Source organism: Bactrocera dorsalis, chromosome 3 (genome assembly GCF_023373825.1).
Source record: "Bactrocera dorsalis isolate Fly_Bdor chromosome 3, ASM2337382v1, whole genome shotgun sequence".
Lineage (NCBI taxonomy): Eukaryota > Metazoa > Arthropoda > Insecta > Diptera > Tephritidae > Bactrocera > Bactrocera dorsalis.
Genome location: NC_064305.1, coordinates 58,246,332 through 58,318,420, shown reverse-complemented (window position 1 = coordinate 58,318,420; position 72,089 = coordinate 58,246,332). Strand labels below are relative to the sequence as shown.

The following is a 72,089-nucleotide window of genomic DNA, read 5'->3' as shown; positions in this document are numbered from 1 at the left end:
AAAAAGATAAAATTCTTCGATCAGGGCCGGGATTATCTATTTATAAAACTAATTTTTTTGTCCGATTGTTTTTAGATGAATCTCCAAGGACTTATGCTTGTCACCGCAAGTACCTTTTTTGGAACAGAGTCAACACAAACAACTATAACTTTTAAAATAATAATAATAACTTAAAAAATAAATTTATTTATTTTTTTTTTTGAAATTTTCGTGACTTCAAGTCAACACAGCCTATAATAATGCCATATTACTACTTTTGTAAAATAACGTGATTTAGTAGCAAAAAAAAATACTGAAACTCTCATTTTTTCGAACCTCTGACTTCCCCTACCCCTTGAGAGAAATGGCAATCAACTGAAATACCAGAGTACCGATGTAAAAAGAGCCTTTTTTGTGAAAATAAAATACTAAATTTGAATGGGAAAGAAACCAAGCATTATTCAAAGTACTCGTATTGCCCATTGTTTTTTATACATTTTGACCACCTTTCCAGCTATTTGTGGTTACCGTGCCATTAGAAATATTCGTTTATTGAACCAAACCAATCAGACACATCTCTTTCGGCTTCTGTGTGACTTCTGCTTAGGAATAGAAGTGCTGCTCGAATCTAGTGAATACGACGGATATGGTAGCAACTCCCAGTCAAGTACTTTGATTGTATCCTGAACAAATTTTGCTTAGTGTGTATGTGCATTGCTGTATAACAAAGTACTTTGCCGTGTCTTTTGAACCATTCGGGTCATTTTTCGGGCAGTGCATGGTTCAAATTGATCATTTTTTTTGGTTTTAGAAGTTTATAATGTACCACACCCTTCTGACTCCACCAAACGCAGAACATTGCAATGTTGTTGGTTGTCCTGGTGTAGCCCATAATTTTATTCATTCAGGATTCTTAAAACAAATCTATTCACCATCCATCACCTACGATAATTTGATGCAAACCAGGTTTTTGTCTCGTGTCATTGAAACAAAATTTCACAACTTTTTTCGGTTTTCCATTTGTTTTGCATCCAATACATGCAGCACCTATTTTCCACACTTTTGGATCTTTCCCATAGCTTTCAAACTGAAATTATTTGTTGTGCAACATTTAACATGGTTGGCATTCTGCTTTTGATTCAAAGTGTCATGTTCATCCAATATTGCTTGCAGTTCGACGTCTTCAACCTTTTTGATCATCTTGCACGTACTTCATTTTTCGCAACAAAATCATTATCTTTGAACCACTGAAAATACATTTTGCATGTTGCTTCTGAAAGAGTAAGATACCCATATATCTTGACAAGCAATCGACGCGACTCTGCAGCATTTTTCTTCAAATGGAAACAAAAAATAATGCTTTCCGCAAATGACCGCTTTTCGGTGCAAACTTTTACATTTTCAAGATAATGAAAAAACACGATGTTGTTTGCTCAATGACTGTAAGATTATTGAATTTGTTTGACAAATGTTATGCCAACCCAACAGAACACAAAAATAAGGACCGCTCAAAACAAATGCTCCCTATCAACACATTTGTGTCTTAACGCTGATTTCATTTCTGTACACCTTGTTCTTTCTTTTTTTTCCATATTCTTAAGTATTCAGAAACTAAATGGACAAAGGTTCTAGATGAAAATTCAATTTTCTAAAAATTAAAAAAGTACTGTTTTTTCCAACAGTTTATTCAGCTTTATAATAGGCATTTTGGCCAAAAGCCGATGTTGCTTTTAAGGCATATTCACACTGCTCAGTAAACTACCGTCTTTATAATAAATTATTTTAATATTGTACATCACATTAAATTTTTTCGATAATTTCTTAAATAATAATTGTGTTAAGGTTTAGATTAATTTTTTATGTGAGTTGAATAAATGTTCACTTCCAAAGTAACGTAGTAAGAAAGTAAATTGCCAATAATATTGGTTTGATCTATAAATGTATGTTAATTATATGTCAGAACTAGATAATTTGCATTTACTCTAAACTGCTTTTAATATAAACTTGCAACTTTTGGATTCGTTTTGCATCCCCAACGAATAAATACGATACGAGGGATAATATTTTATCCAAACCAAAATTCGAGCGAAACCCCATAACTGACATTATGATTGTAAGATAGATTTACTTAATTTGCTCAATATTCAATATTTTGGAAAAATCAGTTGACATTGAGGAAATCTCAAATCGATTTTCTGTCTAATTCGATTATGAGTTTAGAAACTAAATTTTGAGAAACATTTGTAAGAGATTAACTTTATTTTCTTGCATAAATTCGAGGCGTTTAATTTAAATAATAATAATAATTTATCTGGTTTTAAAAAGCAGCTTTTTCTTAATTATGTGCTTAAGGGGGTATTCTACTCTAGAAATTATTTTAGGCAGTTTTTTGAACTTTATTTAAAAAAACCAAAAATATTTTTATTATCCATTTTTTATGGTGTTTTTATTGATATCTTAAGAATACAGAAAAAAAAACAAAAAATATTAAAAATTCAAATAATTAGAGGAGGGGGGGGACAGGTGAAAATAAAATGGCGCATCCTGGTGACATTGATCCTGACTCTCCTGGTGGTCTGAAAAAAAAATCGAAAGAAATTCTCAATCCGTAAGGATGTTGTTATAGTCCCTACCTCAGGGAACACGAAAAAAAAATTTTTGAAAAATGGCGACTGCCTGAAAATAAAAATCATTTTTTAAGCTTTTTTTTGAAATTCCTGAATTTTTTAAAATATTAAAAACAAAGGTTTAAGGATTATATAAAGATAAAGATCGGTTGTATAGAACTTGAGATAATGCCCGTACGGTATGGTAAAAAGTATGTAAGTAGTCTAAACTTTAAATATAATATATGAAAAAAAAATCGAATTTTTCAAAATTCTAGCGCAGAATACCCCCTTAAACTATCTAGATATGCTCGAAAACTTTGAAGTTAATCTGTACTGACAAACATTCTACTTGTTATTCCTTTGAATATGATCAGCCCACCTTCTGTGTATTAAAAGGATAATCATCAGACTGTTTCTCGGTGCAAGCGATAATTTGAGTAAAAACTAAAATATATTTTCAAGATATTGACACATGTGGTCCTTGGTATCAAGAGTGAGGTTGATTTTGCAGAAGGGCCTAATCAGACAATTCTCACCCCCACAAAATACGACAAAGCGAAAACCTATAAGTTGCTCGCAAATTAAGATACAATCTAGAATATTCCATTAAGCATTGAGTTGGTGTAATGAGACAGCATTTCTAGGTTTAATCATGTCCCTGTATCCAGAATAACTGTTTTTAGCTAAGAAATCGTATTAAATCGGCAATCATCCTCGTAAACCATTGCCATTACCACATGTTCTCAGTAGGACGTACATCAGGAGAACGAGCTGGCCATTCCAAAAGATAGATACAGGTATTTTTACGTTAAAGCCACGTTTTCGCTGACCTGCTTGTATGAATTTATGGGTTGTCTTGTTGAAAGGAGAAACATTTTTGCGGATGTCTACGCATATAGGGAAGCAAATTTGCTTCTACTACTTCCTGGTATTCGGAACTATTCATTAGGCAAGAACCACAAATGAGCCGCCGCCAAAATTGCGCTTTGAAATATATCGCGGTTATTTTTGTAAATCTCTCTAATATCCCAGAAAGCCATCTGGACCATCAATATTGAACTTTTTCTTATACCTAATATAGCTAATTGACCTACCAGTCAATTTTAAGTAGTTTATTTAGGTCTATTTGTGCCTTAGTTTAATAAAATGAAGTGTTTTCTCAGCCAGTAACTGAAAATGAAGAAAATCTGTCAAACTCCAACTCCTGATGTAATATTAAAAAAAAAAAAAAACAAAAAAAACGTTAACTTCGGCTGCACCGAAGATAATATACCCTTCACAGGTGCATTGCTTTTAGTATCTATGTGTTAAGTTTGTATGGAAGCTATATGCTACAGTAATCCCATTTGAACAATTTGTTCGGTTATCATTTCCTAAAGCAGTAATTCATGTAAAATTTCGTGAAGATACCACATTATTTCTATAAACTATAACTCATACCAAATATCGTGAAGACATATCGTCAAATGTGAAAGTTTTCCACCCAAGAACCTGATTCCGATCGTTCAGTTTGTAAGACAACTATATGCTATAGTAATCCGATATCGGCAGTTCCGACAAATGAGCAGCTTCTTGAAGAGAAAATGACGTTTGCAAAATTTCTAAACGATATCTTAAAAACTGAGGGACTAGTTTGTATATATACAGACAGACGGACAGATATACATACATATGTATATTATTCATCCATATGGATGGTGGTATATTCTAGAAAGTTCTATCAAAGCACATCTCAACTTTCGGTAAGATTTTAAAATAAGTTGTCGATAAAATAAAAAAGTGTTCTTTGGTTTTATGTTGTACAATCAGTTAATCCAGAATAAGTTGGAATATTTCATATGCTTCTAGCTGCATATCAACTCGTATTCCTGTACATATATGTACATGCAACAACTAAACCAGACTAAACGCAATTATTCACATAACCTCTGTGTAACTGCATATAATTAAAATTGTTTTATGTCTACATAGTATACACTTATAACTGATCTTCCTTTTATTTTGAACTTGTCCACGTATCTTTCCAGCTCTTAGCTGGTTTGGTGTTAGCGCTTAGCTTGTCGCAGCACACTTGTCGCTGTCAACAAAACTCACTCTTCAATCAATCACCATTTCAGCGACAACAGCAGACGCAATTACGACAACAATTACAGCAACAGCAGCAACAACAAAGGCAGCAGCAGCAAGGCTTTCCGAACGCACTAAACACGCTGCAGCCGCTTGGCACGACTTTGGGCGCAATTCCGCCAATCTCACCGCTCGGCAGCTTAGTGCCGCAGGTGAAGAACCTTTTGACATTTAATATGCTCACATACTTGATTATGTTTTTCATGAAATTTAATGATAAAAATTTTTGCTTACATTTATTTCAAGAATCCCTTTCGCATCTACAATCGTCTGGACCAACCGAACTATGTGCCGATCACCGCCTATCAGAACGAACTCAACTACGACGGCAGTTTTTCATATGGCTACGCCTCTGCAGATGGCACTACCGCGCAGGCGCAGGGGTATGTAAAGAATCTGGGCCTAGGTGAAGATGTCGAGGCGCAGGTGGTGCAAGGTTCATACTCGTACACTTCACCGGAGGGTACACCCATCACCGTACGCTATATCGCCGATGAAAATGGTTAGCTGAAGTTCAGACATAATAATATTAATTTACTTTAAAATCCACATAATCACTTTAAAATCACTTTAGGTTTTCGTGCTGAAGGAGCCCACATACCAACGCCTCCCCCCATACCCGACGCAATAGCCAAATCACTGCAATACATCGCGAGCGTGCAACCCTACCAGCAAGCTGGCAACCCCAATTTGAATCCCTACCAAACACCCTTTCGACAATTCGCCGGCGGTCAGCAGCTAAGACCGGGCCAACAACAACAATTGACACCATTTCAACTACAACAACAGCGTGCATACCAGCAACAACTTGCTGGTCAGCTGCAACCGCCGTTCGCGCAGTTTTCAGGCGCCCAGCAGCAGCCACAAGCGAATGCTTTCTTCGGCGGTGGCATCGGCGCTGGCTTGGGGGGCGCTGGTTTGGGAGGTGCAGGCCAGTTTCCCGGTCAGTTCGGCGATTTGAGTGGTCAAAACTTCACGCAGCAGCCGCAGAATATACAACATGAACAGCAACAGCAAGCCTTGCAGCAGCAGCAGCAACAGAAACATCAACAGCAACAGCAGCAGCAGCAGCAACAACAACAGCAATTGGCGACACAAGAGTTGCGCTCACGACCCAATCAGCTGGTGAACCCTTTCGGCTACAATCAATACCGCCGCTACAAAAAGGCCGCACAGACGAAGAACTAAACAACCATACCAACAACTACTTACTCATACGCAAACAGTTACTTACGGGTTCTGTATTAGTTATATTAAATTGCATATTTTACTGATGTTTTACTCGTTTGCTGCTTAATTTATTTCGCTAAGCGTTTTAGCTTTAATTCAGATAAAGTTTTTTGTGTGTGGTTTTTAATTAATTAAGCAACTTTTATATTATGTATTACTACTACTGATTAAATCTAATGAAATAGTCATTTTTAGTAATTCAATTACATGAAATACATGTGCATGGAAAATCCAAATTACAGGCTTTTATTGGAATGTCAGATACTCATATCCTACAAAGTACCATGTCCCTTTGTTCGCCTCACTGTATATACGCGAACTCTTTCAGTTTTCGAGATATCAATTTGAAACTTTGGACACGTCCTTTTCTGCCCTCGAAGTTGCTTGTGTTTCATAAAAAATTGTCATGAACCGCCATAATATGCCATAATATAAAATGCTGTAACTAAGCACTTAATTGCCTCTTTGAAGTTGGTCGCCTTGTCGTGGCGAAAGAGCTTAAGTAAGAGTAAAGTGTGCATCCCAAAGGAAACGCACTCTAATCTTACGAACTGAGAGGGACACTTCATAATTTCCCACAATAGTGATATGGATGAATAAACCCTAGGTTTTACACCCATCTCCTATTGTGGAAGTATGAGGATACCCGAACCAACACCACCCTAAGCCAAGGTGTCGAGGTACCGGGATCGCAGTAGCAAGAGACACGATCAAAAATAAAAAAAAGAGAGTGGCCACGCCCTCTAATAAGTTTAATGTACATATTTTCTAATCTACTAAAGCTACAACAATCAAATTTGCTCAACAAAAATATTTTAAGAAGTCCCCTACCCATAATTAGGTGCGGAGCATTCCTTTAATATTCTTATGCCATAGAGAGAAAATGGGCGAAATCGGATTACGGCCACGCTTACTTCCCATACAACAAATTTTTAAATTCCAATTGATTCCTTCATTTTCCAATACACAAATCGGGAAGCAATTATTATAAGGGGATAAATTTGTGCACTAATAATTCCTTTAAAGTATGCCACCTTATGACCAAAAATTGTCTAAATTCACTTGGTAACGAATATTTGGACCCCAGTATCTATAGTTGGCATTTGATCGAAAATTTCGACCAATGAGCGATAAATATAATAGAAATTCTGGGCAAATATTTTCTGACAATGGTCTGTACGTCAAAAATGGGTTGAATCATGTCTACACTTCCCTTACCTCCCATATAGCTAATATAAAAATATTCGAACTTTCATGTGACTTTATACTCGTACCTCATTTGTCGGTCAATATTTAAGTTATCTCAATGAAAATTACAGAATATGTTTTACTTATAACAATGTAACTTTGTACCTTGACCTAGCTTACATATGTATATGTAACTAATATCAGGATTTTCAATCATCCGGTTGACTGTATTCATTCAAAATCGGGTCGGTACTACCCCAACTCTCATACGTATACTCATCAGCCACCTACAATAAAAGGAGTGGTTCTAATTAGCTGTCAACGGCTGTAACTTTAAGAATATGCAAACACGGCTAGTTAGAGTTATTATAAAAAACTTATACAATTTTTATGATCAGAATCTATTATTAGTGACTTAAATGAGCAAGGATTGAACGCACTGAGCGCTGTCAATCGACTTCGAACAAACAATACGAGTTCAACATCACCTTACAAAAACGATTGATTACCAAAGAAATAGATAAAGAATAAAAGAATAAACATTCTTCTACGGAACTCAAATGGGTTAATCAAACATAAGAATAAAATCGAAATGGTATTGAACTTAGAAAATGTTGACATGTGTGATACCGCAGACATATCTTACGTCACAACCCTATTTTAAAATTAAAAACTATGAAAACTTTACCAGACAATTCATCCAAGCAATCGTGCTCGAGGGGGATTATTAATTTAAAACAAGTAAGGAAGGGCTAAGTTCGGGTGTCACCGAACATTTTATACTATCGCACGATAAAGTGATAATCGAGATTTCATTATCTGTCATTTACATATTTTTTTATTTTGCTGTAAAATTAATTAGAATTAAATTCTGAGAGATTTACCGATATTTTCGGTGAAAAATTAGGTAAGGTTAGGTTAGGCACTGAGTTCTTCGTGTTCGATATCAGGGACCTTGAAAAGTTATAGTTCGATCACGGCAATTTTTCCACAAGGGATACCTCAGCTCAAATACCGTATTTGTGTAAAGTTTTATTTCGCTATCATCATTGGTTCCTTTTTTTTCAAAATTATTTTATTTATTGTATCTGCTTTTTCTTAAAGCCTAACAATAAGTAATGAAATCTTAAATCTATTTAAAAACTAGACAGACTCAAGCAAGTGATTGAGCTGTTTTGGTGTTACGACGCTCTTTAATACGCAGGCATATCTCTTCTTTTAAGTCGTGTTTGATCGCAGGAATGTACCAAAGCGTTAGCCAAAGGGTTTGGGTGATCTCGGAGTTTAGATATATATTTAATTCTGCTGTCTTCTACTTCTTTTTTTACCATAGGAATACCAAGGTCTTTATGGATATTTTCGTTGCGCATGTACCATGGTGAACACGTGATTGTTCTAAGCATTTCTGATTGGAGCCTTTGTATTAGATCAATATTAGTTGCACAGGTCGTACCCCACAGTTGAATGTCATACATCCAAATCGGCTTTATGACCGCATTATATAAGAGCACTTTGTTGTATAGGCTAAGTTTGGAGTTTTTATTTAAAAGCCAATTTAAATTTGCAGCTCTAATCTTCATACATGTTATTCTACTAGATACGTGTTTTCTCCACGTGAGCCTTCTATCTAGCTGAATACCAAGATATGTTACTTCGTTCGCTTGGGGTACTAAGATATTGTTTATTTTTACTGCCGGGCACATCTTTGGTCTTAGCGAGAATGTAATGTGCTTACACTTTTGTTCATTTACCTTTATACGCCAGTTCGCTAACCATTCTTCGACAGAACTTAAATGATCCGTTAATATTCTTGATGCTAAAATGTGGCATTTGTTACGGCTCACTATTGCTGTATCGTCCGCAAAAGTTGAAGTTAATACTTTGTTAGCTGTTGGAAGATCTGCTGTATATATGACGTATAGTGTTGGGCCTAAAACACTGCCCTGGGGTACACCAACCCTTATCTGACGTTCATCAGATATGAAATCTCCCACTTTTACCATAAATTTTCTATTTTTTTAAATAAGACTCCAAGGTTCTATACAATTCTAAATGTAGAATTTTTTTAATCTTATATAAAAAACCTTCTTGCCACACCTTATCAAACGCCTGAGCTACATACATCTAGAAATATTGCTTTCCTTATCTCGTTAGTAATTCTATTTACTTGCTCTATTGTGCCATGTTTCGCACGAAATCCGAATTGATGCATTGGTATTGTGTTATTTTCGTGGAGGAAAGGAGACATCTTTGATAGTAATACTTTTTCAAATACTTTTGAAAGACAGGGTAGAAGACTGATTGGTCTGTATGAAGACGGTTGTGTTAAGTCTTTCCATGGTTTATCTATCAGGATTATCTGCGACTTTTTCCATGAAATTGGATAGTATCTAAAACTCAGAATTGCATTGAAGAGCAAAGTGAGCACCCCTAGAACAATATTTGGTCACTCAATTAGCATTTTTGTGGAAATTTTATCATGTCCCGCAGACTTTTTTGGATTAAGTTCTTTGATGATACCAATGATTTCAGAAGGTGGAGTCATAAGAGGTTCGAGCGACTCTTTAGCTGTGTTGGGTGAGATTGACAGCTTAAAGTTGTTCTTTGGCAAATTGGGTTGAAATACCTTTACTAGGTGATTTGCAAAGCAATTAGCCTTTTCCTCGTCACTTCGAGACCAATTTCCTCCCAAGTCTCGTATAGGCATGTTAGAGTCAGTTGGTGGCATCATGGACTTTTGGGCTTTCCAAAGGGAATTTTGCTTGTTTGAATTCGGACACAGCTTCTTTATATACATTTCGGTGTTTAATTCTTCCTCACGTTTAAGCGCGTTTTTTAATTTACGTACAGCAGATTTTAATTGAAGCTGAGTGAAAGGGGAACGTTTTATCTGCCATTCACGTCTTGCACGCCTTTTTACATTTACAAGCATTTCCATTTCTCTATTAGAGATTTTTCTGAAACCAAGCGGCTTATAGCTTTTGTTTGGTGTTGCTAAGACAGCTGCGCTGGTTATTATATCATTGACTTCTCTTATACTTTCGTCAATGTCTCTTCCTGTATTTATTTTATACTCAATATTAATGTGGCTACTGAGGTATTTTCTATATTTTAGCCAATTTGTTTTATAAGAAGTTAGACCCACTTTTGGATTAACGAATATGGGTTGTTCACATAATTTTATTAGTACCGGAGAGTGATCAGAAGATAGATCAGTACATGTGTCTGCTGTTATGTGTGATTTATCTATATTTTTGATTACAGCAAAATAAATTAAATCTGGTATTTTCTTCCGATCACTAGGCCAATATGTTGGCTTACCAGGAGATATTATTTCAAGGTTGGTTCCTAATGTATATATTATACAGAGAAGGCATCAGATGGAATTCGAAATAGCGTTATATTGGAAGAGGGCGTGGTTGTGAACCGATTTCACCCATATTTCGTACATGTCATCAGGGTGTTAAGAAAATATTATATACCGCCTTTTTTGGCCGTGGCAGTTGGCCGATTTTGCCCATCTTCGAACTTGACCTTCTTATGGACCCAAGAAATACGTGTACCAAGTTTCATCATGATATCTCAATTTTTACTCAAGTTACAGCTTGCACGGACGGACGGACAGACAGACATCCGGATTTCACCTCTCCTCGTCACCCTGATCACTTTGGTATATATAACCCTTTATCAGATTCTTTTAGTTTTAGGACTTACAAACAACCGTTATGTGAACAAAACTATAATACTCTCTTTAGCAACTTTGTTGCGAGAGTATAAAAAAACTATGAAACTTACCATACAATTCATCCAAGCAATCGTGCTCGTGGCGGATTATTAATTAAAAACAATTAAGAAAGGAACCATCGAACATTTTACGAGTATACTCTTGCAAGAATCAAAGGAAGGAAGTACCTTAAGATTTAAAATGTCAGAGGATCAGAATCCAAAGAATTTTATGTATGTATATTAGGGTGTTTTTTTTAACTATTAATTTTTTTCAGTCCCGTCACTAAATTTCCTTGGAAATACCCTAAAAAAAATTCGCTGAAAATTTTAGCCCTTATTATTAACATTAAGAACTGGACCAAGGCCTGTAAAATTTTTCCATAGAAAATACACTACAATCGTGAGTTTTTATCTTTAAAATTTATTGCACTTAGACGCATATTTCTCAGAATTGTTCACTCTACAAAAGTGTCCAGTGCAACAAAGTTGTAACTCACATCGGCGAGGTAGTACGGGGCTCTAAACCCGATTTTTCTAAGAATTTCGCATTTTTTGTATATATCTCGTAAATGACAAGAGCTATAGAAAAAATGTACATGACAAATTTGTAGGAAATTTTATTTGCTATAAAAAAATTCGAGATATTCGGCTTTTCAAGTAAGGCTTTAAGGCTTTATAGAATTTTTTTCGATGGTATGTATTAAAACATCTATGAAAATTGTATACAGCCTTACTTAAAAAGCTGAATATCTCGAGAAGTATTAATGACGGCGATTTTGACCTCGAATCTTGCCAGCTAAATGAGCGCTCTGTGGCAATATTGCTATACCTAAGCTGTTTGTAACAAATAAATATGCGGAGAATAAGTGAGAAGCAGCGACTTTTAAAGTTAATAGAATTCTAATGCTTATTGAATTCTTTTGCGAAGAAAATGATATGTATTTAAAATTATTAATTTATTTGCTTTTTATTTTAAACGACTAACATTTTTATTTTGCAGAAGAGGGTAAAACTATAGAAGATGAAATATGTATTTCAATACCCTATACGTGTATTGGCTTTAGGTGAAAAATGCAGGTACATTTAACATCTTTTTAAATGAAATCTTATGCGAACTTGATGAAAGCAGATTCAAGAAGATCACACGTGCCACTTGGAAATCTTTCGATGCAATTTTGGGTTTAATGAAGGCAGGCGATCTTGTCAACCAAACTCGATCGTGCAAACAATTTCCAACTGAAACCCAATTAGCAATTGTGTTGTATAGCTTAGGTTCTAGCGGCGAAAGAGCTACTCTGTCAAAGCTTGTTGGCTTATTAGGAATGTGGCATGGAGTCATGTGTAGAAGTTCACGCAAGTGAGGAAAGTTCTCTGATCGCCATTCATTTGGGAGTGGCCAGAAACGATTATTTTACATATGGCTCAAGCAGCTCACGACTTCCGGTCTTTGACCAGGTATCCTCTAGGTATACAAAGAACATCCGTTTGAAGGCGCGATAAAGTGAGAAGGCGAAACATCCCTTCCACAGGGTTCTGCGCTGGGTTTGGCACCCGCCACGTATAAAACTCCCCCAAAGAAAAATAACGACCAGCCTGGTATGAGATACCCCCCTTTTGATGACGACCATGGCAAACGAAGTAAGGATTACGATTTGAGGGCATACACATGGAATGACCGCTGCTCATCTGGTTGATGTCCCCTTGAAAATAAACGCTGACATCACCGCCGTCCAAGAAATGCGATGGACGGGACAAGGACTGAGGCGAGTAGGTCCTTGTGGCATTTACTACAGTGGCCATATAAAGGAGCGCAAGTTTGGTGTTGGATTCGTGGTGGGAGAGAGACTCCGTTGCCGAGTACTATCATTCACTCCAGAGAATGAACGTCTAGCCGCAATCCGCATCAAAGCGAGGTTCTTCAACATATCGCTGATTTGCGCCCACGCCCCGTATGACCAAAGATGTTTCTATGAGCGCTTGGAGCGCATCTTTGAGAACTGCCAACTCCACGATGTCAAAATCGCGCTTGGCGACTTTAACGCCAGGCTGGGCAAGGAAGGTATCTTTGGCAATACGGTCGCTAAACTCAGTCTCCACGAGGAAAAATTGCCAAATGGGTTCTAGCTAATCGACTTCGCTGGGGCCTTAAATAAATTTATTGCTAGTACTAGATTCCAGCATAGACAAATTCATCAAGCTACCTGCCTGTTTCCGGATCGAAAAACCACCAACCAAATCGATCATGTTGTGATAGACTGAAGACACGTTTCCAGTGTTCTAGACGTGCGTACGTTCTGAGGTCCTAACATCGGCTCGGATCACTACCTTGTTGCATCCAAGATTCGCACCCGCCTCTGTGCAGCAAAAAACGCACGTCAACAAACACAAGGAAGATTCGACGTCGAGAAGCTGGTCTGACGAAAACTTCCTCAACGATTGGAATTTAAGTGTGCTCTGCCCAATCCACAAAAAGGGAGACAACACGATCTGCGCCAACTCCTCAACATCGCGTATAAGGTTCTTTCGAGCGTGTTGTTAGAAATACTAAATCCCACCGCCAACAAACTGATTGGACCTTATCAGTGTGGTTTAGACCCAGAAAATCAACAACCGACGAATCGACACACAACCTCTTCGTCGATTTCAACGCTGATTTTGACAGCAGGAAAAGGAGATACCTTTAAGCCGCGATGTCTGAATTTGGTATCCCCGCAAAACTAATACGATTATGTAAACTGACTTTGAGCAACACCAAAAGCTCCGTCGGGATCGGATGAACCTCTCCGAGCCATCCGAGACCAATCAAAGTTTCAGACAAGGCGATTCCCTTACGTGTGACTTCTTCAACCTACTTCTGTAGAAAATAATTCGAGCTGTAGAACTAAACAGAGAAGGTTACAAGATTGTACAAATGCTGGCGTATGCTGATAACATCGATATCATTTGGCAACAACCGTGGCGTTAGTTCTGCTTTCTCCAGAATGGATAAGGCAGCGAAGTAAATGGGTCTGGTGGTGAAAGAGGACAAGACGAAATATCTCCTGTCATCCGACTGACATTTGTCGCATTCCCGACTAGGCACCCACGTCACTTTTGACAGTCATAACTTCGAAGTTATAGATAGTTTCGTCTATCTTGGAACCAGAATCAATACCAACAACAACGTCAGCGGCGAATTCCAACGCAGGATATCTCTTGCCAACAAGTGCTACTTCGGACTAAGTAGGCAACTGAGAAATAAAGTCCTTTCTCAACGAACAAAAACAAAACTCTACAAGTTCCTCATTATTCCCGTCCTGCTATATGGTGCAGAAGCATGGGCGATGACAACATGTGATGAGTCGACGTTGCGAGTTTTCGAGAGAAAAGTTCTACTTTGCGCGTTGGACATACTTGTACTGGAGTATTCGACGCAGTACCCGCCAGGGAAAACAGAGGGAGCAGATTTTTTAAATATTTTTCGGGTTTATTTATCTCTGAAATGAAGGCGAATTATCGCAATATTTTATTCAAATTTTAAGTCGATTGGAGTAAAATTAACGAAGTTATGGGTTCACCGAAAAATAATCGAGACAGATATACAAAATGCCATAATGAAGAAAGAAGTTAAGATATAAAACTCTAACTTAGCTGAAAGGGGGCAAGCAGCTGGTGTGAGCAAACAATTGAAAATAGCGGGTGTGCCCGCCTTCTAATAATTTTAATTCGAATAGCTCCTAAGAGCGCAATAAGTCAATAACATATTTCGCTTGAGATATTAATTTTTACATCCGAGATGGTATGAAAGGGTTTTATGACAGCCGGTGTAAGAATTGGACAATGGTCGTGGTACCGCCCACTTTTTGGTGAAATCACATATCCCGGGGCACCTGACCGCTTTCGAGGAAATTTAGTATATGCCATTCTTCTGACATACTGGTATTCATGTCACAATGCGAAAAAAGCGAAATCGGACCTTATTTAAAGTAAGCCTTCTTATAATCAAAAATTGTCCAAAGTCAACCAAAAATGTTCAAGCCCCTAGGTATCGTATATGTGGATAAAAGTTCCAAATGCGAATCTTTTATCGAAAATATCGGTCAATCTGTGAGGTGTATTATGGAAACTCCGGGGGAATTTTTTTTTTTAATTATACTATGCCTATATATCCAAAAGGACAATTTCAATAACTTCTTTAGAACCCATTTGTCGATTTTTTTTTTTAGGTTGGAATGTGTGTCAGTCACATTAAAATAATTACTAGTTTTAGTATACGATTGTCTTTCTTTGTATGCGGAATCAAATATGTAGTGACAAAGCGTTCAGAATGTTGGAAAAGGCCTTCGGTGATAAAATTATTCAAAGATGGTTGAGAACGCGTTCAAGTTCACATTAATGTATAGTACGTATATATGTATTATCTATATTTTAGGTGTTACAAAGTTCACGGCAAACATAATAGTCTGCCTTGTCCAGAGCATAAAATTATCTATACTAATATTATAAAGACGAGATATTTGTTGTTTATTTGTTTGAGTTTAATAGGCTCCGAAACTACTTGACAGACAGGTGAACATATTATCACCGACAGTATGCAAGTGAGAGACATTCGTTGGAGCAAGTATTACGGTCCCTAGATCCAAAAAACTACAATTTATTTAATCCGAATCATTTCACTTTATTTGACATTCTGCTGTATAGTTTTTTTACTATGCGCTTATATTCTATTATAATGTTTACTTATCTAAATATACTCGTATTATTAGTTTGGTTGACTTCGTGCTGACGAACAGACCTGCAGCTTGGCGTCATTGTTTGGTTTGGGTTTAGAATGTTGCGGTGACGTAATCCGGGTTAAAAGAGTGCTTGAATCTACTGTCTTCCTATAAGGGCTTTGTTATCACGTCATTGCTACTTATTATTTCAATATTAGTTCACTAATTTATTACCGATACGCAGATCTTTCGGTCTAATTGCCATATGAACGTATTTCATAGAATAGTAGTATCCACGCCAATTCGACCAAACTATACCTTCAGCATAAGTATCAAAGTAGCCATTATGGTAGAGTCCATTTAAGTTACTGTAAGTTGAAAGCAAAGTCAACCAAATTTTGATTTGAATATATGCTTTGATTAGTCAATATGTAATTTTACCTATGGTGGCAATCATTATTTCCATACCACCAACCGCCTTTATATAAAGCTGCGCAATCGAAACCACGCTCGCTATTATTCCGATCGATTGTGCTGAACTTGGCGCCATCGTGTACCTTAGTTAAAGCGTCACCTGCTGTGCCCGAATATGTGCCTAAAATATTCAATGCATATTTTTGGCTCTCGTCTGTAATGGCAAAACTGTCGTACATGGCATGCCTTTTCACATCGTCGAAGTCCTTCAACTCAATCCATAGTTCATGCAACTGTGATTCCGTTAGGGCATGTAATTTGTCGAGACCAATAAAGAAATTCGTATTTAAGTTGCCAAAGCCGTTCTTATACTCTTCCCAGCCACGATGAAAGTGTATAGATGCGTCCTGTCGTCGTTGTATTAGCGTCCAGGCCTCTCCACCCAATGGATCCAGCAAACAGTTAACATAGAACTCTTTAACAGCACCTTGTGGCAGTGGCAATCCAATTTTATATATACCACTTTTAGCTTTGCTCCCCGCCGAATGAACTGCTTCATTGCAGTTTGACGGTAAATATTTCATACACAGGTCATCGTTTCCCGCAATGCTTACTGTACTGGCACCGAGACCACAGTAAATTAGCAGCAAAGCTAAAAGCAACGAGAACCACTGTTGTCTGCACATCTTCCCGAATTTATTTTACAAAATAACCCTCCTGAGGTATTCAACTTTGCTTTATATACGATTTCTTGCCAAATTTATGGGAATTATGAAATAGCTAATGTAACAAAGGTTTTGATTGTTGTAGAAGTTCCAAAAATTAAGATACAATTTATTTAAGTATTTGTTTATTGGGCATTATCTACAACGTAGAGAATCGTTATCATAAAGAACTCTATTGATTACCGACACCATTAAACAACATAAGTAACACTTTTGAAATGTTTTAATTTCATTAAATACCTTCTTTGATAATAAGACAGAGCTGAAATTACTTGGCACCGTTTGTTTTGGTGAACGGTAAAATTAGGGGGGTATATTTGGTAAGTCGCGAAAAGGTATGGATGTGTAGATGGCAATTAGAGCTCTTCATTGGTTTTGCAAACGTCATTTTCTCTTCAAGAAGCTGCTCATTTGTCGGAACGGCCGATATCGGACCACTATAACATATAGCTGCCATATAAACTGAAGGATCGGAATCAATTTTGTATGGAAAACTTTGACATTTGACAATGTATCTTCACCAAATTTGGTATAGATTATTTTTTAAGGCAACAATGTAATTTCTGAAGAAATTGTTCAGATCGAATTACTATAGCATATAGCTGCCATACAAACTGAACAGATAGTTACTAACAGAAATGCACCTGTGAAGCGTATTTAACTTCGGTGCAACCGAAGTTAACGTTTTTTCTTGTTTTTAATAAAATGTTGGTTTCCAAAAAATAGAATCGATTTTTTATCAAAATTTCGTCTTTAAGTTGTTTAGAAAAAAAATTTAAAGGTGGAAAAAAGTCTTAGATTAATTACTAAAAATATATTTAAGAAGCTCGTTTTAGTATTTGAGACTAATCGGTTAAACGGTGTTTGAGTAATGTTAGACACACGCTTTGAAAACACCATTCAAAGAAAATGACACGTTTAAAGTTCGGCGGTTTACTTTCAAGCACTTTGAAACGCCTTTTCATATTTGAGTGTACTTCGAAAATATTCACCGGAATGATATGATATTCTCTGTGTGTATGCTTAAATATCTGCACATTAAGAAAATAAAATAAAAAATGAGTTTTTGAAAATTCTAATTGTAATAACCCTTAACTGCTTATTGGTACAATTGAGAAATCCTACAACATCAATGCTCACATATTTGATTCCTTCAAAAGAGAAAGTGAAATCGTAGTTATAGGCAAAAAGTTAAATAAACAATGTGGGAAGTTGGCCTGCTTGTAGTCCTATTTCGCCATTCAAGGTTTGATGTGTTCGAAATATTTTGTGTCTGATTTGTGTTAGAGCTGGACGCTCACAGAGACAGAGGAAGACTGTTTCCGTATTCTCTTCTAGCGTCCAGCTACGGCAAATATTGTTACAGGACAGACCCATATTCTGCGCGTGTTCGCCAAATGGCCAGTGCCCCGTTATAGTACTACCCCCAAAAATATTATTCCTGCACCTATGTAATAAGTCGTTGTTGATGGTCTTATTATATTTGGTCCGTATCTGCTTCGTTATCTTTTTGATGGCTATTGATTTCCATCTGCACTATGCTATTTTTCTATAGTGAGTACAAAGCTCTCTTTTGATCGTTCTAAGTGAAGGGCTATATTAACTCCGCTTCGGATTCATCTAAAGAGGCTTTCTGTTTGAAGAACTCATCTGATTTGTAATCACCGAAAATGTTTCTGAGACCGAAAGCACAAATTAAGGACAGGGGGAGTTAGCCCGACAGCTTAAAGTCCTCCTACAGTTTTTGATTTCATTGGAATTAATTGATCAACACCAGCAGTGCTACTTGGCTTTCGTGTTCTTTTCATTAGCACAACACAGGTCTCTCTATATTATAGATAGAGACTGTATAAACCTCTTCTCCACTCTCGTCTAGAGAGTATCCTCTTCCGGAAGTGGTCAATATAATCTAACCTTGGTAGAATATATTGTGCTTTACTTATGTTTAGCTGGTTAAGAATGGCGCTATGTCCATAATATTTCATATTAGGTCTTTCTTCAATGTTTATCTTTCTATTTAGTCTAGTATCGATTTTAACCACCAGGTATTTGCATAGCTATGGTGGAAAGAGACATTGTGAAGTAAAGGAAGATTAAATTGAGGTATTTTGGTTTTATATATGAATAGCAAGGGTTCCACAGATGTAAACTTATTCGAAAACTGAGGTTCTTAAAGGATAAAGAAGAATTAGCTAGAGAAACTAAATGGATTAAAAATAAAGGCTAGCTAAAAACAACAAACAATTTTACCACTAAACTTTTAAATAATAGAATATATAAATAATAGAAGAGTACCGATCCAAAGCTCTTTCGAGTAGGAACATATCTTGATATACAGCCGTTGACAGCGAATTAGAAACGCTACTTGGTTTGAAGTAAATGATGTTATTTTCCAATAAATCACTTATTTTTTAAGGTTTTTTTCACTCATTTTATTGAAACTCTAAACTCTAATAGTAAAAATCTTAATTAAAAATTGTTTTTTTTTTTAGATTTTAACAAAAATGTGTGGAATCAATGCTTTGAGTGCAACAACTAATTAGAAACGAAAATCAGCAAAATATACTGCTATTAAAAAATATTGCTGACTTTCAGTTATTATTTTGTTGCTTACCTCTTTAACTTTAATGCTGCTTCACAACCACTGCGCATTGACGTTATAAGACTCTAACAGCGCACCAGTAGTGTTGCTTGCCATGCAGTCCTAATTTCATCAAAAAGAACGTCTAAATTTGTGATATTTTTGGTCCCTACAGCCTACAGCTTTTTTGACATCAACCGATATGAGTTCCCTTTAGGCCACTCCAAAACATTCACGGAATTTGCAACAAAAAACTTTTGTGTCAACTTTCCCATATGCTTTGGATTGTTATTTTGTTGAAATTTCCATATAACAGGCAAATTCCTCCTTAGTTTATGGCAGAATGACATTTTTAGAATGTCGATGTATTTCTACTTTTTTAAAACTACATCAATCCTATGAAGCGGACCTACAACATTCCAGGAAAAAATTCCCACACCATGATTGATCCTCCATCATAACATACATATATAATATAAATGTATATATAATTACTTGGATTCCGATCCTCTAGTTAATTTTTTCCATCTTAAAATATTTTCCTGGCTTTGATTCTTGCAAGTTGCAAGAGCATAAAATTTTCGGTTGCACCCGAACTTAGCCTTTCATACTTTTTTAAAAGTAGGTTATATGGAAAGTAGGCAGTTGTAGTCTGACTTCACAATATAACAGAAATTTTGCTTAATTTGGACGAGTTTTTCCGAGATACAGTAGAGGCCCGCTAATCCGGATCAATTAAAACCGGCCCCTATCCGGAATATAAGGGAATCCGGATTACCAAAGACATATCAGAACTATGTATTAAGAAAAAATATTTATAAATTTCTGTTTGTTTATTATAACAAATAATACACATATTCCAAAAAAAACTTAAAACAATCCATTGAAAATAAACTTTAGAAATTTGTATGTATTAAGCGGTGTAATATAAATTCTAAATTTAATTGAAAAAAACGGTTAATTTTGTTTGGCGAACGCTTTTTTGTTTAGCCTCCATTGCTCGCTGCCGTAGCGTTCTAAGAAGCGAATGTAGTGAATAATAAACATGTGATCCGGAGTAGAGAATACGGAGAGAGAATGTCGGTCCGGATTACAAGGGACATAATAGAAAATTTGAATTTTTTAACCCTGTCCGGATTACAGTGGAATCCGGATTAGGCCGTGTCCGGATTAGCGGGCCTCTACTGTATTAAATTTCACCTAAAAGAGGATGCTACACGCTCACTGTTCAATTGTCTAAATAGTAGACGTTCTTTTGCGAGTGGGCGATTGGTATTAAGTATACTCTGTAACAACAAGCTGCGAGTGGATAAACAAATTAACTAAAATAAATAAATAAAAATTACGCTTGTTTATTATTCATTACATTTACATATAACTTTGCGATTCAATAAATTTAGTAGTTTTCTTATTTATACAGTAGACATATTTAGCCGAGATATGTATATATGTACATCTGTCTATTGATATTGTTTAAAAATTCATTAAATGGCATGTGAAGGGTTAAAAAAGCTGTCAAGAGCTTTTATAAAGTCCAAACATATGTCATTAGTAAGAAATTCCAACAATACACTGCATACTTTTAGGATGCTGGCTTGACAATGGAAGTTATTCTTATGAATTAAAGCAACTATCTTTTGTTGCGATAGCTTGCTAGCTAGCTTCACACCGGTACTCTATCATAAAACTTAAATCTAATTTATTGCGTGTATGAGGATTAGTTTTCTTGGATGTGTTGGGGAAAATATAGACGGATTTTATAAATTATTAGCACCAAACAATATGAGTTTTAAAACAACTTGTTCACACATATACTACTGTGATCAAATTGAAAGGTGAATTTTGTCCACTTCATCTCCTTCAATACACTTATGCCAACGAGTTTTATAGTAATCATGGCACTTGGAATAATCCTACGTTGGGATGGCCAACAGCGCTTTCTTCATTTCAACTTTTATATCCTCAATTGAGTCAAAACGGTGTCCTGGGAGTGTTCATGTGAGTTTGCGTCCTTCGCCCATAATCTAGTGAAGTAGCCGCAATGCCGTGACGACGAAATGCCATTTTTTTGCTGCGATATTAAAAATACATGACGGGTTCGTCCTTTTTCAGTATAACCCAAATACTGTCTTTTTATTTTTTTCTTATTTCTTTGTTTTTTTGAAGTAATACAATTTTCAAATGATTCTCATTTGTTTAAAATAAATTAATAAAAACTCATTGATAATAATTTATTATTTATATTTTCTTAGAAATGAGAAATCATCAACTTGCATTATGGTTGCACTTTATAAAATTTGTATGGAGTATGTGCATATGACACACATCAAACAAAGTACATTTTAATTAACCAAATCTCTGTAATTGATTTTACGATAAAATACTTTACCGCCACTGAAAAATGAAGTTTGTGTTATTGTTTTATATAATTCTCGCTGCGAACCTCACCTCAAGCTTAGCGGGGTCGTACCAACTCTAAACTTCAGTTCGTGTAAACAAATTACAATCAACTCGTCTGCAATAAGAACTTATAAAATGAAACAAAAAAGACGCGACAACATTTTTGCTTTAACAATATTTGTTATTCATTTCAAGTTTACTTGCCGCACTCCCTTCAAGTGCAACTTCGTTGAAGATGCGAATAAGAAGACTATAACGACTGAAATGTGTGCGCATTCGGATTTTTATAACAAAAACGTGACAAAAGCATAGTGATCAAATGTCAATGGATAACTGTTTTGAAGAGTTTAGAAACAAATAAATAAAAAGCGGGTGCTAAATATATTTTATGGTGATTTAGTCTACAGCAAAGTGCAATTTGCATAAAGTAATATATAATATTAAAATTTTAAATTATATTATTTAATTTTTAGTAGCTTGCAATTACATAAGTCGGCGTTAGATCCAAAATATATAGGGCATCGAATATGTAAATCGCTTTGGATAGCGTAACAGGTATTCATACAAATTTTTATGCCAAAAATGCTGCCAATCGCCATGATACTTTTTATAGACCATATTTAGAATCGGCATTCGTATCTTGTTGCAAAGTTTTGATGGGTTAGTTGAAATTAGAGCTCGAAAGAATTTCTAGATTCTCCTTTACGCTGTTTGGCGCCAACTGGATATTCCAAGAGTAGACAGGACCTTCTCCACGGTATTCTTGTTCCTCTGCTTCCCTTGGTGGATACTGTGTCGAACACTGTCAGAGCTGGAGTGTTCTCATCTACTCGGACAACATGACCTAGCCAGCGCAGCCGTCGTATATTTCGTACAGCTCATTATCGTCCAACTTGAAGAAAGTAGAACCAACGGCGTGGTTTACATGGCCAATGATTCAGGTCTCCAGCTCGAATCATGGCGTCGCCAGGCCTGAAGCCTCACAGATACCTTTCATATAATATGCTCGATATAATCTTATGTGCGATGTTGAGGAGGCTCTTCCCACGGTAGTTGGCACAGATTGTGGGATCTTCCTTTTTGTAGATTGGGCAAAGCAAACTTAAATCCCAATCGTCGGACATGCTTTCGTCCGACCATATATCCTGTAATTTTGCATATATCCGCCATAGAAACTGAACAATCCATATTCTGAAGACGGCAATGTTATAATCTATGAAAAATTTTTCAGAGCGGAACACTTCAATAGTTATGAATGCATTAGAAACGATAACTATGGGAAAGTATGACGAGCTGCGCAAACTTTTGCAATAATCTTTCACAAGATTTGCTAAATAAAATTTTTTGTATGATATTATACGCAAGTAATCGAGAGGGTTAGTCGAAAAAGTTTTTTCGTATTCTGTCAATAGATGTCGTTGCAGTCGTATATCTCCAGTGCTACCAGTCACACTGTGTCATACTATATAGTGTCGGAAAGGTGAGATTTTAAGCTTAATTTACCCAAAATTAAATACGGGGAAGTTGAAAAAAGTTACAGCTGTTCAAAAATGAAAGAAAATCATGAAGAAATTCGCTATATTTTCAAGTTTTTGTATAAAAAATGGAAGAATCCCTCGAAAGCCACCAATGTAATTTGTGAAGTTTACGGAGACGATGCTGATCAGTTCATGTAGTACAACAATGGTTCGATTCTTTGCTGAAAGGAAATGAATTCGAACCATATCTGAAGCGGATCATAAAAGGAAACGACAGCGACTGATGAGATTGAAGCAAAGAATTGAATAAACGGCTAGAACTGATTAGAGAGGGCTTCATCTTCTATCAGGAGAACGCTAGACCACACGTATCTTTGATGACTTGGTAAAAACTGGAAAAGCATATCTGGGAATTTTTGATGCATCCCCTGATAGCTCTGATCTTGCAACATCGGACTACTCTTTGTTTCGGCCAATTCAGAACTCCCTTAATGGAGTAAAGTTAGCTTCAAAACAGGCCAGTGAAAATTACTTATCGCAGTTTTTTGCCGAGAAACCAGAAAAGTTTTACACTGATGGAATACTGTCTCTAGCGTAAAAGTGGCAAAATTGGTCGACCTAAATGGTATATATTCGGTTCGTTAAAGTGTATTATAAATACAAAAAAAATTTAAGCTTGATTAGAAATACGAAAAGACTCTTTCGACTACCCTATATCTCTGGTGCTTAGACTAATTTGAATATTAAACTATATCAGAGCATTGTTGCGCAATATCGTGACTTGAAGTAGTGAATGTTTCCTTTAATCTAAGGTATGATTTATATATATACTCACCTACCTACCTTTACCTATCCAAAAAACACTCTTTTTTTAATTTTTTTTATAATCTGGCTACTGCAACCGCCGCTCAATTATTATTCCCTGTAGTGCGTGTCCAAACACTGTATAAAAGATTACAGTTGGACTCGACCCTTCACACCCACCGGTACTACTACAATACAAGCAAGTGTGTGTTTTAAAGTATATTTTATGGGCAAACACCTCCAACAAATTTAAGCGACCGCTGCTTGCAACACCAGTCACTTACTTAAAACGCCGTTACTCTTCTCGGGCACAACACACATACATGTTATGTATATATGCAAGAATATTGGTATTTTTCTTGCTATGAAAAGTGCATCGCAGTGAGTATTAAAGTGAGCGATAAACCTGAAAACTTTGAACTTTGCCTTTTCATGCAACAAAATCAAAGCAGCACAAATAGTTTCTGTTGTGTGCTTTTTATTGTTGTAACGAATTGCACCAAATTATGAGGTAACTAAGCCAGATAGAGATGAGCAAGTTTCACATTCATACATAACTATAAGTCAGTGCATATTTGCATACATACAGATGTTTATTCATCGACGCCTGCCGTTGACTTGCAACATTCTCGCTGACGGGTGCTTGGAGCATCTTCGTTTATGTTTTTTTTTTAACTTTAGAATCATATTGTAAGACAAACAAATGCCATATTTTATATAATCGCCACATATTTAAATTGATATAATTAAATGCATGCAAAGCAATAATGTATAAATGCTTGTTTGTATACTTTTAAGAATGATAAACATAATGTAGAAGCAGAAAATATTTTGCAGACATTGCCCATAAGAATAGGAATGCAGATTAGGGTGGTTCTACTTAAAAGACTTAAAGGTAATACCACTTTTATTCCAGCAGAAATTTTGCTATTGGGGAAGCCGCGGAGATTACCACTTATGCATCGGCGAGCAAATCCAGAGTCAACAGCTAGACAACCAAACAGCAATCAAGCCCATTACCTCGTTTTACATATCAACCAGAAGGGGGTTGCGGGGGGTTGCGGGGCCTCCACTGCAGGGTTGCCAGAAGCAAGCAACTTCACTTCTACTGAGTGACAGGTCACTTAGGCTTAGTGGACGAGATTGCCATGTGTACGGCTGTTATCCGAAAACGTGACCGACAATGCTAAAACCATGTATTGTCTTTATGACAATCAGAATAGGAACATGACAAGGGATGTGAAAATGCGAAAGGAATATATAAAGTACCTACTCACACTCGATAAAAGGATTAAAGGAATATTATTGGAATTCTCACTGTTCACAGTTAGGTGGCGGCGCACGCCTGCAGAATGGGGCCGATAGATTGAGAAGACTGCAGAAAATGTTCTAAGAAAGCCGCCAGGGATAAATGGAGCACGTTTCCGGTCTTAGCAAGGTAACGCTTAATACATTTGAAGACCCCACAGTATGCATGCTAGAAGAAATATCGTTAGTGAGGCCTCAAAACCTATTGAATTTTTTTCAAGCCCTGACATTCTGAAGGATGATTACTTTTCATGAACTACATAACGGCAATACAACTGGTACCACTAAGGACCAAAACTGGCTTATGCATGTCTCATTAACCTACCAATCTCACCTAACCTAATACCAATTTTAACCCTTATACTCTATAGTATAATATTATTTTAGGTGTATGGGACCGATAACCGATTTTATAAATTTTTATTGTCAGATCAAATTATTATCAGGATAAGAAAACCAGAGGGGCTTTTATCTTCGGTATAAGTTCAACGCTAATCGGTGAGATCTTCAAACTCAGAATTTGGGTCAGGAGAAGTTATGTTCTGATTTCGACTGTTTTTAGATAATGCTTCTCTAAAAACAGTCGAAATCGGAACATAATTTCTCATTTACTACAATTTTCAGATACTATATCTGACACTGCTAGGCTTAAGCCGACATCTTCAATAGTAGTCTTCACGCTTAACGAAAGAACTAAACAACGAAGGAAATATAACAGTATATGGTTTTATGAACAATAAAAATAACAACCCTACCTAATGTACGTAAATGCTCTCCAAAAACTCGCATTCTATTTACTAATACCACTGCCCCATTATTCCGCCGTGACTTATTGCTCTAGTGTAAGAGTGTAATTAGCGGGTTAGTTCAACAACATGCCGGACTTGCGCCTCTTCAATATTCTCTTCAACATCTCTGTTAGCCACCTTCATTCATCGTTTGATTATATAATTCATTTATTGATCGTGCAATGCAACATATTTTGTTGCAATGTGTGGGAATCGACGCCAGATCTGCAATTAACTGACTGTATTCCACAAATTAACATCTGCCAACACTTTGTGTGTGTGTTGTTATTATTGCTTTCAACCACAATCAAATTAAAATTTATTACAAGATCCTCAAAGGCATTCGTACATAGAAGGCTTTATTTGTGCAACTAATTGCCAATCACAGTTCTTAAAAATCTTATGTTTTATTACTTAATGAAGATGGTGCACACTTAAGAGGCTTCAGGCCACTTTGCATCTTTTCGCATGGGACACACAACTCAAACAAATGGCAACTCGATTTTTTTTAGGTATTAGGTATTGATTTAGGTACATTTATGAAATCCGAAGTAATTATTAGTGAATTGCTGAATGTAATACGTATAAAGTTATGCTGCGCTTGAGAGAAATAATGTTCGAAGTTTTTACAAATAATATTAAGATTTATTATTTTTTTTGTTTTTTCGCCACATAATTTATCAATCTTTAAAAAAAAAAGAAAAACGTTAACTTCGGTTGTATCAAAGCTAGATAACCCTCACAAACTCAAAGGTTTTAATACAAAATTTTATTTTAATCGTTCAGTTTGTATATTTGGAACTCTTCAACTGATGAACATTTTAAACAAGTAAAGGATATGATGCTTGAAAATCGCCAGGAAAGTGTTAGAGAGCTCGATATCGCTCGCGAGTTCAGTCGAATGATTTTGGTGGATATTTTGGGTATTAAACGCGTTCTTGCTCGACTCCTCGCGATAAAGCTGAATTTTTTTTAAGAAGAGCACCGTAAATAGGTATCTTTTGACATGCTTGATCGTGCAAATACCGATCCCACAATCATGGAGGGGAAAAAACGAGCCGAAACCATAACAAAACCCTCCAAAGCCGCTCAAAAATCAAAGTGATGCTCATTGTATTTTTCGATACTCGTGATTTGGTGCGCCATCAATTTATTCCGGAAGGTCAGTAAGAACTTCTATTTGGTCGTATTAAGGCGTTTGCGCAAGAACATCCGAAAGAAAATGGCCGGAATTGTGAAAGATCAATTCATGGATTTTCACGTACACAATGCACCATTGCATCGAACCACGATTGTGACTGAATTTAAAGCCAAGAAAGCATAGAATACCATCGATCAACCATCTTATCCACCGGATTTGGCTTCGTCTGATTTTTTCTTGTTCCCCAAACTGAAATTGCCGCTGCGGGGAAACCGTTTTCAGTCGATCGAAGAGATAAAACAAAATTTATAACTATAATTTTGTTTTGAGAAATAAAGATATGAGAAAAAGAAGCTAAAAGAAGTCTACCTCATTTTTATACTCTTACAACATGTTGCTACAGAGAATAAAATAGTTTTATTCACCTAATGGTTGTATGTCTCACCTAAAACTAATCGAAATAGATATAGGGTTATATATATATAAATGGTCAGCATGACGAGAAGAGTTGAACTCCGGGTGACTGTCTGTCTTTCCGACATGATGAAACTAGGTATGTACATTTCTTGGCAAAAAATTAAGACGAACAATGGGACTGCCCACTTTCAGGTGAAATCACATATCTCGAGACGCGCCACACCAAATTTGCTACGTGTTATTTCTCGGACAGTTTTGTATTATGGTGTAAAGATTGACGAAATCGGATTACAGCTACGGCTACTTCCCATATAACACAATTTATGTTCCACTTTGCACGAATTGTGCCTTATGACTAAAAAAAAATGAAAACTGTTTAAAACCCTAGGTACTGTGGACTCAGTGATTATAGTTGAGTTTTTGCCGAAAATATCGTTCAATATCTGAGATATATAACTGAAGTTCCGAGAGTATCCTTTTCTGATAGTTGAATGGTTCAATGGATTGAATCGGGTCAATGCTTCCTTTTGCCCCCATATACCTAATATAAAGACTTTCGAACTTCCGGGTGAATTTATACTGCATATATCGGGCAATATGTGAGTTATCTTAATAGAATTGAGAAAGTGTGTTTTTCCTACAACGATGTATACTATATATAAAATCGGGTGAAAACTCCCCCTAGACACCATATCCGTATAACTTAGAAGCCTTATGTCCATGAAGATACTTCCATGGCTTTAGTGCTTTCAAATTGCAGAGGTATGAAAGGTTATACCCAAACTTAGCTCTTCATTACTAGTTTTAATTAGCGTATTTGAATATCATCAAAGTTTTCCGAAATTCAACCCTTCCGCACCAAACTTTGGCAATTTTGTACAAATACAGTTAAAACAACAGCATTCCATGTTCAAAATCTTGGAAAACTGCTTAATCATTCTAACATTGACCGCGTATTAACTCGCTGCGTTGATTTTGAAAAAACACTTTCGTTTAGCTGATGGAAGGGTGAACATTCACTTCCACCTGCGGACAGTCCAGATTTCTGAAAATTTGACGACGTCAGAGCTTCTGAGAGCACGCGTATTTCCAGAACTAAAAAGAAGATTTTCTTTGGATAAAACAAATAATATTGTAGACTCTACAATGTAGAGTGTAAATCAAGATATCTCTACCTTTGATCTTCATTAAGACATTCCACAAAATTTTTCGAATATTGTATTTTTGCTATTTAATACAGGAAAACACACAGAGAATACTTAATTTTTCGAACATGGTTTTATTCGTTCATTTATACATCTTGTTTCTCCTAAATACGAGTACATAGAAATCATTACAATTAAAAAGAGAAAGAAAACAATTGTGTTAACAAAAATGGAAAAGGAAAATAAAACATCAAACATATACTTATTTACATACAGAAAAATTATAGCTTTAACATTCACAGAAAAAATATAATTTTACAACGGTTCATTATTTCGTCTTCTTCTTCTTCACTAGCCATTTAAAATATTCACTTTCTTAAACAAATTATTATTATATAACGGTTTATACAAATATTAATGTACACAAGTTTGTTTATAGTAAGTTAGAATAGGATGTATAGTGGATGGCTTTAATTAACAGATGAACTGAAGATTTGAGTGATTGAGAAAGCAGTATTAGCTTGCGAAAATAAATTAACGCTAAAGAGGCACATTTGGTCGCTAAGGACCTAAATTTACTGTCGCAAATTCAAGTAAGTGCGCACTTATGAGTATTTAGGTGTATAATGGGCAGCGTATTTTGGAATAACGTCAGCGTATTGTGGAGGGCGATCGTCTCGAGGTTTGACAACAACTCCGACATTTTAATAATTATAGCCGGTTTGTGGATTGAATTCACCACTCCCATGCCGACCGGGAGCACCTGGTCCACCCCCGGGAGCGCCACCTGCAGCTGGTGGCACGTACTGTGTACCAGGTCCACCTGCACCGCCGCGACCACCACCGAAACCACCAGCGCCAGCGCCAGGGCCACCACCGCCGCGTCCACCGGGACCACCAGCACCGCCTCCAAAGCCGGGTGCACCGCCAGCACCGCCAGCACCACCTGGTCCACGACCACCAGCACCGCCACCAAATCCAGGCGCACCAGCACCTCCGCCATAACCCCCTTGACCACCCGCTCCACCGGTTCCACGACCTCCAGCACCACCGCCGAAGCCAGGGGCACCACCTCCGGTTCCAGGTCTTCCGGCGCCACCACCAAAGCCAGGTGCACCACCAGCACCGGGACCACCACCATAACCACCAGCTCCCGGACCTCCGGGACCACGACCACCAGCACCACCTCCAAAGCCCGGTGCACCGCCAGGACCACTTGGCCCACGACCACCAGCACCGCCACCAAATCCAGGCGCGCCAGCACCTCCGCCATAACCTCCTTGACCACCCGCTCCACCGGTTCCACGACCTCCAGCACCACCGCCGAAGCCAGGTGCACCACCTCCGGCTCCCGGTCTTCCAGCACCACCACCGAAGCCAGGTGCACCACCAGCACCGGAACCACCACCATAGCCTCCAGCGCCCGCACCACCAGCTCCGCTACCACGACCACCAGCACCACCACCAAAACCGGGAGCGCCACCAGCACCAGGACCTCCAGGACCACGACCACCAGCTCCACCACCAAAACCAGGAGCTCCTCCAGCTCCAGGACCACCTGATCCGCCGGGGCCATAGTTATATCCACCACCAGCTCCGCCTGCACCTCCAGCACCACGACCACCACCTGCTCCACCACCGAATCCGCCTGCTCCTGGTCCGCCGGGTCCACGACCACCTGGACCACCAGCACCACCTCCAAAACCTGGAGCTCCGCCTGCACCGGGACTACCACCAAAGCCTGGTGCACCACCCGCTCCTGGACCGCCACCGTATCCCGGTGCGCCTCCTGGTCCACGACCACCAGCTCCACCACCAAAACCTGGAGCACCACCAGCACCGGGACCACCGCCATAACCTGGCGCACCTCCTGGTCCTCGACCGCCAGCACCACCACCAAAACCTGAACCTCCAGCACCAGAACCTCCACCGAAACCTGGAGCTCCACCAGGTCCTCGTCCACCAGCGCCGCCACCGAAACCTGGTGCACCGCCAGCTCCAGATCCTCCACCATATCCACCTAAGAAAAAGGGAGCAGGAAGAAATTAATTGAAAATTTATGTTTTTTTGCTTTTCTCAACAGCATACCACCAGCACCGCCACGTCCGGCTCCGCCATAACCGCCAGCTCCTGCTCCACCACCTGCGCCGCCATATGCTATTAAGTACACCATTAAGTTAAATTAGTTAAAAACTTTAGAAGTAATTAGGTGGGAACAGGCATCAAATATTAACAATCAATTCGTTTCAAATTTTTTATATCACACTTTAAATGTGACAGCTAACTCACCACCAGCTCCAGTACCAGGTCCGCCGGTGTAGCCGCCGCCAGGTGTTACAGAGATACCTTGCGCCGCCAAAGCCTTAGCAATCTCTTCTGGAATCGGTGGTGGGGTCGGCAGAGCATCTCCTGATGGTTGGAAACCGTTCTCATCAGCAAGATACGAAATTTCGACAAGTTGACCCTCCGGATTTGTGTACGAATACGTGCCCATTACAGAGGCAATTTCATTTTCTGAGCCCTTATTTTTAATTGTGCCCTCCTCTTCTGCCTTAATGCCATTACCGGTTTCGTAGCTGAAGCGATAATTGCCATCGCCATCATTTTCGTTTACGTACGACAATATTGGTATTGGTGGGCCAGAAGGTTGTGCAGGCCCCGACGGACCAGGACGCCCGGCACCACCAAAACCACCACCGGGCGCACTACCACCACCAAAACCACCGGGTGCACCACCGCCGCCTATGGGGCGACTGGGACCACCGGCGCCTGAAAAACCGCCAAGTCCGAAATTACTGCCGCCTGGACCTTGCAGACCCGGACCGCCACCCGCGCTGGCTGCACTAGCCGGTGGAGGCAGGTATTTGTTGTCCAACCGTGCGCTTTGCGCTACAGCTAATAGCGTTATGAGGAGAAACTGAAATTGGAGAGGAAGGTATATATGTATTTACGTGAGTGTATACAAAATAATAAACTTAGGAACAAAATATTTCCGTAGATTAAATATTTAGATGATCTCTAGGACTAAAATACTATTTAAATTTCCTTTTTGATTTTCCTTTGTATAGAAATTTCAATACCCGATTTGGATTAATTTTATTCCTTAGGTCATATTACAATAACCAAAGTAAACCGAAATAAACTGATGGCGTACTAATCGTTCTGGCTCAAAAGAAGCCTTTTTTAGTCCGATACTAAAATATAGTATATGATCTGCATGACGAGCTGAACTGATTTAGCCATATCGAACAAGGCACGCAGTTTATAGTTTTCGACCTGAAACGTCATTTCTTTTGCCTAGGCATTGCTCGTTTGTCGAAATCGGACAACTATAGCATATAGCAGTCATACAAATGATCGTTACAATTCAAGTCCTCGTATGGACAACTTTTTTGTTTGATTACGTATTTTCACCAAATTTGGCACCGATTATTGCCTAAGGCATTGTTATGATCTCTGAAGAAATGGTTCATTTCGGACAACTATAGCCTATATTTGGCATACAGACAGACGGATCCAAATCAAAAGAAAAGTTTATACCCTTTCAAGTTATAAAAAATGCAACTGGTCCTTCTTGCCCACAAGTTGTGTTGAATCACAGGTTATCTCAAAAATATCAGAGGTTTAAAAGCCATCATTGCTCTGAAATCTTCTTCTCATAGCATTTAACTGTCTATGCAATTTACAAATTCTCACATTTCTTAAACGAAAAAGCGCACAAAACGTGAAAATTTAAGTCATCAGTATCATCTTTTTAGCCAACAACAACAGCAGGCCAATCAACGTCGTCAGCAACACTTCGATGATCATTAGCAACAAAGTGAAGGGAATCGCTGCGCACCAAAAAGCGAAAAATATAAAATTCAATAAAAGCAAACACAGCGCTTGGCAAGCATATGAACAAACAAATATACATAAAGGCTTTCAGGTAAGATTAGTAATAAGTCTCGCGTATATATTTTCGCCAGATTTGTTGGTGTGCGCCTAGTAGGTCAGCCTGCAATGAGTGTGAACTGAAAACTACTGCCTGCAATATTGCTAAATAAAACATAGTGGCATGCTGAAACAACAAAAATACAAAAACCAGCTACTAACAGCAACAATAACAACACGCACGCTCAGTTTGTTGGTGGCATCTTCAAACGAGAGTTCGCTTCACAGCAACACTCCTATTTTTAGCGAATATTGCATGCGCATAGCCATGTGAGTGTGTTTGTGTGTGTGTGCGTGCATGTGTCCATATGCATATGCCTGCACCGAACTTATGGCAATTCGATCGACCGATTCAAATAATTGTCAATTTCAGCTTAAAATGGGAGGTAGGTCAGCAACAGCAACAAAAGCGGTGCTGCAACAAGCACAGCAACAAAAAATGCCACAACCAAAGTCAATACTAACGCTGCAACATTGCAAATGCACGCGGTGTTTATATGTATGTATAAAACTATGAATGAATCAACGCCTAACTGCCTTGCGCTGCCGCGGCATGCCGCTTGCCACCCGCTTCAGCGGCAGTCGCCAGGTTGCGTATACGCTGTGGCAGCCGCCGAGTGGCGATTGTCTGCATGAGAAATGAGTTTGCTGTTGTGGCGGGGATTACGGTTATTTTATTTATTTATTTGTTTATTTTTCAGGTGGAAAACATGCTGTGGAATTTCTTCTTTGTCGCTTTTTTGCTGTTTTTCGTTTTTGTAATAGTCATTTCATGCATCTTCTCACGTTTTTGATTTACTTAGATGCGGCGTTTTTATTGCAACTGTGCTTTGCGGCATCATAAACTTAAAATTTTATGCCAAGATCTTTTGCCAAAGATTTATGTTTGGATGCGCTGCTAGTAACTAAAAGCTTCCCCTGGCTGCTGGCAATTGGCTGTTGCTATTGTTGCCACAAATAGTTTTGCTTTATGTGTGTTCGTTTGATATTCTTCACCATAACTTTGGTTATTTAAGTTTTTTTTTTACTTATTTGATTTTTTTATATTTTTTTTTTAATTTTTTTTTCGTATTTTTTTCATTTTTTCTGTGTTTTTTTGTGCCACCTTCTAAAGCGTTCTTTGACATTTATTGCTCAGCGCCAGCTGACTGTTCGCCTCCCTCTCTCTCTCTCTCTATCTCTCTTCCTCTAACTCAAGCAACCATATACTTTTTTCTTTTGTTGTCTGTCAAGTTTGTTTTACAACTGCGCTAGAGTCATCATTCAAACGCTCAACCATGGTGGCAGCAACAGCAAAAAACAAATGTCTGCATGCACCACACATATGTTTGTATGTATTATATGTATATCTCGCTTGGTTGCATGTTTGGCTGAAATTACTTGTACATCTTTTCTGCACTTCAAGTTACCTGCTCAGCACGAAGGTGCTGCAGAAAATTATGATAAGTAGATGTGATCGCATGTTTATACATATTTATGTATGTATGTGTGTGTTCACACTTTGCCGCAGATAAGCGCTCACCGCGTGGTTTTATTTAAACGCAACTTAAGTTATCTTTAATGGTAAATGTTAAGTGGCATTTATGTGGTTTTGAAGTGTCAAGTTGAAGTTTGTTTTATAGTGTGCTGAGGAGGGAAGGGAAAAGAGTTGTTAGGAATATTTTTTTTTCTTATTTTTGCACTTGGAATGGTAAGCTAGCTTTTTCGTAAATTATTATTATTTCTACTGTTATTCTTCCGACTCAAGTAATTAGCTGTATAAATTATGTTAGCACAATACTTGAAGCAACAACACTTCATCTATTTACTATGGCAGTTTGGCTTAAGTTGCAGTCAAAGCTCTGTTAAGTAAGAATATTTTACGCAGAAAAATGTAAATAATTTAAAAAGAGATCAGTTTAGCAGAGCAGAAAATTTCCTATAGAACTATGAACTAAAATATAAAATTTATAAGAAAAAATGGTTTACCGTTAACTAATTAGACTTCAATCTTTAATATCTGTTAAACGGTTTGGTTTACGAAAAAATCGTTGAGGACTATTTTGTAGAGCAATCAATTTTCTCCAAAACTGTTCATCGAGATGTTTTTTCAAATAGTTGAGAGCGAGATATGAATTTTTCAATCGTATAGTACGAAAAAAAGTTTTAAGCTGTAAGGCGGAGAACCATCCCGTTACAATTAAGAGCTTACGCTTGTTGAGGCTTTCTTATAGATATCTCAGAACCTATTTTTCAGAGTACGAAGCTAAAAAAAAATTACTAGTTTTTTTTACTAACCTAATGTACATATGTGTATTCGGGCGCATAAATCATATATAAAAAAATCCGAGCTATGACTGCTATAGGTATATTATTGGTCTGATAAAAAACAATAAACCGATGATGCTAAAATATGTAAGCCTCCAAACGAATAAACTTAAGTAAATTAGACTGTACCCACCCAAGACAAGATTTTAATAATCATTATCAGCTGAGAATACCTTTAGACGGGAATAGAGAAAGGGTCTCGAAAGGGAGGATGGAACAGCCTCAATTATCGACAGATCCAAAATGGACTGCGTAGCAATAGTGGGTGCATACTTTAATGATATTGCCCTCTCTCTATATCCGCAAACACAACCACCATCTCTCCAACAGAAGTGCTAAGCATTAAGAAAGCTATGTGGAGTTCTATTGAATAACTATGGGAAGATACAAAAAGCAACCATATACACGGATAGTTAGATGACATAACTGGCGTTGTCGATGCCACAGACTCATTTCATAGTCATTTCATAGTCAATGATTGCAGGAAAGCTTTAAGCTCATTTACAGGTCAACTGCACATGTCCACAATTTGGCCACAGGAACATTTTCGACAAAGAAAACGCAGAAGAGTAAGCCAAGATATAAACGTTATTAAACAAAATCGAAGGGCAAAATAGGGGGAAGGCTATCCCACGGAATCTCCGGTCATGTATTACTTAACTTATCGAGAAAGCCTGGTGTTTCCGTAGGTGTTATAAGCAAAATAAGGCAAAAACTTTTAAATTTACGTCAGCAAATAAGCCTGCAAAAGAAAGTTAAGTAAAATTTAAGAGAGACAGCTTTTGAGGGGAATTCGGATTGGTAAATATAAAAATATATATATATATACAAAAATATATATATATCTCTGGCGTAGGCAACACTAAGTGTTGCCAGGTGCAATCTGACATTTTCATTGGAAAGTTTGACATTTTTTAGCATAACATTACTCAGAACGTTTTGGATTATCACGACAAGAGTGCATCGATGAACTAAAATCTTTGTATGGCTATGAAGCACCATCCTATAGCACTGTGAAAAACTGGTACAACGAATTCAATCGTGGCCGATGCTCGCTCAAAGACGAATTCCGTGAAGGTCATCCAAAATACGATCGCGGTGCTTGAAAAGCGTTTATAAGATCGTCACAGGTCACGAATCATGGATCTATGCGTATGGGCCCGAAACAAAACAGTAATCGACCGTGTGGGTCTTCCAAGACAAGCCAAATCCAACGAAAGTTGTTCGTGGAAGAAGCACTTCGAAGCAAATGGTCGCCTGTTTCTTCGGCAAAACTGGTCATGTGGCAACTGTTCCGCTTGAGCAACGTACGACGGTCAATTCTGAGTGGAACACCACCATTTGTTTGCCTGAAGTCTTCGGAGAAATTCGAAAAACGAACAAGAGAAGACGAATCATTGTGCACCATGACAATGCGAGCTCTTACACATCGGCTCAAATCAGCGCCTTTAATGCATGGTCAACGATTTTCGTCGCCAGAAGATGCTGTTGAAGCATTCGAAAACCATGTTTTGGAGATGTCTCAATCGGAGTGGAAAAGTGCTCCGAAAATTGGTTTGAGCGCATACAAAAGTGTATAAATCTTGATGGAGAATATTTTGAAAAACAATAAAACCATTTTCGTTGATAAATATTCCTATTTTCATTATTAGGCCAGAGATATTTATAGCAGCCCTCGTATCAGCGACAAGCCCGCTGACAGTTTCTGCGGAAACAGTTCGGAGGATTTTCGAAAGAGGTGGTCTCAGAGTGCATGCGAAGGGTAAAAAGCTATTGCTGTCAGAGAGGCACAAAAAGTTACAAGGATTAGAAAAATAACAAAGTTCTCTTACTAATATTTTTTCTACACTCGAAAGCATATTAAAATGTCAACTAAATTAGTAAAACTTTAACTATTTTTGAATTTTTTTCTCAACCTCAAGTAGCACTTTGAGTGGCATAGCAGCTTAGAAGGCAGAAACTAATTAAGAAAAGTTTATGTTTCATTATAGTAGCAATTTCTTGACGACCCGCCAAAGCATTTTATTCCTGACTGCCCACACTTGCCTTGCAGTTTCTGAAAATAAACGTTTTCAACGCTCTTCGCTCATCGGCAATAACTGACAGATCAGGCATAAAAAAAAATCCGCTACCTCGTTAATTATGCTGCTGAAATTATTTCGTGAATTGCTGAAGAAATGTGAGCAGTTTGATTGAAACTTCATGCAAACTAAATCCGCTTACTACAAATCCAATTAACTGCCAGCAATTATCACTTATAAGATGACTCAATAGCTGGGCAGCTTAAGTAATACTTATCAGCGTTTAATTATAAGCTGTAGGATTAATCGACACTCACTAAAAATAGCTTGCAATTAACTAACTCGCCATGCTATTTTTAATTATCTAAGCAATCGCTGTCAGCATTTACATCATCAGCATCTGCAAATGTCAGTTCCGTCATAAAATTCTGCAACTCGGCTGTCATAAAGAGAATCCCACACCACAGTCGCGATGTGTGTTCGTGTGTGCATATTTAACATAACCGTTGGCAACATTGTCAACATATCGCATGAAGGCGAGTGAACTCGTGGAAAATAGGCTAACCCCCAAGCCGAAGAGGTGAGAGCGACGGAAAGCGATAAAAACAACAATCTAAAGTATAATAATAACAATAAAAACTAATGCGGTTTAAATAGTTGACATTTGCCAGCGGCAACGAACAAGTGGAATGACAACTTAGCACTGTTGCACAAATATATATGTGTGTATGTGGTTGGATGTATGGATGTAAAAGGCCATCGCATACAAGCTGCTGAACATGCCACAAACAGTTGTCTGCACATTTGCTGCGCCACAAGTATTTGCATGCGGCATTATTTGCGACAGAACAACGGGCATTTCGGCTACGCCTGTGCCCAGCAGCGCATCAAATTTCCAATAACAACAAAAAATCAGAAATGAAAATCGCAAAAGAAGCGGTGCATATTGCCAAAGCGCCCAACAGCTGCAACAATAGCTGCGCAAAGCGCATCCGTAACAGCAATATCCACGAAATACATGAAAATTAAATAAAAAATAAAAATTAAATGAAAAATAAAAATCAAATAAAGCGCGGCAAGTTGCAACGTCAGGGCAGCGCTGGCAACACACGAATCGTGACTAATTTTTGTTGCACTTCGACACACCAACGAAATACGCGCGCTGCGCTTTAGGCATGTTCGCGTAGCGCCTTGTTGCTGCTGGGTAGCGCATTTCGCTTTTTGTTATAGTTGGGCTTTTTTTTCATACTGTTTGCGATGCACTTTCGGGCGATAGAGTTACAGTTTAAGCCGAAAACGTTTTTAATGGCCACTGATGACCAACCCAAAAATCGGCCGAAGTGAAGTATAACAACAAAGTCATATGATTATTACCGTAATTAGTTAGATTACTACCGTTACTGCCCAGAAATTGCATTACTCGAACGACTTAATCATTTGCCGACTTGATTGACATATCATAGCCGAATCAAACAGTAACTAAACGCCTGTAACAGCCAATTAATACGCCAACTCTTCGCGGCCCCTGCCTCCGATAATTTTGCTCATTCTCATTCTCCATTTAGCGCGTGAATTTCGTCAGTAGGAAATTCCGTAAAATTCCGATTGGGAAATGCAGCTCGCGTGTCTATTTTGGCAGTTGTTTTCGGAAGCGCACCAGACCAACAAAAACTACAAAAACAACGAAGAAAGACGGCTTGTCAGTGGCAATGTGGATCGATAAAAAATGGTTAAACCGCTAAATCAGCTAACCGACAAGCTGCCACCGACAATCGCATTGCCAATCGCACGAGAATTTTAATTTATGCAAATCAAAGCTGACTAGCTGCTATTACGGTATCTTCACTGCGCCGCTGTCATAGTCACGTCTGCGTAGTGGGAGAAAATCGGCTGACTCAATAATTTATGCGAATGCTTGAGAATTTTCCATTAATATGTACATATTCTGTAGATTTGTGTGCATTTGCCGCATCTTCCGAAAATGCTTTGTGCTGCCAGACACATGTTGCAGCAACATTTTGCCAAAGACATTGCAATGTCGTGTTGTTGTTGGCTAGTTGTTGTTAATGCTTGTGAAGTGAGGCATTTAGTGTGCGAATCGGAAATATCAAATTGATTGCATGACATACTGGACTGACTGGTGAATCCGCATGCAAAGAGGCTTTCAAAGCAAAATGCATAATAACAACAACCAATAAAGAAATATAGAAAATATTTACTAACTCTTTTGTTTATAAAATAGAAAATAGCCTTAATAAAATAAAACAAAAATAAAAATTACGGAATAATTCTTACTAAAAGCTTCAAAAGGTTATACTTTAAAATAAAAAATTTTGAATTTTTTTTACTGATAAATAAAAAAGTTTTATCTTTCAGCAGAAAAAAGTTGCGTTAAGGCACTTTGATAAAAATATTTAAAACAAATTTAAAAAAAAACGTGTTCATTTGAAATCACACCGAATTCTTAACGGAATAAATACCGTTATTTACCTTTTAAGGCCTCTAAAAGACAGACAGACTAACAAGAAAATTTTATTTCTTCATTCCAACTGAGTTCATAAAATCTTTATTAAAGAGAGTTGGGTATCTCGATTACTTTAATGTACTTTATAACTCAGTTTTGGTTATATTTTTAAGGATTTTGATGTACTCTGCCTTGAAAATGGTTCGATAATTATAGTTTTTTAAACCCTATCTTGAGGTTCCACCAAAGGTTCTTCCCAAATATCATCATTTTGAAATACTTTTTGGATAAGATATGTCAATATATATTCATGATTGTTTGACTTTAAGGAATAAACGTTAATGATAATGGTATGGCACATTATAAGTACCTACATTGTGACAAAGAAGTACCCGGACTTGATATTTCGATTTAGTATAATTTCAACGTTATTCAAAATAATTAATAAATCATCTCAACGATATTTAAACTTAATACTCCTAAGTTCTAAAACACATCTAGTTAAAATTGTGCTTTTTATTATTACCGATAGGTATCATCAAAAATACTTTTTCGATCACAAAGTATAGTTAATATCTGAATCTTGAAATGGTGACTATCCATTATTTTACCATTTTTCAATGGAGTGCATTCTTCTCTAAAATTTTATATATTGAATATTGATTTGGCGACATGTGGTTATTTCTACCATTGAGTACAGTGTAGAACTTTTCCACTGGACGACAGACTTTATGTTCATCTAACTATTCGCATGGCATTAACAATCTTTCAAATATCTTATGTATCAAATTTTCAAAGCAAAGTCAAAATCGTTCGTATTTTTGAATTTGAAATTACTACAAGAACTTGATTTGAAACGGTCAGTTTGTATGATAGATATATGTATATTATAGTAATCCGTTCTGAACAATTTCTTCGGAGATTGCAATGTTGTTTAACATAATATTTCGTACCGAATTTCTTGAAGATATCTCGCCAAATGCAAAAGTTTCCTTACCAACACTTGGTTCGGATAGTTCAGTTTGTATGGTACAGTTTGTATCTCACACTTGTTCGATATCGGCGGTTCCAACTAATCAGCAGCTTCCTGGCGAGGACGTGTGCGAAATTTCATATTGACATTTCTAAAACTGAGCAACCAGTTTTTCTCTATAAAGGTAGACAGACGGACGGATAGACAGACATGTTCAAATATACTCGGCTCGTCAAACTAATCATTTATATACATTTGCTTTGTTGTCCTTGGATATTAAAGCACTTTTCTGACTCGTTTTCTTGTGATGCAATTAAAATTTTTTTCAAAATATTTTCTATAATTTTTAGTAATGACATTTTTGGCAATACAATCTTAAGCATATACTCACAAAAAAACCGACCGTTTATTTTTGCTGTTATAAATCCGAATATCACACAAATTTTCGTATTTCTCAAATACCTCCAAAAGTTGCCAATCTATCCCAGTGTTTTTAAGTATTCAATACTAAGAGCATCTTGCAAATTCTCAGAAAACATTTTTTTTGTAATATTTCTATCAAGTTTAAAATAAATAATATTTAAAACTAATACATTGACAATTATATCAAATTTTTGGGTAGAAAATTTTTAATTATATAATTTATCTCATTTGGGTAAAATATTCGCCTTTGATTGCTTCAATGAAGAGGACACAAGAAGGCTTGACCGGAAGAGGCCAAACTTAAGCCAACATTAGTGGTCCCCGATTTTAGTTAGAATAGTCCATGTTTCAATTTGAGCTTTTGCTACAACAACTATAAATTTCGAATGTAGTATTTTCACTCAAATGTGAAATTTTGTCCAAATTTAAATACATATAGGCATCTTGAATTGAATTTTTTTTTAAGAAATTGTAATTCCAAATTATTTGTTTAAGAAAATCAAAAATAAGCATTAAATATTTACTTTTAAATTAAATATTTTTTTTACTCCATTTTCACACTTGTTTGGTTCTTAACACAATTTTGAAATTTTTTTCGAACTACTATTTAATGAACAAAAGTAACAGCTCTGAAAAAACTCTTTGTTTGAAAATTATTTTCTGATTCTACACCTTCTAAAAATTATTTATTTGTCTTTCAAACTTGCACATGTTCCCGCAATTAATTATTGCCTTTCAATTTTCTATTCAATTTTTCGAAACTAGAAAACAAACACCGCACTAATCAAACACTAGTCACACACAAGCTTACATAGTCCTAAATAATTTTCATACTCACCACTCTCATTTTCGGCGGAATTTAATAAATCCTCACACAAATATTCGAGGACTACTGCTCTTGAGGAATCTACAAACAAACACCGCACAAATGATAGAAAGAAAACGAAATTTGTTAAAGTCCTTATTTTTTGTATCAACTCGGAAAAAATGGCAGCACACACCGTTATATTGAGTACGCCAACTGCACTTTTATGTATCTCAACTGATTTTCACACTTTGCCACACACACAATAGAAATCGCTTCACACTCGAAATATTCCTTATGCTTGACGCTTGTGATCCTGTTCACAGCTGCCTCAACGCTAACCTCTTTGGGATGATTTAGCGCAAAATTCGTTTGGAGCCGCACACTTTGACTCCGATCTATTGTTCGCAATGATATGCTGTCAGTGACAAAAGTTCTGCGCCTTTTATACTTGTTTCGTGTATTGAATGTTTGGCGCCAAATTGAAAATTGCAAATGCACTCGCAAATACACAAAACACAATCTGAAACACAAACCCCCCCACACACATACACAGATCGAAACACATGTGCGCTAAAGAATCGCAGTGCGGCTGCGCAACACACACACTCGTGCTGCCGGTGTTGCCAACTCATCTAACCGTTATTGTAAACGCTTATGTCTAGTTCGGCGGAGCGTCGCTGCCAATTTTGCCTACAACACCGGTATTTGCAATGAAAAATGTTTGTTATTGTATTTGCAATTACAGTATTATAAGAACAACAAACGCCATGAGCAACGGCCAGCGCATCGTAGTAGGTGAAGTTGTTGTTGTAGCAAACTCAGCGACAGCATCATCAATAGCACGGCGGCAATTGAGCCACGAAGGGTTGCGCTGAGCATCGTGCGCGGCGCGAGATGAGCAGTGGAAAGAGAAACAAGGAAAATCAAATCGTTGGATTTAGTGTGTTAGTATGTCAGTTGAATCAAACCTGTGCAAACAATAACAAACTGACGGCGCTCGTGAGTTACCTGAAACACCAGCTAATGAGAAACGAAAGCATGAGCAAACGCGTTTGTTGTTGGCAGTTGAGCTAATACCGGCGACGTCATCATTGTGCAGCAGTTGCAACTCACTCGTTTAATGTTTAGTTAGAGATGAGCTCAACTCCCACACAATTTCATAATTTCCTGGTAGTATATGGCATCCTGAACCCAATTCCGGCAGATCTGGTATATATTTATATGACTGGTCGGTTTATAGTAGATAGACAATTTGGCATCCTCAGCTTGCTCGCTGTGGATCTGACATTTATGTATATGATCTCATCTTTATAGATAGAGAAGTTATGAACTTTTGTTCGCCTATGTTTTAAAGGCCTTACAAACTGAAGTCAGGTTGCCCGCAAAGTGGACGCTTAAAGCCGATCCAAGCGCATTTTCTGATTTACGCAACACGCGAATTTATGCTCGGCTTGACCTTGACAAGCTAGCCGACAGAGATAATGCTCAAAAATTCTACGAAAAGATGCGGTGACTAACAGAATGTTTCAAGACCGGAGCACACTGTAATTATGAAGGGAATACTTTGGCAGCCTGATAAGGAGCATGCATCAGCTTCTCTGTAGAATATGATCGCACGAGAGAATGCGCAACAATTGGAATTTTCCACTGCCCAATCCTTAAACAGGCCAGACCCCACAATCTGCATCAACTTCCGTGGGATAAGCCTTCTTAATATCGCAAGCAGATATAGGATCTCTTTGAGCGCATCGAAGCCCATCGTCAATAAACTGAGTGGACCTTATCACACGTTGAATAATATCAAAAGCTCTGTTATGATCGGAAAGGTCATCCCCGAGCCGTTGTTTGCGTATTGGGAACTGCTAATACCGCAGTCGATGGAACGAGGAGCTGTACGAGATGTGGACGCCATTGACTGATAGTTCAGCGAATTAAGAGACAGCGGCTAATCAGCGGCTCTACTACGTTAGAAAGACCAGGTGGAGAAGAACCTGGCTACACTTGGAATCTCCAATTGGCGACAAACAGCGAAAATTGAGAAAGACTGGTGCGCTGTTGTAAACTCGAATATAACCGCGTAAGAGGTGTCTATGCCAATAAAGAAGAAGAATACGGTTAAAAACATTTATGGTTGCCTTGGTACCGAGCGTATGCTGCCATCCATAAAAGGAATCGGACGAAAATGCCGCGTGATAATTTACAATGGGCAAAAGATTAAGGTTTTTAATCGACGTGAGTTTGAATTATATCACTTTCAATTACAGATCATTCAAATGAGATCGGACATCAATCTAGAAGCTCACATTTATAGGAACGGGTTCAAGAAGAAATATATCATATCACTAATTTTGAATAGTCGTAGAGTGCCTCAGACTTGTAATTGGTGTCTCTTCCATTAAAAGTAGGCGAAGGCATTCATGGCATCGAACACTTGGCTAATTTTGTAAAGACGAAATTTCCAAATCTCTCACTGTCAGCTATAGCAGCTCAACCTTTGGATAATGCATAACACATCATATAGAAATGTACTAAAAGATTACATGGAAGATCATTGACAGCAAACTGACCGATAAATTACCTTAGAGACAGAGAAGTCAGATATGTGGTAAGTGTTAAAATTTTAAATGTCAAATATGGGTATGATGGATACGGTAGAGAGTAGTACATAGGCTGAGGCTAGTATGAGGATACTAGCTTTGTGAGCGTTATCTTAAAGTATGATATTGACCATTTTCAGGGAATGTTTCAAGACTATTAAATGTAGTTTGTTTGTTCAACCAACTTTCAATATTTGCTGGGATATTTGTTACAATAAAAAACGAAGAAATTTTATCTCACTCCCCACTGAACGCAAGAAAAATTGTCTTTATTTCAACCGAAAAGATTCACGAACTTACTATTTTTTTATTTCTACTTATTCAAACAGCTTGTTGCCGAATTTTCGCAAGTGCACTCTCAATTGAGCTCATAAATTCACCGTCAATCTCCATCGACAGCTATACTCAGGGGCCTGCGAGCTCATGTGCATACCTACTATTCTATACAAACGGTCCGAGACAGCGCTCTTTTCGAATTACTGCGCTTCTTCATCATAATTCAGCAGCCGCATTGCAGCATCCGCAACCGAACCGCATTTATTGACGAGATCGTTCGAGCAACGCGTCAGAATTGCCAATTCGCATAGTTTCTGTTTAGTTATTCTTCCTCGATTTTCTGTTTTGCATTTTCATAATGGGAAATCCAATAAATTTTATACGAATTTAATTGCAGCCGAGCATTGTTAAAGCATTCGACACCGATCAACAAAACCAAAGACAAGAACAACAACAGTTTTACCTTGTTAACTGCATACATACAGACATACATCTATTCCATCCACCAGCATAGGCCGTTGGCGCAATAGTGCGCTCAGCGTTGCTGTAGGCACCGGCAAACCGATCGTGCCGCATTACCGCATGCCGCGGATGACGCTAAGCGGCACTAACACTAGTTCGCTCGTGTCAGCTGGAAATTACTATGAGCTCATAGCTCAGTCTCCGGTTGGGCCTTTCTTTCGACTACTCTTCAGCTTTTCTTGTAATTTATAAACGCTTTTTAATTTTAGGGGCGGATGGCAATAAATTACAACAACATTTTTGTATGCAAACATTTTTCTTGATCTTATAAAAATCATCGAAGACATATTTTTAATGGAACTTGGCTGATCGTCGCTTTGAGTGACATGTGAAGTAAGGATTTCGGCAGAGGAACCCATATTACATTGCCGTAACCGCTTTCATTAAGAGAAGTTGAAAAACTTATATATACTACAAAAATTTATACCGTTAGAATGAAGTATTGCACCACGTTGTTTGTATTAACAAGCCGCAACTGCGCGGTTTCAAGTATTAATGCTAGGGCTTGCAGAAATTTGCGCAATCCGAAAAATGGGAAACTAGAAACAGGTGTGAAGTGTGCAGAATTGCTGCGTCAAATCTTTATGAAATGCTACTAGTGTTGGAAACAACTCAATTATTGGTAGTCACGTGTTGAATATATTACTTCGTTCGGGAGCTCAACACTGGTAGTACTTAATTGCTGTTGGCGATTCTCTGTTGCTCATTAGAAAACGTATATTAATGTGTTGAATGAGCCATAGAAAAAATATATTACGTAATCCCACTTGCTGTCGGATTACCTCAACTAAGGGTTATGGGAAATGGGACAGTTAGTAATGTGTGTAGTAAATATAATTGCCATAAAGGAATAATGAAGTGGAGATAATAATAAATAAATATTACAAGCATATACATAATTTACTTCGTGTGTTGAGCAATATTTTCAATAGTTGGCAAGAAATAATTAAGAAATTTTATAGCTAAGAAATTCGTAAGAATCAGCAAGAGAGAAGTATATGAAGAAGTGATTACCACATTTCACAAAGAAACAGTTGCCACGGTTATTCATAAGCTAAAACTAAATGAAATAGGTTTACGTTTATGTATACCAGTTTAATCAGGATAGTTATAGACATTCATTTCCGGATGTCTTTCTGTCCGTAGATGAAAAATCATTTAAGAAAAACTTGAGGTTTCATCTTAAAACACGGTTGTTAGGTTGCCTTTTATGTTTTTATATTTCGGAATTTCGCAAAGATAAATAGTTTCGCAATCGCGCGATTAATGCAGCAACAGTGCATCCATGAACTTAATTCAAATCAAAATGGCCACGAAGCTCTATCAAGGACAAAAAATTGTTCACGTTAGATCAATCGCTCAAAAAAGGCTTGGGTCGAGAAAAATGTTAACAAAATTCGAAACGCGTATATGGCATCGTAACAGGTGACGAATCTTGCATTTACGCGTATAAACCCGAAAGTAATCCGAATCCAACAAACACTGTTCGCACACGAGCGCGCTCAACGACATCTGAACATCTCCGAACCTCTTATGAAATTTATTCAACAGATGCTTCCTAGCAAGTTTATATTTTCAAAGCTGAGCTTATTAATAATATGTAAGTCTGCCCAATGAAGTGCACCTAAAGGAGGCGTATTATTTCCATTATTAGTTTAAGATTGAATCAAATGTTGTTGGATCTAGGATATTTTGAATTAGTGGCTCTACAAAGTGCGTTCCAAAGTAAACAGTTTTTTTTTTTAATCTAGCGCCCTCTGGTAGCGCCATCTATATGTTGACTAGTGCGTTAGAATCTGCTATCTTTATTGATTCTCCAGTGAGAATTTCATAACACTTCATAAATTGGAAGTGAGGTTATTGCGTTTTAAGTATCAGTATGTTTGTGTTATCGGTGCGAAAATAAACTTCGAACAAAGAGCCACACTCCGCTTTTGGACCATGAAAAAAGCTTTATTGAAGCAGAAGGAGACTATTTTGAATAAAATAAATTGATTTTGCCGAAAAAAAATCTTTTTCCTTTTTTATTTAGTCCTGTTTACTTTGGAACATACCTTGTTTGATGCTTACTACGCTCCCGTTTCTATCAAATGCCACCTTTGTATCGTAATTCTTTGGAAACGTACTTCAATTCGATATTACCTTCCCCTCCAGAGATGATTGGTATAGGGGTGAGGTGGACAAAGATTCAGAGAAACTATTTATACGGATGTGTTCAAACTGTATAATCGAGTGGGAAGTGATGTGTCTTCAACAAAATTAGATATAAGATCTTCCGAGTATCAGTGTATTGGCGTTCAAACAGAGATCATAACGATTAATGAAAGCCTTCTTGTTCTAAAAATGTGGTGCTCATAGCAAGAAATGTATTTAGATTCATAGATAGCCAATCAGCTTTGAAGTCACTAAAGCCTCTTAGGATTTATCAAAGTTGTTGAAGAAGTATTTTGACATATTAGTTGATATAACACCATATTTCCCATATACATGCAATACATAACGTATGATATCCCTGATAAATGTGATGCAGATAAACTAACCAGACCAGCATCATCCTATAATTAGACTCCGAAAAAAGGAAATTCAAATATCTCTATTTACTTGTAGGTATTTAATCGAAAAATTAGTTATAAATATACATAGCTGAGTGTCAGTGAAAATAGTTCCTGACTTACTCAACAAGCAGACAAATGAAATGATTGGAATATGGGCAGCACATCTCAGCTGTTAAAAATCAAAATCAGTCCTTTTTTCTCTAGTAAGAAAACTAATACGTCACTGTCTTATAGATAGATATGCCAGCAGAGTCAAACAACAATTGCTGTAGAAGCGGACAAGATGTAGAAGAAGAAGGAACTGAATAACATTTTTATTGCGAATGGCAAAGACTTTGTATAGGAAATAATTGTAATTATCGGTAGCGGCTTTCTTGGCGACGTCTCAAAACTTCATTAACAGCACAAAGTGGGTCAGAAAGGTCTTAACGCAGTAAAGAGATTTTAGTGCCGCTGATTTCACAAAAGCCTATGTGCGTCATCAGACATCCACCCTACTACCTGCTCTAACTTATATTTTTTTCACATATTCATCTACATTAGTAATCCGCTTCCAAGAGAATGTCAGAAACAGAATACCAAAACATTTATTATAACCTCATTTATGATAATCAATTGCAAAATAAGTTAAATTATAGTTTAGTACATTTACTATGTGCTCAGGAATGTACAGCCATTCTATCGTTGCATGTGAAGCACCAATTTATAAGAGCCCTAAAGAGTTATTGCACCGATTGTGTTCGTGTGCCACAAAAGTTGTTTGCCCTTTTTTGTTGGCGAACGTTCGAGAAATCACGAATTCCAATCATTGACAGACATTTCATTCCAAAACGATAACTCCCGCACATTTTTCTTCCATAATTTATGTTATTATTATTATTGGCTTGTTCACTTGCCCTCTCAGTTCACTTGTCTGAGAGCAGATTGCACGAGACATGCGCGTAGACACAAAAGTGGTTCCGCGACAATGTGCAACAAGTTGTTGTTGATTCAATTACACAGTCGATCGATTTCCAAAACTAGGTGACACAACTGCGAAAAGGACGGTTGAGTTGAAACAAGAACAAATATTTATGACTAAAATATGAAAAGATAAAGTTCTTAAATTGAATTAAGCGCAGTTGAGTGAAGCTTTCTGACAACAGAAGTACATCTTATGAAAATATTTGTATTAAGCATAGATGATGATCGATAAAAGATATACAATATGTCATATGATACATAGGATAAGCGAAACGATTTCACATTATTGGAAACATTTCTGCAAAACTTTATTGCTGGTTTTGACGGGAGAACCAAGTAGAGGTACTATTTTTAAACAGCCTTTTTTGACAGATCTCGCGTGAGTCGTCAAAACAAGTTTTCATGTTATTTTTGTTTAATATTATTTGGAATTTCACCGTGGAAAGACTTAAATCTGAACAACGTTTACAAATTGCTCAACTTTATTATGAAAATTCACGTTCTGTAAAGAATGTGTTTCGCACGCTTCGCTCAACTTATGGTCTACATAATCGGCCTACTGAGTATACTATTCTCAACACCATTACCCATCTTAGGGCCCATAATTGATTATTGAACAATATTCTACCGAATTGACCACGTAAAGCTAAGAAGAAAATATAGCGTTGGCAGGAACTCGGACTGACGTATGGAACGACTTAACGCTTTTTACATAGAGATCTGGAATGGAAAGCGTACAAAATACAACTTGTGCAAGATCGTCTCAAGTAACATCGCTTCGCTCTATGGGCTTTTGAAAATTTCCGACTTTTTCGTGCCAAGGTTTGAGGCCAATTTCTGGCTCAGTGCGTATGTAAACAAAGAAACTTGCCGCATTTGGAACGAAGACCAACCTGAAGAGGTTCTAGAGCTGTCATTTCATACAGAAAAAATAACGGTTTGTGTGATTTGTGGGCCGGTGGAATCACCGGTTCATATTTCTTCAAAAATGATGCCGCGCCATGATAACCGACTGTTTGATGCCTGAAATTGAAGCTCGGCGCCACATCCATCAAAGGATTTATTGATAGAACACTTCGTTGAACAAACAATTTCACGTTTTGGGCAGGTCAAATAGCCACCAAGATCATGTCATCCCTTTAGACTTTTTCTTGTGGGGATATGCAAAGTCTAAAGTCTATGCGGAAAATGCCGCTTCGGCCAGGACACTTCTAGTTACCACTCAAAATGCTCGAACGAGACATAGGAAATTGGTCTTTGGAATTCTTCGTAATGAATAAAAATCACAGGCAAGTGCAAGTGACAGTCTTCTCTTAAAAATGTCACGAACTGCTAAAGTTAGCTTAAATTGTTTATTCTATTTAAGTACAAATTTCAATGTTACCATAAATGACTTCCTTAATTATCAAAGTGGTCACAGTAAACGATATTAAAAGATTTCTCCTATGAACTTATAAACTGATATGAAGGACAAGAGAACAATTTGCGCAGGCGCCTTACGGCGCACTAACAACGCTACATATTAACAACAATAATAATCACATGTATTGAAAATATTTAATGTCAATGAAAAGTGGCGTCGGCATTCAGTCATATTCGCATAAACGCTCCGAAGTTCGCCAACAATCACAAATGTATTTAGAACATTTTTGAAAGGTGCGCAGAATTGCACGATTGACGTTCGAAAGGTTTCGCTGGCAGCCGGCGAGCGAGCGCATCACAATGACAAAAATGCGCACATACAACACACACAAATATACGCATATAGGAGCAAAAATATGTTTACATGTGTACCCTGTAAGAAATTTTTGATCAAAAGATATAGCATTTGGGGTGACAAAAGCTTGGAATTTCGAGAAAGAATCAAAAGGAAGTTCGATGAATTGTACTTCAAATGCAATAGCATAACTTGTCCCATCCTCACATTCTATGGGAACATTCACTGGGATGTAATTGACGAAACCAGGTATTGCAAAGTTGACTGATCGGTATAATGCTTCTATCTATGTAAAGAATAAATTTGTATTGTATTTTTGGCTTAGAGTACTAAAATTACCAGAAATTCCGTAAAAATTTAATACTATTTCATCCTTTCCGTCGCAAGGTTACGCAACCTCGGATATTTTTGTTTAGAATATAAATATTCTCTTTTACTTTGATAAAATATTGCTTCTTCATAGGAAAAACCACTGTTGCTACAAAGCAATGCTTTGATAAGTCTTACGATAAATCTTCCTCAACACATACCACTGTTAAACGCTGATTTGCTGAATTTCATCGTAACTGCTCGAATGATGTATCCCGTTCAAGAAGGCAACAAGAGGCAGTGACTTCAGAAAATATTCTATAAATGGTTTGTCCGGTTTTTGAACACCAGACGAAAAGTAAGAGTAACAATGGATGTAGCAAGTATAAATCATTACACATCGGAGTCTGAAGGCACTAAGGCCTCCTACCTGATGTAAGATGGAGTATTAAGAAAACATCAACTAAAAACCGTGAAATTAATCGCGTATGTGGATGACCTTATACTGGTAGCAGTCTCTAAACACCTTGATGATTCTTAACCGTGAAGCTAATTATGTTTTATACGTCCCCAATACGGATACAGACGGTAGTTATAAAACCATATGCTGGACCAATAAACGTAGTTGATAGGCTTTCTGCAATTCGTGTAATAAGTGATTTCAGAACAAAATCAAGCGATGCTGCGAAAGCCGCCTACAGAAATTCATGGTGATAAATTCGTGCGATTATACCACTGTGGCAGGCACTGTGACAACCTTTATCTATAGGACAATGAAAAAACAGCCTGATAACGAACCTCCGTGGATACCTAATCCGGTGGTTGCGTGGTTGAAACATGAGTTTATTCAAAGAGGGTCGAGAACCACCTCCAGGAATTGGTGCTTGAGAAAAGACAATTAACATTCAAATATCTTACTGACATTGTTGGAAAGTCGATAGATGCAGTTAAGGGCGGGTTAGGGTTTTAAGGTAAAAAAGACCTTTTTGGCGGATTTATTTCTTAAATATGGAGTGAGTAATTTTATTCGAATCCTTCGTATACTATTGAGCATACTTTTCACAATCTAAGGTAATTTTTTATGCAGAGATATTGAAACATAAGTTAGTAACAGAGCTTCTCCAAGAACGTTTTTAGAAAAAAACACTTTGCGGTGTTCACCATAATTCGACTGAATTCTATCCGAAAATAAAAAACCAAGAAAAACAAGTAAGGAAGGGCTAAGTTCGGGTGCCACCGAACATTTTATACTCTCGCATGATAAAGTGATAATCGATATATCATTATCCGTCATTTACATATTTTTTTATTTCGCTGTAAAATTAATTAGAATTAAATTCTGAGAGATTTACCGATATTTTCGGTGAAAAATTAGGCTAGGTTAGGTTAGGCACTGAGTTCTTCGTGTTCGATATAAGGGACCTTGAAAAGTTATAGTCCGATCACGACAATTTTTCCACAAGGGATACTTTAGCTCAAATACCGTATTTGCGTAAAGTTTTATTCCGCTATCATCATTGGTTCCTAATATATATATTATACAGAGAAGGCATCAGATGGAATTTAAAATAGCGTTATATTGGAAGAAGGCGTGGTTGTGAACCGATTTCACCCATATTTTGTACATGTCATCAGAGTTTTAAGAAAATATTATATACCGAATGTCATTGAAATCGGTAGAGTAGTTTTTGAGATATGGTTTTTGGTCCATAAGTGGGCCAAAAAATACGTGTACCAAATTTCATCATGATATCTCCATTTTTACTCAAGTTACAGCTTGCACGGTCGCACGGACGGACGGACAGACGGACGGACGAACAGACAGACATCCGGATTTCAACTCTACTCGTCACCCTGATCACTTTGGTATATATAACCCTATATCTGACCCTTTTAGTTTTAGGACTTGCAAACAACCGTTATGTGAATAAAACTATAATACTCTCCTTAGCAAACTTTGTTGCGAGAGTATAATTAGACAAATTATATCATTCTCTGTTTTTTTATTTAAAAATTTTTGGCGGCCATATAAAATGAAAACTACTATTTTCCTTTAAAAAATTCCGCCATTTTGTGGGCGGAAAACACCCTTAGTATAAAAAAAAATTGCTTAACGATGGGAGGAGGTGTTTCATATGTTAAAAATGTGTACAATATTCAATACATATTTAAGAAATAAATTCGAAAAAACGTCTTTTTTCATCATGAAAACCTTAAACATTCCCCCATCCCCTTTAAAACCATTTTGCAAGTTCATTTGCGACTAAGAAAATTGAAAGCACGTTTGGTTCGAAAATCACTCAACTATTTCGAAAAACGACGTTGCATTAACGTCTGTGTAACAGACAAGCACTGTTGCCAATTTTCGTTCTGTTAGCCAAAGACTTGGTTCTATAAGACATATTTTGCTCTAAGTAGATATGTCTGCCTAGTTGACAGAACAGCGAGTGATTAATAGATATAAGCTAGAAAGTAGAAATAATAGCTCTTAATAGAGCCTTAAACCTCTTTGGAGCATAGGTGAGCAAACACTGATGTAAATTTTCCCTTGGTTAGCCAAAAACTTGGTTTTATAAGACTTATTTCGTTCTAAGTAAGCCTGACTGCTTAGCAGAACAGCTACTGATTATTGTATTTACGCAAGAAAAAAGAAAGAACAGCTGATATGTAGAAAATATAGCTTTAAACATATTTGGAGCATAGTTGGGCAATCACTGTTGCCAATTTTCTTTTATGCTTTTCGACTATCGGGATGTCATAAAACATATTATTTTGACGATGAGTCTTGGATCTATATTTACGATCTGGAAACAGACGATCAATCGGGACTACTGTTTGGACATAGATTTTGATGAATAAATTAAGAATTTTAAAATTATGAACAAAGCCTTACCATTTTTTGCTGGTAGAGTATTTTATTTATTTGAAGTTTTCATTTGTAATTAAAGTACCGAACTTGGTGTATTGTAGCTGGCTCTTTGTATAACGAATATTACGCTTTCTTCACGGCGTACAAACTCGTACAAATTTGTCGAACATATGTCAGTTCTTAATTATATTTTTTTTTTAAATATATCCATGTTTCTCGCAGGGTATGTGGGGTAACCCAAAGCAAACATATTTACGTAGTATTTGTGATCGTAAATAAGTACTACTTCGGCGGCAGCTAGCTCATCTTTGGCGAGCATTTGATTTGACAACATTAACGATAGCTTGCAAGTATTTTACTATGACAATTTTATATGTACTCTTGTTGTTTTTGTTTCTTTGTTGTTGTGCAAATTTCGGTGTTTATTTGTTTTTGCACTCAACAAAGCAATTCAGAAACGCTTCGATTGTGAAAAATCAATGGCGCGTTCAACTTTAGAGCAATTAAAACTTTAGTGTCGCCGTAAAAGCAACAAAAAACACAGCAACAGCAACAATGACAACAACAACCAATGCGAAATTGCGTCAAAAATAGATAAAAACTTAGCAAAAGTACAAAGTCAAAAATATGTGCATCGAAATGAAGCTGACTTTAACATAAAAGCAGGCAATGAAAATCAATCCGAAGTCAACTGAGAATTTTCGACCGTCTGCTTGTCGAATTCTGAGTGTGGATTTCAGTTGAACTGCACATATATGCATATGTATTTATGTATATGAATGCAGTTATGCCGTTTTGATAGATCATCACAGCAGATTGCAGCAACAGCTTGAATGTTGCTTCGCCCACCGGCCGCACGCCGCTTGCCGCATGCCACACGTGCTAACCATCAAAGAGATAAACACGTGTGTGTGTGTATGTGATAGTTGCACTCGCCTGCCCACTTGTCGCGCGCTGTGACCGCTGTCTGAGCGCAATAATTCTGTTGCAATCGACTATTCACCACTCTGTCATCGGCTCAGCATGATGCGACGCGCTTAATCATTTGGCCGAAGCACATACACAGACACATATAGCTGCATATTCGCTTCGAAAATATATGCAAAATATTTTATGAATTTTGAAATACAAATTCTCGGGGTTTCTTCATTTCGCAGTCGGCATGTGTATGTGTGTGTGTGTTTTATGAGCGCGCGCATGCGCAATTAGCAAATATAGAATATTATGAAAATACGAGCGTATGCCAATTATCGCAACATTTGCATGACTTCAGTGTCACAATAGCACCATGGAATTGTAGCAACACTTTACGGCTTATTTATTGCAGAAATCATCGATGGTGTCGTACGTGTGTGTGTGTGTGTGCGCATCAGAACTTGCATAAAATAGTAGGTGTGTAAGTACATAAAGTCTTCAGCGTTGACACATCTGAAGCATTCTCTTGCCAGTGTCATTGACTGTAACAATGGTTAATGCGGCTTTTTCTGCCTTTTATGTTATTGATTCATCGCGTTTCAGCAATAGCCGTTCACTTGAGGCATTAAAAGGCGGATGCATACAATTAATAGAGGAAAACCGTTTGCCTTTCAACGCCTTTTGTAGATGTGCCGCTACATTTGGAAATAAGGTGCCATTAAAATTTATTTTACACTGCATGCCAGTTGGATTGCATAAGAGCTCTTATTGATTCTATGACTGAAGAACAAACAAGAAGAGCAGAACAAATGTATAACCACGGAAGGTGGGATAGAGAAATACTTTAAATTCTATATACGGCGGTATATTACGTCAGCGTGGCCTTTACTAAAAGCATTTTACCACGATTCTTGTGGAAGTCTCTACTGTAGTGACTTCAGCAGAAAGTCTTTGTACAATGACAAATATTAATATACATTAGATGAAACAGTTTATTTGGTTCCCTTCTTCTTTACTGGCGTAGACACCGATAACGCAGTAACAGCCGAGTTAACAACAGAGCGCCAGTCGTTTCTTCTTTTTGTTATTTGTAACCACTAGGAGATACCAAATGCAACCAGGTCCTTTTCCACCTGGTCTTTAAAAACGGAGTGAAGGTCTTCCTCTCTCTCTGCTTACACCGGCGGGTACTGAAATTAAAAGCTGGAGTGTTCTCTTCCATTCAGACAACATGACCTAGCCAGCGTAGCCGCTCTTACTTCGCTGAACTACATTGTGACATATAATTCCCACCAAACGTTATACACATAGGTCAACGATTTTTGCAGTCCTCGAAACATTTTTCATAAGCACTTTTTGGGATGGCCTTCAGGTCCTTCGGCGAATTTTGTTTTATCTCCTCGACCGACTGAAAACAGGTTCCACGGAGCGGCAACTTCAGTTTAAAGAAAAAGAAAATATCACACCGAGCCAAATCTGGTGAATACGGTGGTTGATTGATAGTATTCATGGCGTTATTGGTTTTAAGCTCGGTCTCAATCGGGGCTCGATGTAATGAAGTGTTATCATCGTGCAATATCAAAGAATTGTCTTCCACAATTCCGGCCGTTTGCAATGGATGTGCTCACGCAAACGCCTCAATACGACCAACTAGAACTCCTTATTGACCGTCTGTCACTACGGAACAAACTCATGATGCACCAAGCCACGAATATCGGAAAAATCGTGAGCATCATATTAATTTGTTGGTTTCGGCTCATTTTTCCCACCCATTCCGATGATTGTTGACTTGTTGCGTGTCAAGCTCATTAACCTTTGTCATATCCGCAGTTATAATGCTCTCCCTGAATATGGGATCAGAGTTTGCATGATCAATCCTGTCCAAAGGGACCCGTTTACGGCAGTCTTTTTGAGTGGAGCCAGAACACGCTTGATACCCAAAATATCCACTAAAATTATTCGAAGAGACCCGCGAAAGACGTCGGGCTCTCTTGCCATCTCTCTAACACTTGCCTAACAATTTTCAAACACCATATTCTTCACGGTTTTATATTTTCATCAGTTGAAGAGGTGAAATATCGAATTGATGGGCAAAAATGCGTTTGTCTCCTCTCATGGCAGAATAATTTCTTTACAGGTAAAGCCGGCTTTAAAAAAACTACACACTTCATTGCAAATATTTCACTATAGTATAGTTAAGCTACAAAATAAAAGTTTTCAACAAAAAAACTCGTCCAGCTTCAAATCTATAGAAAATGCTAAAATTGGGAGCCACTCGCAGCCTAACTTAATCAGTAAAGTAAGGTCTCAGACCGCTATTCACTTGGTTGTGACCAGAAACGATTCTTTTATATATGGTTCGAGCAGGTCACGACTTCCGGACCTCGACCAAGTATCCTCTGGGTAGCCAAAAGCATCCGTTTAAAGGCGAGCTAAAGTGAGAAGGCGAAACATCCCACTCCAGGGTTGTGCGCTGGGTTTGGAACCCGCCAAGGAAAAACCACCCAAGCACCGCAATCGTTTTAAGGATTACGATTTAATGGCCGGTCCCTTAATTGGGAAGATGCCGATACCCGGGTGGTTGATGTCCTCCTAAAAGTAAACGCTGACATTATCGCCATCCAACAAGTACGATGGACGGGACAAGGACTCAGGCGAGTAGCATTTGCTACAGTGGTTATATATAAGAGCACAAATTCGGTGTGGGATTCGTGGTGGGAGAGACTTCGTCGCCGAGTACTGTCACTCACTGCGGTGGATGAACGTCTAGCCACAATCCAGATCAAAACGAGGTTCTTCAACATATCGCTGATTTGCGCCCACGTTCCGATAGAAGAGAGGGACGATGTAACCAAATATACCTTCAATGAGTGCCTGGAGCACACCTGTGAGAAGTGCCCCGTCAAGATGTCAAGATCGTGCTAAGCGAATTTAACACCAGGGTGGAAAAAAAAGTTATCTTTTACTCAGCGGGGTTGAGACTGAGCGACTTCGCCGGGGAGGAAAATTCGTCAAGTTACCTGGATGTCCCCGGAACGAAAAGCCATCAACCAGATGGATTATGTTGTCATAGACGGAAGACATGTCTCCAGTGTTTTAGATGAGCGTACGCTCCGAGGTCGGAGAAGAATATACCGAAGTTATGGAAGGAAGACTTCTCCAGCCTGCTGAATGGCAGTGAAAGCAAAACGTCAGGAGAAGGCGAACCTGATTCACCAATCGATAACGATGGAGCAGGCGTTCCATTGCTCGAACATGAAGAAGTTCGAATAGCAATTACCCATCTGAAGATCAACAAAGCAGCGGGGGCCGATGAATTGTCGATCGAGCTATTCAAACCCGACGGCGAAAAACGGATAAGGAGCATGCATCAGCTTCTTTGTAATACATAGTCGGAAGAAAGCATGCTCAACAATTAGAATTTATATGTGCTCTGCCCAATCCACAAAAAGGGAGACCCCAAAATCTACGTCAACTACCGTAGGATAAGCCTCCTCAACATCGCGTATAAGGTTATATCGAGGGTATTGTGTGAAAGTGTGGCTTTAGACCTGGAATATCAACATTTGACCTGATATTCACCAAATCTTGAAAACGACCCGTGAAAAGAGAATTGACACACACCACCTCTTTTTCGATTTCAAATCTGCTTTTAACAGCACGAAAAGGAGCTGCCTTTATCCCGCGATGTCTGAATTTGGTATTCCCGCAAGACTAATACGGCTGTGTAAACTGAAGAGGTTTCGAAAAGGGAGACTCCCTGCCGTGTCACTTCTTCAATCTATTGCTAGAGAAATCATTTAGAGCTAAATAAAGAAGGTAAAAAAGAGGCAAAGCGACGACTCCGATTCGGCTAATTTTGACAGTAGACGTCAACAGGAATATACTAAACACATGGTGTGTTTGTTTTATGAAAGTGCGCCAGAGAACGGTAAGACTGATTATTTATTAAAATTTCTAAAAAAAAGTTTTATAATATTTGTTAATTTTTACTCTTATTCTAAGTTAACTTAAGCGGTAATTGTTCTCAGCTATTCTCAATTCCAATTAAGTTTTCTACACCAAACTCAATTAAATTTTTGTTCGAACAACAAGTAGAATATTATTTATTTAAAGGGAATTTACATCCGGTATATTAAGACTAATTTGCATAGATATTTTGTGTTTGCATTATTGTTTTACGTTGAGCAAAAAAAGTTAGATATTATCTAATAAATTATAAAACTTTAAATCTGTAAACATATTAACACATACTAACTTTAAATTAGCGAAAATCAATTATGCACGCTACCTTGTTCCAACAAAAACCCAAACCCGAACAATTTCATTAGTTAATTAGCCAAACAATGCTTGATTACGAGATGTTTCACTAATTGTATGGCAGTAATGCTCTCATATGGCTAAAATTGCAAAGAAATGCTCATACCTGGATAACATAAATTCAAAATGATGGAATTTCGTAACATTCTAAATTGTTGTGATTTCCAACTGATTTGCATAAATATTTGCCGGATCAAATTTTGAGTGGAATTCATTTCGAAACGGATTTAGCATCAGCGCCAATTGCCTTTATGAGCACTTTTTATTTGATTCTCTTCTCAAAAGAAACATTGTATTTTTTTCAAATGCAAAATTCTACTTCAAAATCTATATTTCAGTAACAAAAACTAAAGCCGAACGACAAATTATCGCCAGTAAGCGGTGCTGATTTTTATGGATTTATTTATAGCTTTTTTGTAATGCGATTATTACATATCGGAATATTTATAACAGCATGCTGCAACGTTTGAATGCATACTCAATAACTGCACTTACGATGATTTGGCTTCGGCTCAGCATCGCGCTCAGCCATTGCTCATGCGCCGTTGAATCATTCATTGGGTTTAATGCTAATCTTCGCCGCGGCAGCATGGGCGGCAGTTGCTGAGGTGAGAACATTATTGAAAATGCACACAGCGTTAAAATCTGCATAAAAGCCATAATTTTAGTAATTTAATTTGTAATTTGATTAATATCCTACTTATTATTAAAAAAAAAAAGAACTTAGCAGCGCATTTAATTGGTGGGTGTTGCTGTGCTCGGTTCGCAAGCGTAAACCGATCTTGAAGTGCCGCCACTAATTGCTATGCAGGCACCGTTAGTGTTGGTTTTATTGTACATAAAATGATTAATAGTTTTTTATTATTAATATTTTAATTTTTATGACACAGAGCGTTAAGGCAAAACAATTCAGACACAGTAGGATGTCAGATATGGTAGATATAAATCAATTAAATGATTTTAGCTTAGAGTGTTCCACTTTTTTAAGACGGAAGTAGCTGAAGAAGTGGGTTAAAATAAATATAAAATATTTTAAAATTACCATAGTAAGTTATGCTATGAAGACCCATAAGTAATACAGATTTAATCAATATAATCAAATTGCTTTTTATTCATAGCAAAAACTTGATTTTGAGATCAAAAGTAGGACGGTAACAATCTTGAATAAATAGTACTCAGAAGAGTCTTTCTCTAGCCTTGTTAACAAACTTTATCTCGAACACTTTAATTCATAAATAGTCAAACAACTGACTGAAAATTATTTTAATGATATTTCGCATTAAAATTTGACAAAGTTATGGCACCGTATAGTAAATCAATATTAGAAACAGTATTGAGACCTGTTACTTGGTTATAAGCACATATTTTTGCCTTGTGATTGTGATAATTCCTGAGATGACATAGCCGGTGGTTTAGTACAATTCAATCTAAATTAAAATGATGGGTTCATGAAGTGACGAGACCCGTTTCACGTTCTTCGATGCCGTTAATAATACAAATAGCCATCTTGAGGAAAAGAAAATCCAGTAAAATTCGTAATATCAAAAAATTACTAGTCGGTTCATTCAGTCTAGATGATAAACATATTTAAGAACAAGCAAAAAAGGACTAAGTTCGGGTGCAAACAAACATTTTATACTCTTGCAGCTTGTAAGAATCCAACCCAGGAATCGGAATCTAAGCAATTTTGTAACTATATACATACACTATACTTGTATATTACTCATACACTGTTCAACATATTCACCATTAGGCTTGTTAGAAAAACAAAATTCATTATATGTATCATATGGAAGTTGCTGTTGTATCAACCCGATTTTATCTATTAACTATTATCTTGCCACATACTTAAAATATCTTCCCTGGGTTTCATTAAGGTACCTCACATACACTCACCATTCATAAGAAGTAAAGTCAGCCGGATGTTCGAAAACCCTGATAATCGCCAATTAGGGGCTAGGTCAATTTTTTTTTCAATTTTAGCCATTTTACGCACAAAGCTACAAGGTCATGATTAAAACATATTCTATAATTTTCATTCAAATATTGTCCGATATAAAATCTTTCTACTAGGTATATGGAGCTGAAAGAAAGGTTGACCCAGTGCAACCCATTTTCGATATACAGTTACTATTGTCAGAAAAGGATTCTCAACTATAGATACTGGAATCCACGTATTTGCTACCTAAGCGATTGGATTTGGCGGATTTTTGATCATAAGGTGGAATACTTTATATGAATTACAGGGTGGGCCATCTAACGTTTTAAATTTGAATTATCTATATTTCCACATTGGAAACGTCAAATACTATACGGAAAGTGGAGATAATCAGTAAAAAGCCTAAAATTTACGAAATGGGTCGCTATTTACTAGAAGAAAACTGGGAAATATTGAAAACCTTTTTCCAAAGTGGTGAGTCTTCAACTCAAACTGTGAGAAATTTGGCAAAAAAATGAGCAGACAAAAAGTGCCATCAGTTCAGTGTGAAACTGGCTCGTTGGTGGATAAACCAAAACGTCAACGTTCATTTCCCGCGCGTTCAACCGAAAATTTTGCGATTGTGGCTAAAAATGTTAGTGAGAATCCATCCACCTCAACTCGCCGTCGATCGCAAGAATAAAACATTCCGCGAACAACTTTGCGACGAATTTTGAAAAAAGACCTCGCTATGAAGCCATATAATTGAAGCCCTATAACTGGGTTTGGGCCAATTGGTGCAACAGCTGAAGCCACTTGACCACCCGAGCCGTCTACAGTTCGCAGATTGGGCAGAAGATCGTTTGACCGAAGATGGTCAATTTTACCGAAAAATCATCTTTTTGGACGAGGCTCATTTCCACCTAGATGTTTACGTTAACAAGCAGAATTGTCGCATTGGGGCACAGAAAACCCGCATGTAATCATCGAGAAGCCAATGCACCCAGCACGAATCACTGTATGGTGCGGATTTTGGCCTGATGGAATCATCGGGCCATTTTTCTTCGAAAATGAAGAAGGAACCACCGTAACCATCAATGGTAAGCGATATCGCGCAATTTTTCTTCAAGCAAATTGAAGAGGAAGACTTGGACAACATTTGGTTCCAGCAGGACGGCGCTACGTGCCATACAGCAAACGCTACACTCAATCTTTTATGCCCTATCTTCGAAAATCGCATAATCAGCAAAAGAGGTGATGTGAATTGGCCTCCCAGAAGCTGCGATTTAACTCCGTTGTACTATTTTCTGTGGGGAGCTGTTAATGATAAATGTTACGCCAACCATCCAGAAACAATTCAAGATGTAAAGTACGAGATTCAAGCTGCTGTAGCTGCCATAAGACCTGAAACCATCGAGAAAGTACTCCAAAATTGGGTGGATCGGATAAGCTACTGTAAACTCAGCCGTGGTGGTCCTTAGTCCGAAATTGTTTTCCACAAATGAATTTCATATAACAACCTTTTAAATAAGTGTTAGACCTTTAAAAAATATCAAGCCTTTCTTTATTGACTTTTAAAATTAAAATTTTATATGGCCCACACTTTATTAGTGCAAAGTTGTATCCCGTTATATCAATTGCTTCATGATTTGTGTCCTGGAAAGTGAAAGAACCAAATTTTCGCACTTTCGGTAGGGGTTCTTATAATATCTACGCTAGGCGATTAGAATGTTAGTGGTATAGGATATATGCACAATACAATTTTTAGAGGGCGGGGTTACGCTCTCTTTTCAAAATTTCTTGTCCATAGGTGCTACTTGCTACTGCGATTCCTTGCGCCAAATTAGAGTTGTATGTCTCAATTTTTGGCGTAATTTTTTCACAAAGGAACCAAGTTTCGTCAATTTTTACAGCTTGCACGGACGACAAATAGATATATAAATGCATATTATCATTGATACAATATTATTATATCTTGATAAGTTTCAGGTGATACGTACAGCCGTTATGTGAACAAAACTCTGTAGCATCGCCTTGCAAGAGTATAAAACTGCCAAATTTGAAGAGGAATGGAATTCTGAAATATAAATATAATTGAGCTGAGTCGAAAAAACTGGTTGCTGAAAAAATACGCTACAACAGCTTCGGGGACGTGGCTCCATGGTTGGAATTGAAATTTAGGTTTTCACCTCATAAATATAGCTGTATATAATATTTAAGGTCTTTAGGTGGAGACCCTAAGATAAAAGAGCTTTTTTCAAAATTGATAACGATTTCTGCGGTCTTTCGATGATTGTCAGTGTAAAATGCACAACGAAATATTCCCAAGAGTTTTGAATTGAAATTAAATAATTTTTTTTAGGTTCGTTCAAAAAAATGTTGGCAAGTACAGCTGTATCTGAATATTTTATAACTGAAAATGTGCAAGCGAACACCGCTACTCATAAAACTGTAAATGATCATGCATAACTACATATACGAGTACACATAAGACACAAATGCAGGAGTAAATTAACATTTTTATTGCTTGAGGAAGACACTGCCAATTCGAATCGCCGACGCCACTTTGAAAATGCTTGCTGAAAATTTAATTACCCATACTTTAAAATATAAATAAGTGAAAAAAACAAAAACAAACTACAATTCTAATTATTTATATATATTTATTAATCTTAGTAATAGATAAATGGTATTCGCAGACCAATCACGTAATATTTTGAACGAATTGCGTCCAGGAAAGAGTGTGCAAATTCGAAGAAAAACATTAGGTATGTAATTAAATTTCTATAACTTGACATTTCTGCTCCCTAGATCTTTCATGTCATTCATCTAATTACTTCTGATGATACTCAGGTTTCTAAATTTTTAAACATCAATACTATTCGAGCACTGGAGTAGATATGTATGCTTACATACTATATGTAGTGATATAAAAATATAATATTTATATACATATATGAGGTGTACGAATATATATTCTGAGTTTTCAGTAGAGGCACAGAATTTTTCCGTAATTGCAGTATGAACAATCCTTAAGATACTATTCCGACAAACTGTGTTTTCCATGTCGAAAGCGTTATTAATTTCCTTTTTAACCAGAAGATGGAGTCTTTATTATAGCATATGGCACACGACTTTACGGTATTTCATAAGCAATACCCAATCTGTTTTCTTCGTTTTATTTATAAAAAAGTTCTTTTTTTCTAAAAAAACCGCCGTTCCTTCGAAAATATTATGTAAATTATTGCATTTTGCGATATGATATCGCCAAACTATTATGGTCACATTTCTGATATATTTGAAGATTCATAAGTCCACTATATCTTATGTCTTATACTTAGATATTTGCGAACTTCGAATTCAAGTGTTAACAATTATACAAGCCAAAATTTTCAAGATCCAAGATGTCGAGTTAGTTTCGGAATTCATCGAATAAGTAATCTACTAAACATCCACTAAAATAATGCTTTAATAGAAAAATAAGTAAAAAAGAGCTAAGTGAAACCAAATATTTTATACTCTTGCAATTTGCAACAATCAAATTACTGCCAGCAGGTCCTGGCAAAATTTTATATTAAAAAATGGAATTTCGTGGTAGTATCGACCCGATTTTAACTATTTTTGCCAATAACACATACTTATACTATTGACATGCCATATACTAATAAAATGTTCGTTCGGTCTCATTAAGGTACCTCACATACCATCACTGATCTATATTGAGTGAAGTCAGCCGGATGTTCGAAAATCCTGATATTAATTATAATATATATATCCTATACTGGGTCAAGTTTTCACCTGATTTTATCCGTTTTAGCCACAAAGTTACACTGTTCTAAATAAAACAGGAAGGGCCGCCTCGAAGTTCGAAAATCCTTAAAATTAAGTACATATGTAACGGGTGATTTTTTTGAGGTTAGGATTTTCATGCATTAGTATTTGACAGATCACGTGGGATTTCAGACATGGTGTCAAAGAGAAAGATGCTCAGTATGCTTTGACATTTCATCATGAATAGACTTACTAACGAGCAACGCTTGCAAATCATTGAATTTTATTACCAAAATCAGTGTTCGGTTCGAAATGTGTTTCGCGCTTTACGTCCGATTTATGGTCTACATAATCGACCAAGTGAGCAAACAATTAATGCGATTGTGACCAAGTTTCGCACTCAGTTTACTTTATTGGACATTAAACCAACCACACGAATGCGTACAGTGCGTACACAAGAGAATATTGCGTCTGTTTCTGAGAGTGTGGCTGAAGACCGTGAAATGTCGATTCGTCGCCGTTCGCAGCAATTGGGTTTGTGTTATTCGACCACATGGAAGATTTTACGCAAAGATCTTGGTGTAAAACCGTATAAAATACAGCTCGTGCAGGAACTGAAGCCGAACGATCTGCCACAACGTCGAATTTTCAGTGAATGGGCCCTAGAAAAGTTGGCAGAAAATCCGCTTTTTTATCGACAAATTTTGTTCAGCGATGAGGCTCATTTCTGGTTGAATGGCTACGTAAATAAGCAAAATTGCCGCATTTGGGGTGAAGAGCAACCAGAAGCCGTTCAAGAACTGCCCATGCATCCCGAAAAATGCACTGTTTGGTGTGGTTTGTACGCTGGTGGAATCATTGGACCGTATTTTTTCAAAGATGCTGTTGGACGCAACGTTACGGTGAATGGCGATCGCTATCGTTCGATGCTAACAAACTTTTTGTTGCCAAAAATGGAAGAACTGAACTTGGTTGACATGTGGTTTCAACAAGATGGCGCTACATGCCACACAGCTCGCGATTCTATGGCCATTTTGAGGGAAAACTTCGGACAACAATTCATCTCAAGAAATGGACCCGTAAGTTGGCCACCAAGATCATGCGATTTAACGCCTTTAGACTATTTTTTGTGGGGCTACGTCAAGTCTAAAGTCTACAGAAATAAGCCAGCAACTATTCCAGCTTTGGAAGACAACATTTCCGAAGAAATTCGGGCTATTCCGGCCGAAATGCTCGAAAAAGTTGCCCAAAATTGGACTTTCCGAATGGACCACCTAAGACGCAGCCGCGGTCAACATTTAAATGAAATTATCTTCAAAAAGTAAATGTCATGAACCAATCTAACGTTTCAAATAAAGAACCGATGAGATTTTGCGTTTTTTTTTTAAAAAAAGTTATCAAGCTCTTAAAAAATCACCCTTTATATGGCGGCTAAGGGAAATATTGAACCGATTCAACCCATTTTTGTCACTAATACATAATATTACCAGGAAAGGATTACTTTCAATTTAATCGGTATTCTCCTTTTGAAGTCAGCTATAGCCACTGGAGTCATCATATTCGGTTCGGAGATGCTCAATTTGATCAAGTTTTGGTCATAAGGTGGTACACTGCAAAGACTTTATATATTTTCGATTAATGGAATTTTGTGGGCATGGCTGTGGTCTGACAATCGTTAGGTAACAAAAGTATTATATCCTACAACAATATGTTGCAAGAGTATAAGAAGTGAAGTGAATTTGGCAAAGGTGTAATTCGCAATTATCTTACATTTTAAAGTTCCATACTGCCACTTTTATTTAAATCATTGGAAACTCGACCACACATTTGAAGTTTAACGGGTGGAGTGTACCATTTAGTCATACTTTATTAGCAGAGGACGTTAGGGTCATATCGCCTAATTAATATGTTGGGGGTGTTGGTCCACCTTGAAGAACAATTCTCATCACTAAAATGAGAGAGTACACGACCTTGAAATGTTTCATGCAGTAATTGCAGTGTTTGAAAAAACCAAATATTGGCCAAATCAATGGCGGCAAATTTAAATCTTATATTAGTTGTGGGTTTATTTAAGTTTCTAAAACTCTTATGGAATTGTCGAAGACTCTATAAAGTATATACATACTTATGTTTAACCGTTCAAAGTGACGAGCTGAATCGATTTGACATGTCCGTTTGGCCGTGAATTTTTAGTCGGATCCGCTGATATCGCACCACTATAACATATATCACAATCGGTACAAGCTTTGAATAAGTTGAACAGTAGCTACAGTCTGTCAGGTAAGAGCGTCATTACCGACAGTTAATGAAAGATTTCGCTCTAATTCCGATAGCCGAGCCGATAGAGAAAAGCCTTCTCCTTAATTCATTGTCAACAAAGGTTCAGTTGTCGTTGATTTTTTGAAAGAGAATCACGTTAAACGCCATGAGTGCTAAGTACGCTTCGCGCTACGAAGCTGTGTTCCTTTGCATACACCAAAATGCCGCAATCATCGCCTGCTAAATATATGAGAAAGTCGAAGGCATTTGTACAGAAGTGGATGCAGCGATATGTAGTGGCTAAAAATGTAGATGATTTACCAGAACGTGGTTCGATAGAAAAAGTGAACAAAAAAAAATGAAAAAATAATTGTGAATCTGTTTTTGCGGAATCCTGCTTTAACACTGCGGCAAGAACAAGCAAAATTAATTGCAAAAGGTTTAGATATATCCTACGAAACTATCCGAACCCTTCTTCATACTCATGATCTGAAATGGCGCAACACAATGAAGAAGCTTCTGTTGACTGAAAAACTTGTGACAAAACGACTCGCTTGGGCTCATGAGAATATTGATAGAGATTTTGGAAGTGCCATTTTTACTGATAAATGTGCTATATGGGCACGTTCTGTCCTCACGGGAGCCTGGTCAACTTCCATCAATAGGCTTGTTCAGCGGACCGCAGGACATGGAATAAAGGGACATCTTTGGGGCTGCTTCTCAAAGCAGGGATTCGGCACTTTGTAGCTCTTTACTGACAGCCTAAATGCCGAGAAAATGATAAAAATCTACAAAAAAGGCTTTACTGCCATCTGCCAAACGATGATTCATCAGAAAAAATGAAGATTGGATTCTACAGGAGCACAACGATCCTAAACACCGCAGCAAGCTCTGTATGCATCGTTACATTGGCACTTGTGTATGAAAAATAAAATTCGACTTATGTGGCAACAAATTTTAATTTTTTTTAGCGTGCTCAAAGAAATACATACATACATATGTACATAACATCGACCTTTTTAGTACGTGAAAAGCATCTAACCTCATGCCTTAGACATTAAAATATTCGTGGTGCTTAAAAATATTTATAGTAGTTAGAATCAAATAATTAGCAAAAACAACAACAATCAACAACGATTTGCGAACGTGAGCAATGTTTTAGTACAGTGTCATAACTTATACCGCAACAACAAGTAGCAACAGCACCTGGCAGATGTGTACCTTTGAGACAATGATCACTGTGGAGGATATGTAAAATATCTATTAATATATATATGTATGTAGACGTGTATATATGTATATAGGTAAATGCATATTTTATGTATGTCATTTCAGTAGTAAGTTTAGTAAATTTTATGAGTTATGCGCGTCATTTTGACAGTTGGAAAACCTTTGCAAACACACAAACACTTAGCCCTAGAAGAGCCATTAGCACTTGTGAATTACTTATGTACACAAAAAAGAATCTAAAATAGAAAATAATAAGAAAAAAACAAGTAAAACCTTAACTTCTTCTGCACCGAATACCCTTCATATGTACAAAAACATTTCTTACAAGAGCTTTGATCGGTCAGTTTGTATGGCAGCTATATGCTATAGTTAACCGATCAGAACAATTTCTTCGGAAATTACATTGTTGTCTTAAAAAATAATCTATTCCAAATTTCGTGAATATATCTTGTCAAATGTGAAAGTGTTCCATACAAGAACTTGATTTCACTCGTTCAGATTGTATGGCAGCTAAAAGCTATAAGTTCTTGAAGAGAAAATGACGTTTACACAATTTCAAAACAATATCTTAAAAACTAATGATTAGTTCGTATATATATAGACGGACGGACGGACAGACAGACGGACTTCGCTAAATCTTTATAGGGTATATGACGCTTCCTTCTGGGTGTTACAAACTTCGTGACAAACTTAATATACCTTGTTCAGGGTATTATATAATAAGTTCCACGGAATCAAATTTCTGGTGCCGAGACGTTGAAAATGTTGGAAAAGGTCTTTGGTGATAACTGTTTGTCGCGTGCAAGTGTTTTTGATTGGTACAAATCATTCAATGAGGGTCGAGAACATGTTGACGACGAACCAGGTCTAGGTTGACTGTTGATCAACACTATTACCGTGTTGAAATAATATACAATAGAAATTGGTGCTTGAGAATCGACGAATAACAGTCAGAGATCTTACTGGAATATCGGAAGAATTAGTCGAAACAATTTTGAAAGATAATATGAACCTAAGAAAAGTGAAAGCACGATTGGTTCCAAAATCACTAAATGTTTTGTAAAACAGCGTCGAGTTAACGTCTGTGAAACAATGCTTTCCGACTACCAGGATGTCATGAAACATATTGTTACTGGCGATGAGAAGATCAATCGGCCGAATATCACGGCAAAGGTGAGCAGAAGCCGCAAACACCACGTCAAAGCAAGTCTAAATCAAAATCAAGTTGACAGTTTTCTTCGAATATAGAGTTGTTGGACACTCCGAAATTCTTCCGACCGAACAAACTGCAACAACGAAAATTTTTTGCGTCGTCTGTGCGAAGTTGTTCGTAAAAAGAAGCCGAAATTGTGGGCCGACTACTCTAGGTTTTTGCATCACGATAATGCTCCCCCGCATACTGCATTGATTCTTCGTGAGTTTCATATTTTCAATCAATATCGTTCCGAAACCCCATACTGGGCTGATTTAGCTCCGTGTGACTTCTGGCTATTCAGCAAACCCAAACGACCGCTCTGTCGAAAGTGTTTTGAGTCAATTGAAGACATTAAACGTGAATCTATTCCGGAAATTGCCTTCAGCAATTGTTTCGAGAATTGGAAAAAACGATTATGCAGATTTTAAAGAATAAATGAAGAATTTTAAAAATATGAACAAAGTTTTACAATTTTTTGCTCATACTAGTATGCAATCGTGATTCGAATTAGGTGGTTCCGACAAATGATCAGATTGATTTCTCAAAACCTATTGGACTAGGTCGCGTATATACAGACAGACGGACGGACGTACATGATTAAATCGACTCAGCTCATCAGTCTGATCATTAATAAATATATGTGAAGGTCTTCGGCGTTTCCTTCAGGGTATAAAAAACGATTTGCAAATCTTGACAAGTTATTAAATAAAGAAAATTATGACCACAAGACGATGAATTTTTAAGCAAAACAACTTAATTTTCAGCAGTTGTGTAAGCAATCGTAAACATATCACTTCTTGGTCACACCAATCACTGAAAATATCAATGAGAAGATCGGTTTTCCATACACACAAACACACCCCCACATATGTAAGTCCACATGTGCTACACATACCTCCTTATACATACAGATTTAGATGAGCATGCAGTTAAGCATTTAAGTCATCATATGTATGGCAGTGAGCACTCGAGGTTGGTTGCAACATTTCTCAGGGTTCGGGAATGCACATAAATCTAATCAAAGATTTTTCCTCAATTCAAAAGTAGGTGAGTAAGTGAGCGCCTGAGTAAGAAGACATTTTCGTTGCGATTGCGCGATTGCAAAGCGAATGTGGCAAGAAGTTTTTTTTTTTGTATTTTTCTGTTGTAAGCATTTCTCAGTTCGCATCCTCTTTTGATAGATAAAAACAGTTTTGTTGTTGCTTAGTAAAAATTACGATCTTTTGCAATCGGTTGTGATGTTGCCAATGGTAATCAGCGAACATCGGCCGCCAACACTGTAAGCGAGAGCAACATTACAACATGCGGCAAGCCGCACGCCGCATTTGTGGCAAGTGATGAATATGTAGTCGAAGATGAAGAATCATTGATGAATGTTATCAGTAATCGACAGCGGAAATGATCGCAATTTGTTTCACTGTGATCGATGGATAACTGTAGCTGCAGCTTGCTGCTCGTTTTGTTATTGCCTAAATACAGTTTGCAGCTTCATGTTGCATGTTGGAAGTTTACATTTAGCTGTTGTTGTTTTTGCTTTCATATATTTACATGCGACTTTTGGCTGTTACAAAAGACCTATTAACTGTTTATAGAAATTCTCACGCATTCGGACATATACACACACACAGACTCACTCCTCCGCCGTTATGTAATTCGCAGTCGCTAAATGTTTTGCATGTACAGTTATATGAAATTGATGTTCCTCTTATTTTTATGACATAACCACAAACCCTTCGGCATCACTGTCTTGCATTGAAATTGTGTAAGAGTATACACGAAGATTCGCAGAAGACACAATAGTTACTTTTAGTTTCAAAAGGTAGCTAATTACTCCTCTTAATAGCTTGTCTTTTTTGCTGAAGACGCTATACTTGTGATTGGACGTCTCATTCGTTTCTGAGAGGTTACAAATGTTCTTCCTCATTTAGAATTGTTATGAAGTGTCGTTAACCAACATTTGATGGATTTGTTCTACTGAAAGTGAATCTGAAATTCGTGCTTAAAGTGTTGGATGTCATTGTAACTTGTTGAATGTGGAACCAAATTGAATGTTTTATTTCTGATTATATGAAGTTCATTAGCCCTTGTCTTAACCAAAACCATAAAAAGACATTTTAAATCTATCGCGCGTAATGAATGGCCTCTCAGAATACATGGTTACTACTTACTAATTCAAAAGAGACACACGTCGGAAAAAATCGCAACAACTTGCGGCGAAATTATCAAAATACTTATATGTACTCGTACTTCACTAAGATTATAGGCATCTAAAAATGAACCCTTTATATCGGACTGATTATTCACAATCGATTGATTTTTCCTTCGCTGTAAATCATAATATGAAAGTAATGAGTGAGGTATAATGGAGTATTGTCTTATTTCTGGGTAAGCAGTTACAGTCGTAGGCTATACCCAATTCCTACTCAACCCGGGTTACGTCCAAAGAGAGGAAGCTTCAGCGGAGAAACATCGACATATTCGTTTTAAGGGTTCGGTCTAATTGCAGCGGCACGTTATAGAAATGTATATAAAATACATATTATACTACTCGCCACGTAGAAACCACCGCCAATGAAAATAAGAAAACAGCTTGGATGGAACCCGAGATATGGTTATCGGTGGTAATGATTCTAGCATAGAAAAATTCACCAAGGTACCTGATTGTCTCCGGATCGGGCGGAAAACACGGTTTTCGTAAAGGTCGAAAGGACAGCAGGTACGATGAGGACTGCCATGTTGCAGTGAGGGAAAGCAGACAGCCGGCGAAGAACTAACAAGGTGCATGCATCAGATTCTTTGCAAGATATGGTCGGAATGATCGCCGTTTGTTCTGCTTCCTCCAAATACTTGGTTCCGTAGTTAACAGGCGCAAGACAAAATATCTCCAGTTTTCAAACAAAGAATTTTCGCGACTTGGCTCCCACTTTACTGTTGGCAGTCATAACTTCGAAGTCGTAGATAATTTCGTCTATTTGGGAACCACCATCAAC

General features: G+C 37.4%; 3 protein-coding genes across 6 annotated transcripts in view; 1 reads left to right on the top strand and 2 right to left on the bottom strand.

Moving 5' to 3' along the window:
• Window positions 1-6,144, top strand: part of LOC105233891 (ras-interacting protein RIP3) — a 7,664-nt gene extending 1,520 nt beyond the window's left edge. The window contains exons 2-4 of the mRNA XM_011216062.4: window positions 4,616-4,867; window positions 4,962-5,217; window positions 5,290-6,144. Of these exons, the coding sequence (XP_011214364.2) occupies window positions 4,616-4,867; window positions 4,962-5,217; window positions 5,290-5,903 (1,122 nt within the window). The 3' untranslated portion in view covers window positions 5,904-6,144. The remainder of the gene's footprint in view (window positions 1-4,615; window positions 4,868-4,961; window positions 5,218-5,289) is intronic.
• A 9,361-nt stretch (window positions 6,145-15,505) lies between these two features.
• LOC105233890 (ryncolin-4) lies at window positions 15,506-16,682 on the bottom strand. Its single transcript, XM_049451033.1, has 3 exons — window positions 15,995-16,682; window positions 15,788-15,921; window positions 15,506-15,730 (listed from the first exon to the last, which is right to left on the bottom strand). Exons 1-3 carry the CDS (start codon window positions 16,651-16,653, stop codon window positions 15,711-15,713), a joined length of 813 nt encoding a protein of 270 aa, XP_049306990.1. The 5' UTR covers window positions 16,654-16,682; the 3' UTR covers window positions 15,506-15,710.
• Window positions 16,683-28,868: 12,186 nt separating this feature from the next.
• LOC105233889 (uncharacterized) lies at window positions 28,869-42,110 on the bottom strand. Of its 4 annotated transcripts, none has more exons than XM_049451999.1 (6): window positions 41,877-42,110; window positions 41,714-41,782; window positions 31,044-31,671; window positions 30,843-30,911; window positions 30,019-30,774; window positions 28,869-29,748 (listed from the first exon to the last, which is right to left on the bottom strand). In XM_049451999.1, the coding sequence occupies exons 2-6, from the start codon at window positions 41,720-41,722 to the stop codon at window positions 29,459-29,461; spliced, it is 1,752 nt and encodes a 583-aa protein (XP_049307956.1). In that variant the 5' UTR covers window positions 41,723-41,782; window positions 41,877-42,110; the 3' UTR covers window positions 28,869-29,458. The 4 variants fall into 4 exon arrangements, with proteins under 4 accessions (XP_049307956.1, XP_049307957.1, XP_049307958.1 ...); XM_049452000.1 differs by having other exon boundaries at window positions 28,869-29,826; window positions 30,097-30,774; XM_049452001.1 differs by having other exon boundaries at window positions 28,869-29,940; window positions 30,217-30,774.
• Between the last annotated feature and the right edge of the window lie 29,979 nt (window positions 42,111-72,089).

Coding starts and splice junctions, on each gene's coding strand:
- LOC105233889 (XM_011216060.3), bottom strand. Junction 30,912..31,043: donor ACCTGGTACTGGAGCTGGTG/GTGAGTTAGCTG, acceptor TGTACTTAATAG/CATATGGCGGCGCAGGTGGT. Junction 30,775..30,842: donor CGGACGTGGCGGTGCTGGTG/GTATGCTGTTGA, acceptor CCTTTTTCTTAG/GTGGATATGGTGGAGGATCT.
- LOC105233890 (XM_049451033.1), bottom strand. CDS start 16,653: ATGTGCAGACAACAGTGGTTCTCGTTGCTTTTAGCTTTGCTGCTAATT. Junction 15,922..15,994: donor AATAATGATTGCCACCATAG/GTAAAATTACAT, acceptor TTCAACTTACAG/TAACTTAAATGGACTCTACC. Junction 15,731..15,787: donor ACCGAAAGATCTGCGTATCG/GTAATAAATTAG, acceptor GTGATAACAAAG/CCCTTATAGGAAGACAGTAG.